Source organism: Amblyomma maculatum, chromosome 5 (genome assembly GCF_055883805.1).
Source record: "Amblyomma maculatum isolate TAMU_Amacu chromosome 5, ASM5588380v1, whole genome shotgun sequence".
NCBI lineage: Eukaryota > Metazoa > Arthropoda > Arachnida > Ixodida > Ixodidae > Amblyomma > Amblyomma maculatum.
In genome coordinates, this window is record NC_139348.1 from 144,020,189 (window position 1) to 144,081,136 (window position 60,948).

General features: G+C 43.5%; 2 protein-coding genes across 7 annotated transcripts in view; one reads left to right on the plus strand and one right to left on the minus strand.

The window, feature by feature from the left end:
• Positions 1 to 290, plus strand: part of LOC146189838 (fatty acid synthase-like) — a 66,570-nt gene extending 66,280 nt beyond the window's left edge. The window contains exon 24 of the mRNA XM_084604599.1: positions 1 to 290. This exon is cut by the window's left edge and continues 731 nt beyond it. The gene's annotated coding sequence lies outside the window, so the exon portion shown is untranslated.
• Positions 291 to 16,440: 16,150 nt separating this feature from the next.
• LOC146189839 (fatty acid synthase-like) lies at positions 16,441 to 60,273 on the minus strand. Of its 6 annotated transcripts, none has more exons than XM_084604600.1 (19): positions 60,094 to 60,273; positions 57,783 to 57,972; positions 53,064 to 53,293; positions 49,485 to 49,688; positions 48,706 to 48,963; positions 43,629 to 43,845; positions 39,108 to 39,362; positions 38,390 to 38,563; positions 36,624 to 37,842; positions 36,031 to 36,185; positions 32,121 to 32,330; positions 30,626 to 30,955; positions 29,418 to 29,537; positions 27,075 to 27,430; positions 26,202 to 26,555; positions 21,542 to 21,785; positions 19,979 to 20,221; positions 19,370 to 19,591; positions 16,441 to 16,576 (listed from the first exon to the last, which is right to left on the minus strand). In XM_084604600.1, exons 1-18 carry the CDS (start codon positions 60,253 to 60,255, stop codon positions 19,413 to 19,415), a joined length of 5,100 nt encoding a protein of 1,699 aa, XP_084460726.1. In that variant the 5' UTR covers positions 60,256 to 60,273; the 3' UTR covers positions 16,441 to 16,576; positions 19,370 to 19,412. The 6 variants fall into 6 exon arrangements, with proteins under 6 accessions (XP_084460726.1, XP_084460728.1, XP_084460727.1 ...); XM_084604602.1 differs by having other exon boundaries at positions 57,783 to 57,929; positions 60,094 to 60,215; XM_084604601.1 differs by lacking the exon at positions 29,418 to 29,537.
• Between the last annotated feature and the right edge of the window lie 675 nt (positions 60,274 to 60,948).

Sequence of the window (60,948 nt, forward strand, 5' to 3'; positions counted from 1 at the left end):
GAAGTGGCTCATGAATCATTTTGTGCAAGGAGCTGAGGTATAAATCTTTATTCTCAGTTCAAGTGCCATATAAAATTATCTTTTAACAATTAGCATTGCCATTTAGATATTTCGTAGCAGAAAATTGTGAAGGTAAAAGCCGATCAAGGATGATTGCCTGCATCATTCGCGCAACAGCAGATGGAAGTTAGTTACGGTGCACTTTCAAAGCAAATCCGTAATATAAGGAGTGTAAGCTTATGTCAAAAATAAATTGATAATCAAATAAAGCACTACTACTTTTCCTCTTCACCCAACCTTTCGTTTGTTTTCATTTCAAGACTTGATCGCGGCTGTATTATTCTTGTGCGATTCTGCAATATGTGCTGCCCATTTCAAAAACGGTTGCGAAATAATTTCACAATTTATAGGCACGTTCTCTTGCAGCCAGTGAGTTCAGAGTTCTTGCTTTATTTTACCCTCTATTTGGCCTTTTATTTCGTCAGGCTGTCATTTTTAATTTGATTGCTGCTAGCCTTCCATTCCGTTTGTTATTTTCCTGCGATAAACTTTCGGGATATATTTCACGTCTCAAAGCAGTAAGGGCAATTTTAAATTCCCCCCTTTGCCTCTCCTACACTTCGGACAGTAAGGGAGTTCTTAACAATATTTCAAATGCCAAGAAAGAACATCAGAGAGGTACGCCAACACACCCACCGCCGAAACGTAACGCCCGTACTAACGCGTAGTTACTGGGTGGTTGTCATTACATCATTACGGTATGAACCAAATGAATTACCGCTTTATTTCGATTCCCAAAACTACATGCCCAAGCATGACTTACGCGATCGTTTTCACGAATATTCAGTATAGTTCACACGTATCTTGATTTTATTTTCCAGAAAACAATGTTTTATTGAATTTGAGGAAAAATAGTATTTAGATTTAGTGCCTTTGGTTGTGCTATATTAACTCATTTCGTTTTCGTTTTGCAATCCTTTATGTGTTTCAGATACCCGTCATTAACAATGCAGCCACGCTGATTATTATCAATCTTCTCATTCAGAATTGTCTCATTCAGATAAGAAGTATATAAAGAAAAAGCAGCAATTAGAAACAATAAAAAGTGAAATCAATAAAATCAATCAAGACTTCTTACAAGGCCGAAGCCTCCCATCTTCTTGTAGGGGAAGATCAGTGCGGGCTCTTTTCTGCCCACACCTTGGACGGGCGCCACTTCAGGGTGCTTCAAAGAAAGCTGATTAAAGGGTATAAAAATTAACAAATGCCAGTCAGATATGCTCAAAAGAAGAAATGTAGACTTGAATGATGCTCTGGAAGGTGGCTCACGCACGTACGTACCCTATCACGAGGGCCATATCTCCCACGATATCTCCAAACTTCACCAACTAGCACAAGACACAGCGATTGGGGACATTACCTCTTTTCATATCTGCAAATCCTTCTGAGCACGACGCCTTTTAGGTGACTTTCGTTGGAAAATGAGTCTGGTGGTAAAGTCGACGCGTGCAGGAGGCTCCTGTTTTCATAAAAAAGGGCTCAAAGTTTTGAGCTGGCGAGCCGCGTCAGACAACTGCGCGAAGTTGTTAGGAACTTGTAATTAAGGCATTATTGCACGGCCTGGATTGGCTTATAATTTTTGTTTGTACTTAATAATGGGGCATACTTGGGCACTTCTTAATTTGTGTTTTAGTCTATTTCGTACAGAATAAAAGACGCCGACGTAATCCTAAAGCGGAGAAAACACTCAACCTAGCAGATCCGTGACGCCACAATGCAGTTGACTGCACTATGAAATTGCAGTCACTCTCACTATGGTTGGCCAACTTGAAAACAGCAGTGCAAAACACAGGCTACTGCACCTTAATACGCCCAGCTTTACACAACGCTTCTGCGTGTTCACTGCTACCTACATGAATACATTTTAACATTACCATGTTTGGATCATGTAGTACATGTTGTAAGACTGACTGATCTCAGCTTTACATGCAAACTGTAAATCGAAACACTAACTGCTATTATTAAGTATAAGCGGCGACTATAGTACCCCCTGTGGCTTGTGGCCGATCCCAAGCGCGTTCCAAGCTCTATGCAAACACTGCTCGGCTCTCTTCTCGGCTGCCTGCCACCATCGCAACACGACTACGTAGTCTATACTTGAACATTGCTTTCGAGCGCAGATTTTCATTTTCAACTGCACGACCTTCCTCCTCGTGCGCATGATCGCTTTTATCACGAACGTTTTGTGCTATTCCAGGCGTGAGAAGACGCAGTTTCTTGAAAAAATGCGCTGCCACTCGATCGTTCCGCCTTTTGCGCGAGAATGTGGCGCCATCATGTGGGAGCGGCGAGAAGCACATTCGACGGCTGTGTAGCAGACGACATGAAAGCTCACCATGCGAAATAGCCGCACCAACGCAGGTCGAAAGCGAAAGCTCTCCCATTTTTTTGCCTTAGGGGCGGAAAGTAGTGACAGTGATTGCAGTATCATGTTCACGCAGTATGGGGGAATGTTTCAGAGTTTTCCCAATCAACTCTTACCGCATGCATATACTGCCTTCGTATTGCAAGAGCGTGTAGCGCGGGCCATGGCGCGGGCCGTGGCGCGGGCCGTGGCGCGGGCTCTGTTCGATGTGACAGAATGAGACGCTCTCAGCGTGCAGATTCATGCAAGAATTAAATTTATTGTTAAAAAAATTGAAAGGAGAGCCCGGAGGCAGAGAGAGAGAGGCATCTCAAAAGGTAAAGCAGCCTGGGGTTTGTTGATGCTGGAGAGCTAGGCGGAATCGTCTCCTGTGACTTACGAGCAGCGCTTATTCGCCTTATGGGCGTCTTGAGTTACCGAGCACAATGCGGCCACCGCGGCGCCGGCATGGTGCAATGGGTGCCGTTTTCTCCTCGCATCATCTACAAGCGTGCAGCTATAGGATTTTATCTAACAAGCTCGGCAGAGAGGCACTAATCCACACCCCCTGAACAGTGCATGGTCCCGGCCTGAATGCACAACAGTAGCCTGCATGAAATACACGGAATGTTTCTGGCGATGGATGATTCAGCGCTGTAGCCGGTTTTTCATCTCAGAACGGATGTGCTCTCAGGGGTGAAAAGGTTTTCGATGCACAAAGAGTGGTCATTCTGTGGTGAAAGGACCCACAACCTATTTACCTCCACAGTGATTTCTGCGGAATCAACGACCTGGTGACACATGCTCATTTCCTACACATCGGATACGCATGTCGGTCAGGAACCAAAGCTATTCGACGTCCAGAGCGCTCCACTGCGAAAGTGAACGAGCATGAACACTACAGGAGACTCATTTGTGTCCGGCGGTTTGCAGACGGTTGGACGAAGACGATGACTTTCAAGCTCCCTAAGGAAGTGCAGCTGATTTTCGTAAATCGAAGGAACAAAATTCGAATACTTTGGCGAGAACGAAGGCGAACTTGTAAGGTAAAAAACAAAAACTGTGTGTGATGCAAGAGTGTCAAGTGCGTCATTTCATTTTATTACCTTAACGGCGCCTAAAAGGGGTTTTACATAAGGGGTGGCGAGAGTAAAAATACATAATTACAATAACAGGAAAGTTTTGATATTTTCAATGAACTGTGCTGTGCAAGTGATGAGAGCAATGTTGCCTGCAAGGCCGTTCCAGTCTGCAGCTGTTCGAGGAAAAAAAGGAATCTGAAAGCGTGACTGTACGTGAACGTGGACGGGCAACTTGTAGCTGATGGCTTTTGCGATGAGATGTGCGTACGGAGGGAAAAATATAGGGTGCGATGCGCATAGGGCCGTGAAAAAGTTTGTGAAATAAAAAAGGGCTGGCAATGCAACGACGGAGCGATAAGGGGGATATTCCGGGTGCTGTTTTTAAGAAGGAAACGCTGATGTCATAAGAATACGATGAATGAATAAAACGAGCGGCGTGGTTTTGAATAGATTCGAGGGTACTAATGAGGTAAGCTTGATGAGGATTCCAAATGGGCGATGCAAATTCTAGTTTGGACCTGATGAATGGTTTGTAGGCTAATAACTTTACGTGTTTGGGAGCATGATGAAGATGGCGCTTTAAGAAGCCTAAAGTCCTGTTTGCTGACGATATTATGTTAGTAGCAGGCATACTCCAAGAAAGATTGCTACAAATTGTTATGCCTAAATACTTATATGATTGAACTAGATGTACGGGAACTTCAGAGATTACGTAAGGAAAAACAACAGGTTTACGGCGACAATTAATCGACAGAAGATTACACTTACGTGGGTTAAGTTATATTAGTCACTCGTTACACCAGTACTGAACAGCATTAAGGTCTTTTTGTAGAAAAAATTGGTCAGTGGTGATGAGAATAGCACGATACAATACGCTGTCGTCAGCGAACATACGTATGCTAGATGTTACGCTTGATGGCAAGACAATATGTATAAGAAAGAGTAGCGTGCCAAGCAGAGACCCCTGGGGGACGCCTGACTTTACTAAGAGTGAGTTAGAGTTCACAGTGTTAACGCCTGACTTTACTAAGAGTGAGTTAGAGTTCACAGTGTTAACGGAGACAAACTGAGAGCGATTACTCAAGAACTCTTCAATGCACTTCAATATATTCGGGTGTAAATTTAATCGAGAAAGTTTTATCAGTAGGCGATTCTGAGGTACTGTATCAAAAGCTTTTATCATCATCATCACAATCATCATCATCATCACCCTGATTATACCCACTGCAGGGCGACGGCCTCTCCCATATTTCTCCACTTAACCCGGTTCTGTGCTAGCTGCATCCACTTGACCCCTGCGAACTTCTTTATCTCATCCGCCCACCTAACTTTCTGCCGCCCCCTGCTACGCTTTCCTTCCCTTGGAATTCAATTTGCTACCCTCAGCGACCATCGGTTCTCCTCTCTTCACACTACATGTCCTGCCCATGTCCATTTCTTCTTAATTTCCACTAGAATGTCGGTAACTTGAGTTATTTCTTTGACCCACTCTGCACGCTTCCTATCTCTTAATGTTACCCCTACCATTTTTTGTTCCATAGCCCTCTGGGTTGTCCTCAACTTAAGTAGAACACTCTTGGTTAGCCTCCACGTTTCAGCCCCATAGGTGAGTACAGGCAAGATGCAACTGTTGTATACTTTCCTCTTGAGCGATACCGGTAAGCTGCTAGTCATAATCTGCGAGTGCTTGCCAAATGTGCTTCATCCCAATCTTATTCTTGTTATTTCCTTTTCATGGTCCGGATCAGCGGTTACTACCTGTCCTGAGTAGACATATTCGCCTACTACTTCCAGTATTTCGCTACCTAATGTAAACTGCTGTTCCTTCCCGAGGCTGTCGAACATTACCTTAGTCTTCTGCATATTGATTTTCAAGCCTACCTTTCTACATTTCCTGTCGAGGTCATCAATCATTATTTGCAGTTCATCTCCCGAGTTGCTGAGCAAGGCAATGTCATCAGCAAATCGCAGATTACTCAGGTATTCTCCATCTACCCTTATCCCTAACTGCTCCCATTCCAAGTCTCTGAATACTTCCTCTAAACAAGCTGTGAATAGTACTGGGGAGATTGTGTCTCCTAGCCTAACACCTTTCTTTGTGGGAATTTTGTTACTGTCTTTATGCAGAACTATGGTTGCTGTGCAGCCACTATATATATCTTCCAGCACTTTCACGTACGGCTCGTCTACCCCCTGATTTCGCAATGCCTGCATCACCGCCGAGGTTTCAACTGAGGCAAATACTTTTTCGTAATCAATGAATGCTATGTATAAGGGCTGGTTATATTCCGAGAATTTTTCTATCACCTGATTGATGGTATGGATATGATCGATAGTAGAGTACCGTTTCCGAAACCGTGCTTGATCCTTTGCTTGATTGCAGTCTAAGGTTGTCCTGATTCTATTAGCGATTACCTTGTAAATACCTTATACGTAACAGATAGTAAGCTGATTGGTCTGTAATTTTTAAGGTCCTTAGAGTCCCCTTTCTTGTGAATGAGGATAATGTTTGCATTCTTCCATGGTTCCGGTACCGTCGATGACACCAGGCACTGCGTATACAGGGTGGCCAGTTTTTCTAGCACGATATCTCCCCGTTTTTCAGCAAATCTGTAATTATCTGATCCTCTCTAGCTGATTTCCCCCTTTTCATAGTTTCTAGTGCTTTCTTGACCTCGTCCTTCGTCAATGGTGGAACGTCTGACTGTTTTTCCCTACCGCCAATCTCATTACGGTCCTGACTACTTTGGCTACTGTAGAGATCTGTATAGAACTCCTCGGCTACTTTGACTATCTTGTACATATTAGTGATGACGTTGCCCGTCTTGTCCCTTTTTTCATACATCTGGTTTTTGCCTACGCCCAATTTCTTCTTTACCGCTTTAAGGCTTCCCCCGTTCTTTAGAGCATGCTCAATTTTCTCCATGTTATATATACTTCCTTATATCGGCCACCTTGCGCTTATTGACTAGCTTTGATATCTCGGCCAATTCGATCTGGTCCGTTGGATTGGATGCTTTCATACTCTGGCGTTTCTTAATCAAATCTTTCGTCTCTTTAGACAGCTTACCGGTATCCTCTGTAACTATCCTACCGCCTACTTCTACCGCGCACTGAGTAATGATATCTCTGAAATTATTGTTCCTTGCCTCTAGGGTAATGCCGCAATCCTCAGTTAGAGCTGAATACCTGTTCTGTAGCGAGATCCTGAACTGTTCTGCCCTCTCCCTCACTGCTAATTCGTTGATGGGTTTCTTTCTTACTAATCTGTTGCGTTCCTTCTTCAGATTTAGGCTAATTCGGGACCTCACCATCCTGTGGTCACTACATCTCACTTTCCCGATTACCTCTACATCTTGCATAATGGCGGGGGTTGAACACATTATGAAGTCGATTTCATTTTTAGTCTCTCCGTTAGGACTTTTCCATGTCCATTTCCGGTTCTTCCGTTTGCTGAAGAAGGTATTCATGATTCGTAAGTTATTGCGCTCTGAAAACTCAACTAGTAACTCCCCCCTGCTATTCCTAGAACCAAAGCCATATTCACCTACTGCCTTGTCTCCTGCCTGCTTTTTCCCTACCTTAGCATTGAAGTCGTCCATTAGTACAGTATACTGCGTCTTTACTTTTCGCATTGCCGATTCTACATCTTCGTAGAAGCTTTCAACCGCCTGGTCATCATAACTACATGTAGGTGCATAGGCGTGTACAACCTTCAGTTTATACCGCTTATTAAGCCTAATTACGATGACTGCCACCCTCTCATTAATACTATAGAATTCATATATATTACCCGCTATATACTTATTGACAAGGAAACCTACTCCAGTTGTCGCCTGTCTGGTAAACCTCGATAACACAGTACATGCCGATCCTTCAGTACAGTATATGCCTCATTTGGCCTCCTAACCTCACTAAGCCCTATGACATCCCATTTCATACCCTCTAGTTCCTCTAACAGCACTTCTAAACTAGCTTCACTAGCTAGGGTTCTAACGTTAAACGTTGCCAGGGTCAGTTTCCAATGGCGGCCTGTCCAACGGAGCCAGAAGTTCTTAGCATCCCCTGCTGCGTCACAGGTCTGACCGCCGCCGTGGTCAGTTGTTCCGCAGCCGCTGGTGACATCAGTCTGTAAGTTAGAATCAAGGTTAGCCTGCAGGCCATGAACGAATGTAGAAAGTTGGGTCTCGGAGGAGTAACTTTGGCAAAACCCGTGCTGAGCAGGATGGAAAAAATTGTTGTAATCAAGAAATGCCATGATGTGGGTATAGAGGACATGTTTCAGGATTTTGCAGGGGATACTAGTTGGCGAGATGGGACGGTAATTTAGTGATGAGTTCTTGTTACCTGATTTGTAGACTGGAACAACCTTCCCATGTTTCCATTCTTTGGGCAGTTGACCTGTGAGGAGTGACTGAGTGAATAACAAGCACAACAGTGTTAATCAGTATTTTGGCACTGATATTGTCAATTCCAGCCGACGATGAAAGTTTAATGCTTTCTATTAGTGACAAAATTCCTGTTGAAGAAAATGTAAGAGAAGGCATGATATTCTGTATAATAGCCGGGTTTGGAGGAAATAACGGATCTGTTTCATTGGTAAATACGGATGAAAAGGCTGTTGAACATGTTGGCGCATTCAGTTTCACAGATGATAGCACCCGATGCGTCGGTGAGGGAAATAGTGCATGTGTGCGGGGGGTTAATGACTTGCCAGAACTTGCGGGGGTTAGCAGTCAACATTTTAGGCAGATCGGTATGGAAAAGGTGCGTTTGGCTTCTCGAATATTTAGTAAATATGTTTTTTCAGCTGCATAATATTTGTTCCAAGCGCTTTGACTAGGGCGTAACTTTGCTGAGCGGAAAAGAGGCTTCTTTTTATTTTCAAGACGTTTGAGTGTGTTTGTGAACGGAGGGTTTTGAGGGTTAGTTCGTATATTTATGTTGGGAATAAACCTGTTGACTAAATCTTCAGTTTTCTTCTTAAGCAGGAACCAGTTTTCGTGGACGGATCTTTTGTGAAAGTTAAATTGTAAACCTGATAAAAATGCACGAAGTTCATTATTTAAAGCATTATAGTTCCCCTTATCGTAAAGCCGGATTGTTCGCTTGCACGTTGCGCGTGAAGATGGTTTAATCGTGTAGCCGGCATATATGAGATAGTGATCGCTGATACCTGGTAGATAGGTGATACAATGAACGTAGTCAGGGCTATCCGTTACAATTAGGTAGGGAATGTTAGCGCAGTCATCCATTAAACGGGTTGGTTTGGATATTAGTTGAACGAGATTAAAATTCAAGCTAACGTCAAGAAAATCATTAGCATCCCTGCTACCTGTAGCGGTTAGATTATGCCAGTCGATACTGGGAAAATTAAAATCTCCGAATAGTATAGTGAACGTGTTAGGGTGCTTGGTTTTAATTTGATTTAATGCGTTATTAAGTTTTTGAGGAAAATCTGGGCTGCTAGGAGGCCTGTAGCAAACGCCTATCACAACTGACTTTGGTGAGGCATAATACAAGACCCATATTATTTCAATATCCGATGAAAGGTGAATGGCCGTGCATGATAGCTCCTGGGCAGTTGCAATAAGTTCCCCTCCCCCCCTCCCCTTCTATCTGGACGATCTTTATGGAAAACACGGAATTTAGGCAAGTCGGCAAGGACTTCACTATCTGAAATTTTACTACTTAGCCACGTTTCCGTCAAGATTAGGAGGTTGCTGGAGATCGATGTGACGATATTGGAAAGAATGTCGCGCTTTGAAATTAAACTGCAGATGCTAGTAAATATCGCTGACAATCAAAGTGCTTGTTGTGCATGTTTAGAACAGCCTGTCGATTGGCGATGAGGTGGTTGCTATTTGACCGCTTTTACGGTTTGTGAGGATTCATCGAACGTGTATTGTTTGGGACCAATATGTAAAGTTTTGAAGCGCAAGGAGAACTTATCGGTTACCGATCTGGCAAAGGCTACAAGATGTTTGCGAGTGTTACGTACAGGAAGGGAAAAATCTGCGTCAATGCTGTAGTTAGTGCCTTTTAGTTTGGTTCCTAAAAAAAGGATGCTTTCTTTGGTTTTCGATGAGGCGAATTTCACTATAATCGGCCTTTTACGATCAGTTGAGTGACGTCCAAGGTGGTGAGCACGCTCGATTTGATTAGGTTCGATGGAAAAATCTAGTTGGGTGGAGCAGTGGCGAATGACTGTTTCTTCCAGTCTGTTAACGTTTCAGCGGGGTTAGTGTCGGGAATATTGTAAAATATGAGGTTGTTGCGATGAGAGCGATTTTCAGCATCGTCCATACGTGCTTCCAGCTTGTAACCCTGCAGGTAAGTTCACAGTTCAGAGTTTCCAGGGCGTCTATTTCGGAATGAAGAGTGGAAAGTGAAGCGTAGTGTGATTGAAAAGCGAACATGCGTTTGTTCTTCAGTTGTATATTAATGTCCTGTAGATCGGAGATTACTGTAGCTTGGCCGACTGTTAGTTTCAGGAGCTCGCAAAGCAGGCTGTCGGTATATTCGGCAACAATACCACAGCAGCACTGAAGGCTCGGCAGCTGCATTAAGAAGTAGTTACTGTTTTTTTTAGGAAATAGGGAAAACTTATTACTAACCTGCATTGTGAAAAGGAGAGGATACATCGCGATCAGGCCCCGTTGCACATAAACCAAACACGCACCGAACAAATCCTCATTGCGGCTATCACTGGCGGGTTACAGGCTTGATGCTAACTCCAGTAAGTACTTTTCATCATGCACATTTCCTTTGGGTGCATTATACCTGTAACGAAGTGTTTTTCGCATAGTCGAGAGTGCGCAGTTGAAAGTCGCCCATTGACATCTTGACGCTTAGTAGTCCTAATTCAAGGTTCACGTCGTTGTTCGTCACGGCTCGCCGAAGGGAACCTGAAAAACCGCGTCTTGCATCCCGGAACACCTCGAGAGTGGCAACCGTACGCGGCAGATGAAGTTGGCATCGCTTTGCCAAGCCTATGACAGTCACCTTGCCGCCAGCCCCGGTGCAATGGCGGCGACGAGAAACGCCGTCGACGCCTTCCAATGTGTTTCCATCAGTCGCCGCTGAGACTTAGCGCATGCACAGAAAACTCGCGCAAAAGACTGATTAGTACCTAGTGGGAAACGACTATCCCCGGCGCGTATACCGAAAGTAGAAGCGCTCACACACGCCTAGGCAGGGAGGCCTTGATCGGAATGTCACAGATGAAATGATCATTCTGCCTTCTAACTTGTTGCATTAAACAACAAAAAAAAAAAAACTTCAAGGAGACTTTGCCGACTAAAGTGATGAAAGCCTGAGTGCTGCATTCTGCTACGGGCCTGTTGCGCATGTTGAATGCTGCTACGATTAAAACGAGCGGCTACTTTCACATTCTGCGAGTGCATTTATTCAGGGAATTCTGCTTGGCAGCGACAAGATCGCGCTCCTTGTATCTTCGCAGTTGTTCTACGTTAACTTTTGTGTGGTCGATTTTACCGTGTGCCCGACATTAATTAGCAATTAAATTATTATTCGCGAAACTTGGCACTAATAAAATACTTATGAATTAACTATATATTCATTAGTGTGTGTTAATAAATATAAATTTAGTTATTAGTAAATAATAAATTTGACATTAATTAGTAATTGATCATTGATTGGCATATAGCCATATTGTCACGGGTTCTATAGCGCGGGTTACAATATAAGGCAAGCATTCGCGAATACTGTAGTGGTGATCTGTGATTGGTCGACACCTCCATGACGTCATCCCATCTCGACCAATCAGAGGCGCCGCAAGAGCATGACACTTTTGCTGACGGCAACGATGAGGAAATAAAGGCTTTCGCCTTAAAATATCCATCTTGGCGCGCGCGATGCAGCTGCTCCTCATAGCGCGAAATTTATTTAAGCAGAACATATCAGGAATTTTATCGAGAGCGCAGTGAAAGATAGGCCATGCTCGGTCCGCGACCGTTTGCGGTGTTTTGGAGCGCATGGTTAGGTCCATGTAGTACACTTCATTTGGATCATTATTTTCAGCGTAAGCGACTAGCTATATTGCGCTTGTACAGTTAAGACGCCAGTAAAGTGCTTTCACTCCTGTAAGAGACGTGTTTTCTTTGCGGTTGCCGGAAAAGAAGTATGATGACATGAGTAAGGGGTCTGAATAAAAACAGCCTCTGACACACACACACACACACAAAAAATGCTGCAGCAGCTGCAAGGCACAAGGTTCCTAATGAAATGGCGTTCGCCAGAGCTATAATCATGAATGCCAGTTGAGGCAGGCGTATAGGTGATGCGGAAAAAGAGCGCTTCAAAAATAACTTACGCAGTGCCCTCAGCAGTACAGACTTGACGATAGAAGATCACATTTTTAATTGTGGGACCTTCCATGGCCAATAAAGATAGTAACCTGTGTGCGGTTACTTACAACTGCCTGGCACTTTGCAGGAAGGCCTGAATGTTTCGTATAATCTTCGACTTGCGCCAGGCCACCAGATTTAAGAACGAGCTTCCTTGTTTGACAGGCAATGCTGACAGTAGCCAGGCTGCATGTTCTCAGCGCACTTTCATCAGCGCTTCTTGGCTGTTAATGGTGCGTGCTTATTACTGGCTTGTTCGCTACAATGCACCTGTGATTCGATTACTTCATTTGACCTGTTTGTACTAATGGCATGAGAAAACTACAGGCGAATAGCTTCATCCAAGATGCCAAGCCGAAGGCTGCAAGGTGAAGAAATGAGTTAACCGACCTCGTGTCAACAACCTGCTTTCTGTACAGCGACCAGCCATGCGCAAATGAGGAGTCGTGACGTCGGGTGCTTCTAGATCAGTTGACATACGTTCGATGCGGTAGCTTTATTCGAACTCGTTTATGGTTAATATCCTGATTCTGTTTCGAATACATGCACTTTGCTGTTCTCGTACTCACTAACCGTCTACGTGCCCTCAGCATAGTACACATGCTCATTGGTATATGCACACACACTTCAATATTATGATAAAGACCAACCAACATTAATATAAACACTGCTTTAAACAAACAAACACGAACATGCCCGCATAGGTTAAACATACATATATTACGGTGAGGCTACCAAAAAAAAAATAATGTGCCTCTGCCCGTGCCACTAGGTATAACAGGCTTGGGTTAAACATACAGTGTGTGGTTAAGGAGCGTTGGGGGGGGGGGGGGGGGGGGTGAGGTGGGCGGATAGGCAGTGTTTGATGGTTGCGGAGCGTTCTATTGCCGCACGCGCTCCCATCTGAAAGAATCTGGGATACTTTTTAACACCTGTTTCCATCTCAGACATTTAATACAATCCGATTACGTCACATTAATTTATGATCAGTTTATGCCCAGCCATGTCACAGCCAGCTACCATGTGCTATAAGAATGCTTGCGATTTGTCGCTCACAACTCCAGCAAGGTAGACAACATCGGCCGTACTGATACCGAATTTCCAAGAGAAAGGCGCCTCTGCGTTACGGCGTCAAACCCACTTGGAACTCTGCTACCAGCTCCCGCAAAAGCAAAAACAAAGCGAGCACTATGCATCGAACACTGGTCAACGTTCCATTTTCTTTCTTTATTTCCTGTTGACAATGAAAAATACGGTGGGGCAAAGCCTAAAGGTATAATGCTATGAAGAGCACTAGCAAAAAGTAAGGCTCCACAAAGTTTCAAAAAAGCTTTAGCTTAGCCAGCTCGGTCAAAACTGTCATCCATTCAAGTTTCTCACTTTGGGAATTCTAGATGGCGCTCAGTTAACTTAGAACGTCAATAAAATAATCCCTCGCGGAGCGAGCGTCCACTTCCCCGTGTCTCACAACCATTCTCGTTTTTCATACACTGTGGAAGTAAAGAAACATGAATATAAGTCGTATGGCATACCCCCTTGATTATGGACTGACAGGAATCGTACACCATATGGTGTAATTGGTAAGTCCTTTTTTGAAAGTCCTCTGCAGGATATCACACAAGAAGACTGCATACCAGAAGTCAAGGAAAATCTGGCCTATGGGTTCCGCTTTATGGCAAACCAAGCAGCCCACCGACCACGCGACAAAGACAGCCTACTCCCTCAACCCCAGTTTAAGAGTTAATGTATCACTCAGTAAAAGGAAGAAACATTTTTTTGCTGAAGAAAATCCTGCCATCTTTTTAACTTTTTTTAAGACATCTTTACATTCCCTTTCTCTCTGTAATGATCAATACAAGGGCACTGACATCATTACGTCAAGCAGGTTCTTATATGGGTTTTTTTGTTTTGTTCCTGTGGCAGCATTTTGAGCCGCACATTCGAGTATTCAAGCTTAGTAATGTTTCGAGTGGTAGTAGATCCTCACGCCTTAACCGCCTCAATACGTATATATAACTAATAAATGAGACAAGCCAGTCACAAGGGCGTAATGTGTACTCGTACCCAATGAACGAGTGGATTTTTAATTGTAAAAAATCCGAAGCCTTGATGGGACCAAACTCTGCGGCTCTTAAAAAGTGACGTAATAAAACGCCAGATACCTCGCACTTACATGTTTAGCTGAATTGTTTATTAAAAATAAATTAAAATTATAAGAAATGTGAACAAGCATGCAATGTTTGGCCCGTGGCTGGGTTTTTAAGAGGGGATATATATAGGCGCTATTTGGACAGCGGGGTAAGTGATTTCGTGAGGCCACGACACACAGCCTACTCGGCAAGAGCACCGGAAAGTGACACTTGGCAGGTTGCACAGCGTAGGACTGACTGGGTGCCGTGGTGCGAGCTGTGTGGGGCCACGCGCCATAGCAGAGTTTGAAGGTGCTCTCGCAGTTGAGATTGGCTGATCAGCTAACATGTCTGAGTGCGGTGGCAGTATGTTTTATTCTCAATCAAAGAACAAAAATAAAAGAATAAAATAGGCAAATTTAAGCTTTGAAGGCAGATGCCTATATCAGCGGCGTTGCGTTAACCGATCGTGAGTTTCTCTCTAAAAATGCTTTCTGTCCTGCTCGTACAGGTATTTTGGAAAGACGTGTATCTATAATACATTTGAATGCACTCGAACGAAAGCTGAATTTACATTTCTTTTATTATCAGAAGTGCAGCAAATACTCTGGCCTATTATGGCGGCAGAAAAGCTAAACTAGCCGTAAAAAACCGATATCTTTACCGAATGATGATGGCCAGCAGTCCTGTTTGTGAGCAAAATAACAGATGCACATCCAAGTCTCCATTTGAATGGAAAAATAAAGAGTAGATTGGTTTATAGGAGAAGAAATACTCACTACCTACCTGTTCTCCATAGAAAGCTGAATCGTGCCTTAGGAAAAGAATGAAGGTGGAAGAGTGGAAAAAGGTGACGTATAGTGGAGGATTACGAAGTAATATCGACGCCCTGGGGATCTTTAACGTGTACTGACATCGCACAGCACATGGACGTCTCTCCGTTTCTCCTCCATCAATACTCATCTGCCGCCGGTCAGCTTAGACCCCGGGAACTCCGGTTCAGTAGCCTGCCGTGTTGACCACTCAGACTTCGCGACGGGGCTCTAGAAAAGTGTAGAAAAATGCTAGCTCCGTGCCTAGTGCCGTGGTGAGCTTGTTCTCTGTTTTGTGGTTTTTGCAAGGTCAGAAAATTTTCTTTTACTTTCCTTGCATACCTTCTTTGCTTTATACATTATCAACGCTGTTTTTCTTTATTTCGGTTTCTTTTTAACCTCTCATGTTTTTATTTCTCAGTTCTGTTGTCTTTTATTTTTATTTTCCCTTTATTCTGCTCCGTCGATCTAGCCTATTTATCTTTTGTGCTTATCATAGTCACTATCTTATCAGTAAATTTCTATCTAATCTTATGACATCACATGATTACCGTTAATTTTGACCAAAATGCCCATTGAGCTACGTTATCAGTCTTAACTAAGCACCGTATATTTCAGACTGCAACTTGCAATCTCTGCACAAAGCTTTACGGCTTCCCTCACTATCATTAATGATCATCTATTTACAGCCTACTTATCATTAGATGCTATTGCTTGTTCAAATTCCCTCTTCACACAACCCGCCCATGCTACCCGTGAGCCAAGGAAAGCGCGCGCATTAAAATATGACTGCGTGGAGATAACCTGTCGTCTCCTCAGTGAGTGTCCTGCTCTGGCGAATTAAAGACGCTGTGCGATGTGGCCTCGACTGCCTAGATCCTCGCTCTTAAGCAGCAGATGAATCAGGTCAGTGACCGCAGAAGTCGACTGGTCTTAACGCATACAAGGCACTGCTTTGTGACTCGTGGAAGACCGGATTGAGTGATATGCTGCAGATTTGTTCCTCGTTCCTTACCTTGTCCCATTTTTAATCCCCTCGTCCCTCAAGCAAATGTTTCTGACTTTCTCCCAGTTTTATTTCTATCTGTCGTCGCCTCTAACGCGAGAATGTTTTCACTCGAAGCTCATGCGCAACAATTGAGGTGCACCAGGCAGGTAGTTAAGTGATTGCCGAGGTCTCGCGTGCATAATACTAAAAGTTTAGATTCCATATGCAAGAATACAGGCCAACAAAAACAACAAAAATCGTACAAGATAAAGTGATCGTCGAATACCACAGTCTCCAAGTTTTCAATATGAGTGTGCACTTTAAAAGCAGAGAATAAAATACTAATAATGAAATGTTAGCAAGTATAGAGTCCACGACGACAATTTAGTCAGCATGCTTATGCAAGAGCGCGTAATCCAAATACTAAATCGCCTTGTTTACTACTCTCTGCCCAATAAATAAATATCCAAAATCTTAATTTATGAGAACGTTTCTAATGAAGTAGGTACTGCGACAGAATAAAACTGACTCGCCGCGAGTGGTGTATATGTCCTTATTTACAATAGATCAGTATTACTGTTGCAATCCAATTTCAACTTATAACTTAGGCAGCTATGCAGGTGCAAAAAACAGAAGACCATTCTTTTGTTGACATATTTTTATTTGCACGCGAGGCCTATTTTTGATGAGCATGCTTCAGCGCCGCACAAGCTGGTTAAAAGATGGTGCCTGGCCTCGAGCTGTAAAAATGAAGACGTGAACGACTACCTCTCTCTTGCTTTGCCTTCGTCCCTTGAGAATAAAAAATGAGAGAAATGATACGACAGATGATCTCATCAGCATGTATAACTCTAAGGCGCACTGTATTGTCATAATGAAAGAGGCAGATCCTTTTCCCTGGTTGGGTACATTTTTTTTGCTCTCATATTTCAATAGCTCTCCTCCAAATGTAATGAGCTATGATGATTTGTGTATCAGATATGACGTTAGATAAATATTTCTGTTATTGAATAAGCGTTACACATTTTTTCTCTTCTCAAATCGCCACCATGGTTTTGATATTATTATATTACAAGTATTTCATTACATCTACTAGGAAAGATGACAGGAAAGCGTAGGCATAAGAAGTACGACAAAGGTGCACATGTATTTTCAGTGCAGCACATTATTAATTACGTGTCTTTAATTTCGTCTGAGATTTGCACAGCGGGATAAAGCCAGAGAGAATAAATTGCAGCACTGCAAGCAAGTCTCACGACATAGTGCGATGTTCTTGTGACTACTCCGAACTTTATTATGAGTTTCGCAGGTGGAAGCAAGAGACATGCTTTTTGCACTCCACTGCAGCTGCTACAGCGCGTGAGTCAAGTGAGCTGAGAAGCGAACATTCGAGCATCACTGGCGGCAGTGATAGGACATTGTAGACATCGCGAAGGCCATATACTACGTTGATGGAAGAGAGCTTTGTGATTCACATTGCCAGGATTGTTCTGTTGCGTCTGCAGGATTGTAGATTTTCTTTAAAGGCATGTGTTATATGTCAATACTTTTGCATGCCCAACGTTTAGCATGTTGAATGGGAGCAGTTAGGGATAAGGCTTGATGTAAATTACATTGTAATTTACCGTTCGCTGATGACATAACCTTGGTAAATAACTCAGGGGATCAACTGCAAAGAATGATTGATCACCTAGACAGGAAAAGCAGAAAGGTAGGCTTGAAAATCAATATGCAGAATACTAAGGCAATGTTCAACAGCCTCTGAAATGAACAGCAGTTTACAATAAGCAGCGAAGTACTAGAAGTGGTAGGCGAATATATATATATATATATATATATATATATATATATATATATATATTTAAGCAGATCAATTAAGGGGAAATGAGGGTGCTCGTTATAATACATGAAGGAAAGAAGCCAACAGTCGGCGAGGCCAAGGAAAGCGATGGGGATGGTACTGTATGTCTTTTTTTTTTAATGTTTACTTGGATAATCCCAGAGATTAGTAATGTAATCTGTTTAGGGGAAAGATAATTAAACACAAAGTGGCCTCGCCGACTGTTGGCTTCTTTCCTTCACACACACACATATATATATATATATATATATATATATATATATATATATATATATATATATATATATATATATATATATATATATATTTATATATATACTTAGGTTAGGTAGTAACCGCACATCCGGACGATGAAAGAAAATTCTCTTTCGTTGCCCATTTAAATAACTCCACTTAAATAATAATTCCAATTTAAAATACCTAATAGAATAAGACTGCGATGGAGCAAATTTGGCATGTTCTCGCTGATTATGACCGGCAGATTACCGGTACCGCTGAAGAGCAAAGAATAGACCAGTTGCATCTTTCCTGTACTCCGCTATGGGACTGAAACGTGTAAGCTTACGAAAAGAGTTCTGTTTAAGTTGACGACAACGCAGAGGGCTACAGAACGAAAAATGGCAGATGTAACGTTAAGAGACAGGAAGAGTGTAGAGTGGGCCAGAGAAATAACTCAAGTTACCGACATTCTAGGGGAAATCAAGAAGAAGAAATGGGCGTGGACAGGGCATGTAGTGCGAAGAGAGGATAACCGATGGTCGCTGAGGGTAACAAATTGAATTCCAAGGAAAGAAAAACTTAACCGGGGCTGGCACAAAGTTAGGTGGATGAGGTTAAAAATTTTTCTGGGGTCAAGTGGATGCAGCTATATCTAGGGCCAGGGTAAATGGAGGAATATGGGAGAGGCCTTCGCCCTTCAGTGGCTATAATCCAGCAGATGATGAAGATAATGACCGTCGCTATCATTGTCAACCTCCTCTAAGTTCTTCACGACTGCACTTTGTTTTAGCTTGAAATTTCCGTGCTGAACATTTTCATTGAAATTCCGAGCGTGAACGAGGTGCTCGCGTTACATTGCAAGGATGCGGGCTATTATATTAAATTTGAGGGTGCTAAGGTTGTTGACATTGAACGCAATCATTTAAAACGGCTACTTCTAGAATCAGGGCCATTAATAACAGCGCCAGCCACGTAATAAGGATCCAAATTCTTCCTTATTTAACCAAGCAAACATGGTTCTCGCGGGTTCTCAATTTCCTTTCGACCACGCTAGCGACAACCTGTTTTTTTTTTTCCAACTCGTGCTAGTCACGCACCGAACGTTAAGTGGTAGTGAAGATTAAAGAACCTTATCTCTTCCTTTCGCATGGGCATCCTAGAAGGAGGTACTGGGTCTGCGCAGTAACGCCGCGGAGGTTTCTGGTGAAATTGAGCTCAGATGCTTGCAATTGCTTCTATCGATCACAGATATGCTTTGTTTCCATGGGGTGGTAAACCTATTAAAGACCCAGCGATGAGGTGCCACAAACCAGTTCACATTGATCGTATCAAAACCGAGCGCAACCTGTACATGCCCAGTACGACACTCTTGGAGCATAGAAGCGATATTTATTGCAATTTTCTGCCGTCGTATACAGATTATAAGCAACTACAGAGATCTTACGTAGAACTCTTCTAAGCCACATGGTAATTAGCTCTTTTTGAGACGACATTATTGCACTCACTGTGCAACTGCTGTAATGAAGTTGTCTGCTTTCCTGTCGAGCATTACCCGACTGCACCCATCTCTTGTAGTCGAGCGAAGGAAAGTTGCCGGATCTCCAGCACAGACAAGGAAAGGTCGTAGTCTCGCTCCAGAGCCCATCGTATTTCGACGCCCATTATGGAGTCCATGCCCAGTTCGCTCAGGCTCATATTTGGATTAATGGTCGACGCCTCCTTGACGCCTGGAGCGCATCAGTGGCTGTTAGTGTCAGTGCTCCAACACACTAAAATAACCACGGAATATAATTCTACTAAAATTAAACAAAACCTTGAAGGAGGGTTACGAAATGTCGCGCAAAGCATAAGTAAAAATACGGGACAATTCATTCTGCTAAGGGCGTTCGGTTAATCAAATTCACTTTTGGATTGGGGCGAGCAAAAGTTAGAAAGAGATTTTTATACGCTTCTTTAATACAAGCCAAGAAGCATCTTACAGTTGGGCGAAAAATTGTTATATTCGTAAATGATTCAGTTTAGGTGATTGGAGGCTCATCTGAGCCAGGATTGGTTTGAAATAGAAAAGCGCGACAGACAGTCGCTTATCGAGACACTGAAAAGCGGTTACTTACCGAATATATTGGCCACAGTCTGCGCGATATTCATTGTCCTTGACCCTTTCTCTCTATGCTTTGTAGAGCGTTCCGCCTTCACCAAACTTGACACGACTGGCTGACTCTGGTTTAGAAAATGGTCTAGCAAGTCCAAGCAAGAGCTGATTCTTTGCGGCACGCAGCCATCAAATTCCACATCGCCACGCATTATCTCGTGCAGCGCGCCTACTTCTCCGATGGGGCCCCACTGAATCGCCAGTCCTGAAAGAAGAGAGCTTGGTGAAGTTTTCGGCTTACGTCAGCTAATCCTTCTTAAGAATTCTTGTCCGTGTTACTGGGCTTGCTCAGTTGCTTAATTACTAAACTCTTCGTGTGTTTCACCAATATCTTGCACATTTGCTTTAACATGCAGTCTTTTGTAAAATTCCCCCACACATAGTTATAAATACGCAAATAATCACTCTGTACAAATCTTGCCTGTAGGAAATAGAGGTAACGTGCCTGCTATGCAATCCACCAGATACCACTTGCCAGACCAATGCCTGAGATTCATCACTCACAACGTGAACACTGTCAACACCAACCTCAGATTTTCAGGAGAATAAAACCTTTAAATATGTCGCCTTGATACGATATGTAATACGTGCTAATATTCCCATGACAATTCGGATCACTTAGCGATCACCGTGTTTAATTTTTGACGACACTCTTTTTGTGCAAATGTCGAAGAAGACATAAGTGACTCCTGATCGATGCTGAATAGTAAAGCCGACCGCTTCTTAGAAGGAACCAAAACTATCTCCCGCCATTTGGACAAATGTGCAATGAGTAGCGCGCTTTGATATGATTTGTGGGCTGATTTCACCTTTCGTCCCATTTTCCCTTCAGCAGGCTTTATCGTGTTCTCAGAAACGCACTCACGGTACCCGCTTTTGTTTATAAGCTAAATATTTTAAGGCTGTTCACGAGACACGAGTTTTAAAGTCAGCGGTAACGTTGACCAAAGCAAGTCAAGAGGGCATGCAGTGTTTCTTGAAAAGGTCTAAGATCGTATACAACGGGTAGCACTATCGTTTGATTCACTAACGAGGAAGGATAGGGCAGCTAATTAGTAATATTACCGGCAATATTACCGAGAACAGAGGTCAACTTGCAATGTAAGTGACATCAGTGAAGGCTGCTCACAATGAGAACATAGTAGTTTAGTATATAGATTATTTTCACATTACTCACAGCGTCTCTCTGGGGTACAGAAAGCTGGAGGGAGGTTACAGCATAATGATTATAATATAATAGCAAGGAAAGAAAAAATAAGGGCAGGAAATGTAATGCAGCTTATGAAGAATTTGCCCCTGTAATACGGGCCTTCTAGATTTAGGAGAGGAAATAAATGAAGATAAAAGAGAAGGCGTAAAATAAAACTGGGATAGACATTAGTTCTTCTCCGGTGCTAATTTTTAGCGCTGTTAAATGTGATTAATTCTAATTAGCTCGCTGCTATTGCCCTTAAAAGCCTTTATGAGCTAACTTCTACAACTACAACTCTATTAGGACAGAGCGCCATCGAGAAGGGTGTCCTACCAGGTAAACCATCGGCTACTCGCTGCTCACAGATGCGCTCCGCCACCGAGTTGGCATAACCGTAGTTGCTCTGTCCGGCGATGCCACGGCCAGACGACAAGGACGAGAAGACCACAAAGTGCTCTAAATTGGGACACATCTTGCGTGACACCTGATCAAGCCACCGGGTGCCATCCACTTTGGGCTTGCATACTCGTTCAAACGTCTCAGCAGACTGGTGCTCGAACAAGGCCACACTCACAACCTGCAAATATATCGATTGCTGTAATACTGGAAAATTTCCCAGAACATTTCTGCAGAACCTTCCTAAAAACTCCGATAATGCAGTCGCCAAAAATAAGGGCGTTTCAAGAGGAAGTAATTTGTCTTCCTTTTTTCTTAGCACTTTATTTTTTAGAACTTGTCTAGGATTTAAAGAGGTGGGGGGGTGGAGAGGGTTTAGCTAAAGGCGTAGAAACGTCTTACGGGGCCACGTGCCCCAATATACATATAAGCATGAATATATAATGGGTACAATTTGGCAAGGAGAACTTCACTTAAGAACCCGGCAAAAAAAAACGACATCATGAGCACAGCGGAAAATAAGGAATATACAAGCATAACAGAGAGTAAGTACAAACATAATGCGCTTCGCGATTACAGAGCGCAATGTAAATATCTCGTCAGTCATAAAACATCACGAGGATATGAAAATAATAAAAATAAAACGCTAAGAAACATTTCTTTTCCTTGTACCATTTTTATGCTAATAAATCAAGCACAGCAGAACAAAACAATCAAGGAATGAAGCACTAAAATGTGAACGACAGTGACACCATAGTGCGAACAAAAGAGTGCAAGAAAGAAGGAAATTTTTACTCTTTTTTGAAAGCAGCAAGCCCCTGGTTGAAATTAGCATTTCAGCTCAGTTTAGTCGTTCAGTCGGGTCCGACTCTTCGTGACCCTATGGACCATGTCACGCCACGCTTTCCGGTCTCTCACTATCTTCCTAACATCACATAACTTCATCTGCAGTGCCTCGAGGATGCCATCTAACCAACGCGTTCGCTGCCTACCCCTTCTACGGCGACCGTCAACCTTTCCCAACATCAAATCTTTCTCCAGCGACTCCTCTCTTCTCATCAGATGACCAAAGTAGCTGAGCTTTAACTTTAAAATTTGACCCTCCAATGAGCAGTCAGGGTTTATGGTCGACAATATTGACTGATTTGATCTTCTGGCAGTCCAAGGAACTCTCAAGAGTCTTCGCCAGCACCACAATTCAAACGCGTCAATTCTTCGGCGGTCAGCCTTTTTCACAGTCCAACTCTCGCATCCATACATCACAACTGGAAAGACCATAGCACGGGTTATACGGATCTAGGTTGGCAGACTAATGTCTCTGCTCTTTACTAGGCGGTCAAGGCTAACCATTGCTCTCTTTCCCAGAAGCAGGCGTCTCCTAATTTCATGGCTGCAGTCTCCTTCCGAGGTAATCTTGGCGCCCAAGAACAGAAAATCTGTCACAGCTTCCACTTCTTGTCCATTGATGCTCCAGGACTTGATAGGGCAAGACGCCATGATCTTCGTCTTTTTAACGTTCAGTTTAAGCCCAAACTTCTCACTCTCTTCTTGTACGCGGATCAGAAGACTCTTGAGTTCCACTTCACTTTCTGCCATTAAAGTGGTATCATCCGCATATCTAAGGTTGTTGATACGTTTTCGCGATTACAGAGCGCAATGTAAATATCTCGTCAGTCATAAATTAGCATTTATGTATGATCTATTCAGTATCTTGACTGTTTGAAAATGTGACGTTTGACGCACCTAGTTGGTTCGTATTGGCGCTCGTCTAAATGTTGGATTTCCAACTTCTTATTGATGAGTTATACTAGAGTGTTCTCTAAAGTTTGTATTGGTCGATCCATAGACAAACTTGAAATAAGCTTATGAGCCCTGAGCCTGGCATATTTAATAAAAACCGGTTTGGTACTTAAGTTTCTGATGCGTCCGTGATAGTTTTCATACACGTGTAACACTCTTTTTTTGATGCCGTAGCACAACCTGGAGTAGAATAATGAATATTAAAAGTTTATTTTAAGCCAGCGCAGCAATAAGTTCTGAATTTTACATGCAATACCAGTCACTCCTTACAGATCAGTGCTGAGCTTTGCAACATAATATGTCGATGAAAGACACTCATATAACCAAATTCCAAGAAATGTTTCTTCAATAACTTGGCCGAGCAAGGTGTCTGCAAGCTTTATACTAATATGGTAGGAGTCGCTTTTACTTCATGGCTTAAAAATTACATATATAGTTTTATCAGCGTTAAGGCCTTAACGATTGATTTGCAACCAGAACGATAAGCTCGAAAAGTAGGCGTTAAGTACTTTATCCAGGGATCCATTTTTCTTAGCCTTAAAATTAATATTCGCATCATCGGTATGCATTATTAATTCGGGAGATTCGGCTATCATCATGATATCATTATTAAAGACCAGGAAAACTAGTGGCCTCATGATGGATCCCTAAGGATCATCATCATGACATCGGGTTAAGAGCTACGTATTGACAGCGGTTCAAAAGATACTTTTGAAATAACTTTAGTGCAACGCCCCTTATTTCGTACGTCTGTAGTAGCAATTTACCGCGATGAACATCATCATATGCTTTTCTAATATCTAGAAACAGAGCAAGTGGGATGAACTAACTTGGTTTCAATATTTTGAATGAATTCGTCTTTAATATTAATGAGTGACTCTTACGCTGACTTATTCTCCTGAAAGCCATACCCAGCACTACTAATTGTTTTATGCTTATCAAAGAAGCTTGACAGAAGCTTGACAGAAGCTTGAATTAAGTTGTTCCGACTGCAATTTGACCTAAATAATACAGCGCTACTACAGGTAGAGGCACAGTGACAACAAAGAAGACAAAAAAATGGTTTCCAAAATACATGGCTATTGCCAAACCGACTTGGGTGCTCAACACGTTCTGCCCTTGCTTTGCTGATCTCACAGAACACCTGGTAGCTAGTCTCACAGAACACCTCCGAATTACTTGAAGCTTATGAGACGATAACCCTCTCATGCCATTCATAGCCGCGTTTTCATGAATTCCACAGTAGCGCTTTGCATTCATGCCACCGCATCGCGATAGTCGATATCGCCAGCCTCTACAGTAGCGCACGGTCTCTAGAGCGACTGTGGCGGCTTATATGCCATAGCATTTCGAAACCTAAGACAGTGCTTTTGTTGAAACAGGCTTCCGTTTTTTTTTTCGTGCGTTCTGGCAGGCCGTGTACAGATGGGCGCTGCGTTATGCTGTTGTACTGCATTGTGAGACCTAATTCGTTGCGCTTGTTCTTAAATGCATCGACAAGGTAGCCCATTCTTCTGGCTATACGGCGTGGGGAACGTTCACACCCTTCGCTGCGCAGTTTCTGGCGAGCAAAATTAACAGCACCAGCGCCGTATAAGTTTGGGTAACGACGAAGAGTGACGGAAAACAACCCCTTTATCAGTGAAATCTGCCATTATCCGAGCTTTTACGCGAGGCGTAAACATGAGATGAGCGCTCGCACAGTCGAAACGCTGAAAGTTTCATCATCCGCACTTACGTACTGAACTTATCCCTCCCCCGCATCACGTATCATCAAGACTAGATCACGCCTACAAAGTCGGTGTACCATTTTGCAGAACTAACGCTTTCTTTCAGTCCTTTTTACCTCGCACTGCAGCAGAGTGGAATCACCTTCCGGCACCAACAGCAACCATCAAAGATCATCAGCTTTTCAAGGACGCTTTAGCTAACATTGCCTGATTAACCACATCTGTAACCTTTCGACAATTGGTCCATTTTGTTTATTTAATTTCTATTTATGCCTGCAACCACTCCCCTCTCTAATGCCAACGGCCCTGAGGGTACTTGAAATAAAAAAAAAAATAAAATAAATGTGACGGTGTCACGTTGCGCTGCTCGGCGAACGCATCCGACTCGTACTAATGGCCTTCCCAACGAGAACACGTCCAGATTTACATGCGCGGCAAGTGTCGAATTACTGTTCTGAATCCGACACCATGTAAAGAATTAATGCGATGCACTTTCCTCTCACATTACTTCAGTTGTCAACGAAGCTTGCGAGAATTGCCACCTGCATTAATAAATGCACCACTTATTTTCCCACCGTGCGGTGGTTTCGACCATCACGACATCCATGGAATACCAGCGCCCTGATTCGTTATATTAGCAAGAAAAATGGAAAAGGCAACTTATTAGGCAACAAAGGCAACAAAGCTTGAAAAGGCAACTTGAATGGCAATGTATTAAACAATTTCTCAACGGTCAAAATTTCTAAACATGAATAACAAATATAATATGTGAAAATGCCACCTATAGTGATCCCAGCAAAATTATCAATGCTTTAAAACCAGCAATTTCGTTTTTCTAAACGTTCACAGGCCATAATCACTTTACCTTCCTTGGCACGTTGCTCCCACTCTTTTTACTTGCGTCCTACATCAGCAGAAGAAGCCCATCAGGTCAATAAAACGCGCAATACAACCGGTGCAGGATTAGATTCTATTCATCCGTCTAAAGTAAAGCTTATCTCTAAAGACGTATTCGCATTGCTGACAATTTTAACGAACTGTACGTTTAAAGCAGGAGTTTCGCTTGCCATTGCGAGGTTGAAGATGGCGCCAACATGTCCCATGCCCGAAGCCGTTTCTATAATATGGCGAGCTCCTCCCTCCGTCGCAACATCCGCCTTGACCACTAGGACCTGAGCACCCGCCTGCTGCCAACGAAGAAGACAAAGTTTTTGGTATCCATTATGTTCTCCCGAACGGGTACTCAGCAGGAGCCTTAGGCAGCCGCGTCCCAGCATCCAGTTTGCGAGCTCCAGGCCGACGCCTCCCAGACCTCCAACGATGATGCATGACTTGTGCTCGTGAAAATAGGTGCGTGCCACGGCCTCTAGGGCTAGAGGCGAAGCGTGGCAGTTGGAGCGCGTGCTCTCTTCTGGCCGAATCTGCGTCCAAGAAGCATCGCCATCATCGAATATGCAGCCCCCGCAGTGAGTAAACAATAGTTATACGCTGGCTATGGACATTAGCAGAGAGTGTATTGAATGAAGACGAAGGCCTGTAGCTGAACATGCGACCAAATTTTATTAGTCTATATCTCGCTGAAATTGAAGTTAGAACGTTTTCTGGAATTGCATTGGCTACTTCCACAACTTTGATTCCCTTAATGCGACCAAATTTTATTAGTCTATATCTCGCTGAAATTGAAGTTAGAACGTTTTCTGGAATTGCATTGGCTACTTCCACAACTTTGATTCCCTTAATTCTAACTACCGTACCGCACTGTAGTGATTGATCCTCACTAGACTTTTACAAAAGTTCCATTCGTAAGGATTAACACATTGTACATTAGGAGTAGCCGATGCAATTCCGTGCAGTATTTTTCTTTTTGGTTAAGAATCCCTCCCTGCCTTCCAAGGAAACGCTACCACCTATCTCTTCTGAACAACATTATTGCTGCCTACCTCGAGTACAACTTTTCCTAGGTGCTTGCCAGACGCCAAGAAGTGGAAGGCTTCTTCAGCTTGGTTGCGCTTGAAACATTCTTTGTCCAGCGGCCGAACCACTCCAGACTTGATACCCTCTTGAACCAGTGCTCGAACCTTACGTTTGTCCTGCTTAGTGCTGGGGTCTTTGCCGCAAAGCTTTAATAGAAGGTCGCCGTGGAAGAAGATACCCTTGAGAAACATGGACTTTCCCAAGGAGGAGTCCTTGGAGAGGTTTAACTTGTCAATATCCATCAAGCGGCCTTGAGATGCCAAGCAGCGTACGCTTGCATGAAACGTTTCTTCTGGCAACGAATTGAGGACAAGATCTATACCTGTTGTGGGTGTTAAACAACATCAGAGATGTCAGCTTGAACTAAATTCCTCATCAGATTAATAGAGAGTTTACCTTACGCCAAAGCTATAGTACTAGTGAGCCGGGACGCGTGCAACCTGCTAACTTGTACGCATGCGTATCGACCGATACAATGAGCCGTGGTACTGCGATTCACCGTTTGAATGCTGTAGCACCTTTACGTCATGAAAAAGCGTTGTATCAACTTCCATTTCTTGTCATGAAAAAGACAACTAAATAGTCAATAAAATCGGTAAGGCAGCCGGCCTGTTAAACATCACATTTATAAAGGTACAAATTGAGAACCTCACAGCGATTCTCCGCGACTGCTGTGATTTTGATGACAGCCAGAAATAAAAACATTGTGAGTCTGAGAAAAATCGGGCAGCCCTTCTTCTCTCTAGCGCCGCTTTTTTATACCTCAAGTTAGGAGCGTGCTCATTGATGATCAAGTGACCACATTTTGCACTGACTTCAACATATGAAACATTTCGGGAGCATTCCAGCTCGAACTTCAGGGGGTAAAGGCACAGCATATACAGCTTCTATCTGTTACTTCATAGCGGCTACTAATTCGGATATGAACACATTGCTACTCGCTTAATTGCTACTCTCGTCATTTAGCCTCAACTATTTAATACATACTCTTTAGCCCGCTGATGGAAGGTGCCGCATTATGTGAAATAGCACTCGTCAGCACTGGTGATTTATATAACGTCTCACTGTATGAACGTGTCTTACATGGCTAGTATGTAGCATGTCAGACTCGCAATTCAAAGGTCCGAGAAGGATGCATTTTTATCTCAACCACGAATTTCAAAGGACCTTTCTGATTTAGCTGGTCCTGCTATCTCGACCATGTAATTCTGTTCAACCAAGCTAACATTTCCTCCTGTCAATCAGTGTCAGGACATGTCCTCTTGCAACTAATGTATGCGAGTGACATGCGTGTAGGTTTTCGTTAGCAGTTTTTTGTAATGTTTCTTGAAAACGCAATGGTTTTATAGCACGACTGCCAAATTTGTTGAGCCATGCTCCGAGGATGAAAGCATCTTTGTATTTATAAAACACATGTACTAGAATAATAACTGCTTAGACACCGTTAGTTACAAGTATACACCAAACGGTGATAGAGAAATATCAAAAATTAGTTATCCACTTTACTGATTAACTATATTATTATGCTTCCTGAAATCAGACACATCTGACACAAGTGTGCCGCAGCGGCCGTCATCATATCTTAAAAACACTAACTTTAAGAAATATTCGCCGGTATCCTTGAAAGAGCTGATGTAATGCACTGAGACTTTCTCTGCTCTAATTAGGTCGTTTTCATGATGAGGATTATTTCATGGCCAAGCAAGATCTTTAGAAGCGAAATTTTGTATGGCGAGGCTGTGTTCTACCTCATCGCTTATAGAGGGCATTAAATAATCAAAGGTTAATTATTCATATATTTCGCATTTTACGAAGACATTGTTTTATCAGTCAAAGTACACTTATGTTTAACGTGCAAAAATGCCCGCAGACAAGACTGTACTCTTGCAAAAACCAACTGGCCGCTGGCGTCCCCACCATCTATTCAGATAAGCCTAATGATGGTCATGCTAATCTTTCACGTTGCTCTTTCGTTACTGTGCAGAAGACTTTTGATTTCATTTGTGTCACCTTTTTTATTAAAGATAACAACACATCAATCAGGGGCATTTCTAATTGTCATTTTCGTCCCCCGGAAATATTGTGTACGAAATTTCAAGAACCTTTGTGCTGCCACTTGTAACCATTCTACGAGTATTTGCATAAGAGAGCAATGCGCTGTTGTAAAAGTACCTCCTGCTAATTTTTAAGATGATGCATGTGTGAAGATATCTGCTTTTACTCAATGTGTGCGTCTAGATGAAAGATGATACAGGTGAACCATTACACCTTGCTGGAGACAAAGGCACACCAGCATATAGAGCCTTTACCTCGGCCATCGGTTTCTCGGAGCATGAGTTCTTCAAAAGACAGATTCCACGAGCTAGAGATATTTGGATCCTGGAGCTGTGGAAAACGTTGCAGGAGATATTGTTTCTTCTCTTGAGACCCTAGAAGATTTAATAAATGCGATGGTTATAAGTCAAATGATTTGTAACTTTAACGCTTGAAAGTTCAGATGCTCTCTTAACTCGCTCAACTAAGGGCATCAGTGGCTATTTATCGATGGAGGCTGTAGTCAAACCTTACTACCTTACTATTTATTAACAAGGATTCGCTAATCATTTTAGACTTGTCATTTAGGTTTCGACTCGCGACTATTACGCCCAGTCCGACAGCAATTCACTCATTTTCTCCCTCTCTTATGACATGGATCATTAAAATGTGAAATTTTAGAATAATGCAAGTATGTGCCGCATGAATCCAGTGAAGTTAACTTGAAGCGGTTGATCGAATTCATGACTATTTCTTGTGCCCTGCATATCTAGGCCTAGGCCACGCTGCCTATCACTCCCAAGCAGTGATCATGGGAAAGAATTTTGATGGACGCACCCAGTTTATCAAGTGCCTCGAAATTAAAAAAAAAATGGAGCCTTAAATCTGTTTCTACATAACGTGCACATACCAGGATAACCGAACCACACCCTAGAAGTAATAGTTTTGAAAACAGAAAATGAACGCAAGTTCTTCATTTACCTGCGGCTACCCAACACTCGGGCAATAATAACGCAATGCAAATAACCAGGAAATGACAGCAGTAGTCCAGAAGAAGCGCAACCCGTGGGAAGCCTTATACGTAATCTTGGACCTGGTCGGATATTAAGCACTAAATGAGCAGAATCTTAAGAAAATCGCAGTCTCGGTGACGCAGCTGAGCGTCCACAGGACGTACAAAATATCACGTTTCTCGGACGGGATGCCTAACCACTATCTCTGAGCGAGTGGAAGACGTAAAATAACGAGATGCCAACCTTGGGGCTGACAGAAGCTGGCTATAGGCTGGTGCCCTTCCGATACCCTAATTCAGGCTTTATGTTGTGCAGTGAACACAAAGAACTTGTATATTTGAGCTGGCCTTCCTTGCGAGTGGTGTTGAAAGTTATCCACCACGCCGTCGATGGCGGCAACGCAGAAAAGAGGAGGCGTACGATGCTATGGCTGTTATGAATAAAATGAATAATGTAAGTATGATACTCACCAACTGTCGTGAATACAAGGCATCCCATTGAGAGTGCTATGGAGATGGCCGCCTGGCCGACCTCCTCGCTGCCCGAATGAACGAGAAGCGACTCTCCTGTCCGCATGTTACCTCGTACGAGCAGGGCGTAGTACGCAAGCGAATACGCTATGGGGACTGTGGACGCCTCCGCTAGGCTCCACGTGTCTGGAACTTCCCAGAGGCAATCTCGATCAGCGGCAACTGCTGTAGCCAGGCCCTGAGAGGACGCCAAGCCCATGACACGGTGTCCTTCAGGGTCGCGACCAGAAAACTCTATGCCAAGCAGGCATTCAGATGTCCACGCAGCGTCTACGTGTTGAGAACAGAGAAGTTTATGCATAGTGATTGCGTAAATAAAGGTAATGATACTGTGCAAAATCATGTGTTTGCGGGTAGTACTTGACATTTATTTTTTGTCATCACCTTCCAGCAGCCTTCCCCGTCTCCCCTCTGAATAAAAACGTTGTTAATCTATTCAGCGGATTCTATTCAAATATGCAATGATCATTTTTATTTCAACAATACAAGCACCACGCCAATTGGAAACAGTAAAACTGCTTGTGGCTTAACCATGGATATGAAGGGTTAACCGTGGACAAGTTTCACGTTTAAAAGCTAGGAGTACTGTCGCGCGAAATGGGGTTCTTTCGGCCTATTATGCTAAGGAGGGTGCATGTCTTCAAAGAAAAGAAGTATTTATTTAATGCAGAGTAAAAGCCGGATAGACCACTGCGAGGAGTTGCGTTAAATTAATTAAGCTAGGTAACTTGATACTCCTCTTACTCTTGTTCCTGTGCGTGGAATAAGACCTCTATAAATATGATTACACGCACCTAAGATCTTTAGTCCGTAGCCACGCTCAAGGAGTTTTGGCAGTTTCAGACCGGTTATTTAAATTCCCCTTTTGTTCCTTCATGTGTCTATGAAAGTCATTTTGCATTGTCACGCGCTTCCCTGCCAAATAGGTAATTAATCCCTTAGGTTTCCCCTTAAATATTGTACTACCTTCTATGGGCGCTGCGGCTTTGAGGAGAAAATCACAATAGTGGTACAAATCCGGTTTCTTTCTGTTGCGCTACGCTAGAGATGGTCAACACGTTCACGTGTGCACGTGACATGAACTGTAATGTTACATTTTATTGCAGGCAATAATTTCTCATTGAAAACAAATGACAAGCCAACTTTACTTCATAAAAATCTGTTGACGTGAATGAATGGTAAATTTTACCTGAACTAGCCTCCAGGGTTTCACATGTAGGTAACAGTAATTTCGCGATCAAGCACTGCGTATGGTTTCGGGATATCGTTCGATATACCGCACGTACTCTTTTTTTTTTCGCTCTTAATAAGATGTTAGTTACAACAGTGCTTTGTAAACCAAGCAGAATCCGGGGTTCATTAGTATTATTATAAAGGCAGCATAACTTAGGAATATTTGGGAACAAGGTTTGTGGTAATAGCTTAACGAGCTCACCGGATCTGACATCAGAAGGAATCCTCCCAGTGGCAATCCTGATGTCGCGAATGTTCAGTGCAGCGTAATACACGCTGCACAGCAGATTCGCAGAGCTGTTGGATGTTGAGCTTTGAGGCAGCGGAGACTCGTACCATTCCAGGGTGGATATAGCCCCGTTTGTATGCACATTGAGGAAGGCATGCTCTGTAACCCTCTTTGGAGGGCCACCTGCAGTGAGTGTACACTAAGTGCTCAGTGCCTGAAAAACACATCTCTGAACAGCTTCACAGGGTTCAATATAAATTTGAGACCAAGTATCATGCACAAATTGCCATATTAATCCCTTCTAACATTATCTCTCAACCCTAATCATCTCTTGTGAATGTGCCACAGTAGTAGCTTCCTAGACAACGAGAAGATTCAGATCAGGCAGCACGACTTAGCACTAGTATGTTACAACGGAGAGTGGCCCGGACAATGAAAATTAACAGCAGACTTTTCTTAATTACTTGAGCAACCACATCTGGAACCTAGTTCTGCCAAGACGCCAATGACTTTCGAACTGACACAATCTGGTGATTGAAAGACCACATCCTTCAAATATCTGTCTGGTTGGAGGCGCTTTAGAAGAAAACTAAAATAGTAGTAATTAAATTATTGTCATATAAGATATGAAGTGCTGCATGTTAGTTCGGCAGGGTACCAGCGCGGTCGTGGTGCCGCAAGATAATTAAAACTTATTAAGGGCAGAACGGAGCAATCGAGTAAATTTAAAAGCCAGTTCATATCGTACGAAATTAAATGGCCTTCCTCTTTTGCTCTTTCTTGCTTGGTGAGTTTCGGTGCTCCTGTGCTTCTAAATAACATGGGAATCGAGCTTTTCACGTAAGGTCATACAAGCCAAGCAGGTTATCCATGACGGTATCTGTCCAATCTGGTTTTTCTCAAATAACAATCATTATCAGCATATTAACATTTCGAAACGCGCTCCAGATAGCGTGGGTTTTCATCGACGTTTCGCTTTTTCGCAAATGAATTGGCCACTTCGGTTTTTTGCGAATTTTTTTTCATGTGCGTTCACAAGTAGGTGTTCGGCTTGCCAATGGAAATTCAGTACTCTGCCAGGCCGAAGATCAAGGACAACGAATATATGCAGCAAGTACGGCTTCTGGGACGCCTTTTATTTGTGTGCCAACTTGGGGGTATCTTAAGTAAAACTGTTACGGTCATGTTGTAAGCATGCTATGCGGAGTAAACCTCAGCTTTAATGTTTTTTTATTTCAGATACTGTCAATCCCCATTGGGATTTTTACAGGATGGGCATATAATCGAACAATGACTACAATAATGGCGATACAAAGGTTGCAAATATTTATTTCAGATAGTAAATACGACTGCTATATAAAACCATTCTCGTGTGTTTTTGAATATAGAAAACAGTTACAAGCCGGATATTTATTATGCGTGATATATATGTCACAAAAGTATATCCTAAAGCCCTTTCCCAAACATTTTCCCTCAATATTCAGACCATCTCTTGGTCTTTATCAACATATTAAAAGGTCATCAACGTCGCCTAAGTTATATAGTTTCCTCTTTCTGTAGCCTGCACTTACTGCACAATGCAGTACGCTTGTGAGCATTCACAGAGCGCAGCCGCGCGCGTAGTCGTCAATAGGTTTTTTTAATAACAATTAACTGCGTTCCCATTATGTCGGTGCAGACATGGAATTCATTACACTGCGTTTTAAATACCTTTAAGGAAAGAAGAAATTAACGTCAAAACTGCGGGGCTTGTGAAGAGCCACATCTGGAGAATGATGTGGAGAATGAGTGCTATAAACCTGTTTTATATTGGAGCACAGTACTGGGCCTTATAAAGGCCGAAAGTGAAAAATTGAACTGCCTGATAAGGCAGGCCCCAACGGGCTGAGTCACCGGATACGAATCAGGCCATTACCACTTATTACAAGGAGCCTGCCTCCTCCGCACGCTTCGCTTAACCGAGAACAGGCTACCACATCGCGACGGCTGCAAACGTGATCGCAGCCAAACCTCTGAACGTAAGCCAAAATCTTTCCCGACATAGTAAATTCGTACTGCCATATATTCGGCGACCCTGCCACCTTAGACCACATAATCTGGAACTGCGCGGAAGATCCGCCCCCGGCAGATCTAGTACCATCTATCTCGCTAGAACACTGAAAGCTGTTCTCGTCAGCCGGGACCCAGATGTCCAGTCCCTGGCCTCGGCAAGAGTGCAAGAGGTCGCTGACAGACTTAAACTGTCAGCCAAGGCAAAAACCATCTAAATAGCTGACACATAAAGTTTTCTCTCTCTCTCTCTCTCTGTCGAAAGAAAAGTACAAAAGGTAAGATTTATAGAAAACGAATATTTCATGAGTATACCCTCGGCCAGGATGGTGTGACATATCCTTACAAAAAATCGAGCAAGTGCGAAGAGACCTTAGATGTTTCGGGTTATTTGTATAAGCTCTAATTCTACCGCAACAAAACAAAACTCCTGCGCTTTACAGAAAGCTCCGTAGGATAATACCCATACCGTAGATCGATGATAGTAAAAAGGACAGATTTTTCGTACAGAAGGTAAGGTTGCAGGAAGACATTTCCTACCACTCGTCCTGCTCAAAGCTCAACAGGCCCCATTACTATATCCTTATTCCACTTCGCTATTCACGTCGAGCTACTCATTTTCGTAAATAATTGTTGTGCCTATTTGCTGGAGCTTAAAGCAGTTAGCAGACAGCTTTGTTATACTTACGTGACACGGGGCCACATTGATCTGGAGAGATACTAGCTACCTACACGTTTCAGGTTATTTCATCTTGTTTTAGACGCTTTCGACGCATTATATTTCAGCTCTACCTGACAGCGAATATTGGACGTCATTCTGTTCATTAATATGGAAAAACACATTTGTTCTCATCGCCGCCACCTGATATTTCCGCTCTTTTTAGGCACCGAGTCAGCCTTATAAAATGTTTGTTAAGGCAGACTTTTGGTCTTCTTCATTACTTTTGAATGATTGCCACCACAAAGCGAAAATCGATACATTTAGCTGCTTTCTTCCATTTTGGTATCACATTGTATGCAAGAGCCGTAACCCAGATTTAAAAAGAATAATAAACCATTTTGAGATAGATAAAGCATTACGCGCATGAGGAGCGCACTTTCACGTTTTTTTTGTTTACACGCCTAAATGCGTTACCGCACCCACCGGTATTAGAACCGTTGTGATGGATGAACTACTGCGTGGGTTTATACAGCGCGTTGCACAATTGCATGCGTGGCGTAGAGTGCCTCTCTGAGCAAACCCGCCGAATCTTTGCAGCTCAAATTTCGCGCAAAAGTATGATTTGGTCGTTTGTATTTATATCTATTTCGTTTGGAGTACTTGCCTCGTTCGATCAGGATAAGTTGAATGCTACCATTGTATGCGGTGTCAGCTAAGCAAGACAAACATGTGCCCCAGTGATAGCACTGGTGGCACCATGCTACCTTGTGCTGTTTGCAACAACCTTTCACCAAACAACGCCTAGCTCTCTTTTCCGATGACAAAGCTGCTGCAAACAAGACCAGATGGCGCCGCCGGTGCCATCGTTGGGGCATCGGATTGGCTTGCTTCGCCACCTTCGCGTTCGATAGGAATATCCGACTTCATTTGGTTGAATCATGCAAGTATTCCAAATTAATTTGGTATAAAAATACTCATGAGCAAATGCCATTTTTGACCGAAATTTGAGTTGCAAGTATTCAGTGGTTTAGCTGATAGAAGCATTATACAGCACCCATGTCATTTTCAAAGAGCAGTATGTCTTACCTGGTGTGCTTCAAACTACCAATATACGTGCAAATTTTTAATATGTGCTGCAAATGCTTATTGAAGGTGAAAACCCTGCTAACTTACGTTCAGCAATCGTAAGGTGACGAAAGGAGCCCCATTGCCTCTCGCGTTCCACATTGACAATGAGGTCTCGTTCCAAGATGCCTTTGTATGTCAAGTCGTTGAGCGTAGCGTCCGCAAACTTTCCTGAGTTCTTCGAGCTCGCGTGGAACACGCACCTATGACAAAAGGGAGGGAGCTGACGAGTACTTATAATCAGCCATAAGGGCATTGTCCATTACTCAAACAAATAGTGAACCATGTAAAGTCATATATTACACCATTTTTGAACATCAAGACCCTAATATTTCAGCGTAGCGGCTTTTCGGCAGTGAGAGAGAGAGCACTTCAATAACTCCAAAGATGAGGCAGCCGTCTGGACACACAATAATTGTTACTATCGGGAAAAATATTTTTCAAGCACATATACCTAAATTTATATGTGCAACACTGAGAAGTAATGTCGATATAAAAGTATCGCGTTACAAAAAATAACGGAATCAATGTTTAAAACTTTACATAATAATAATGCTCAAACTGAGTGCTATTGACTACTTTTCTCTGTGGCTTAAATAAGCTGGAAAGTTTAAATCTAGCAAAGTGTATACGATCCTCACCTGATATAGCTATCAGCAGCCTCCTGTCGCAGGCAGTTCATCAGACCGATTACGCCACTCTCTCCCTCCTTTGCATTCAACAACACCGTCTGACCTGCAGAATTGCCTTCTCCCTTGAGTGTGATAGCTTTGAGCGTGTCTACCCAGCCGAATGTCGACTTGTCAACAGCGATTATTTCTCGTAGTTGAGTTTTTGGAGAAGTGCTTGTTTTCCTTAGTAAAAACAGCGTCGACCACTTGTTGGACTTAAGCCCAACCGAATGAAATCCATACGTGTCAAGAACTAACGTGACTGTCTCCTTTCTGTAATATGTGACCGGAGAATGTCCTAATTTCTTTAAGAATTCTTCGGCCGGTGTTAAGGCTGTGCGAAATAAAAGAATTGCAAAGCCATTTTCCGTGCAACGCGCGGACAGTTGTTCAGCCAGGGTTTCCAGGCAGATTGAGATGTCGGACACAACGTGGGAAATGACCAGATGGGCTTCAGGCAGCTGAGTCACAGAGGTCGAGGACGAATTCCACGAATACCACGTAATATCTTCAGATAAGTGCTGTGCTTTAATGTTATCTGCACGCGGGTGCGCCACTGCGTGCTCTGTCTTGAGCAAGATATTGGAGAGCGGAAGTAGTTTGGATACGCGAGGAGTTAAAAAGAAATCGCCTTCAGTGAACGCTAATTCCAGAACACTGATCTTCTTGCCTGGCGTATTTTCCACAACGACATCGAGAAAGGGCCTTAAAGGATCTTCTTTTAGAAGTATCATGCTGAGAATGTCTAAGTTAATGTCCTTCTTGCGGGTGGTTAGTGCCCACTGCACGGTAGAGGCAAGAGGTACAGACTCAATAACATTTGCCTGAATGGCGATTAGAACATGTAGAAGACCATTGTTCTGGTCACTGCTCTCAATGTATCGGTTCAGCACTTCCTCAGGTAAATGGCCAGAATCGTTTACTAGTCCTGCCATTGCGTCCAATTCTTCACGGCTTTCCTGAAGAATACGGCGGACGACGATGTTGCATACACCAACATATTCTCCCAGTTGAGCCTCGCGTTCCTCTGTAGCTGATTCGTCGTCGAAGTACGGAACGAATCGATACTCTTCTAAGCATGGCACCTGTTGCGGTTCCCGCCTGGTGGCGACGGTGGCCTGGATACCTCGCATTGTAATCCCACCAGCACGGTAGCTATTCATGCATTGTTCGTAAACAACGGTAATCCCTGCACAGCATAAAGCGATCATGTAAATATGTACAATTAGCTGTACGCTGTTTTGTGAATTATTCATGGATACTTACATCTAATATGACGTCTTCACTCTTTGCTAAAGATTATTGGATCCTTTATTTATAGTATTTATCATTCAACGCACATGTGGAAAACGAGAGTCGAATACCCCGAGCAGCTAGCCTAGGAAATAATTGTTTATATTTGGCCCTTCCTTATTGTGAATTTGATAACCCGCATTTTGGTTTCTGCGTCCTTATCTTATTTCAACTTTAGTTCTTTTCTCTTTTGTTTCATTGGTAATTCGCATTCTCCTAAGATACAAATCGAATGTAGAAACCGATATGTGTCTTGCTTCAATGGCTAGAAGACGACGTTGATTAAGCATTTGGTAGTGAAAGCTGTGATTTGCTGACAAACCTGATGAGAAGCACGCGATAAATAACACAGAATGTATTATGAATAGTATGTTTTTTTTTTTCTCGAAACACTTCCTCGAATTGTTTATATTGGTGAGAAACAGTGATTAACAAGGACTAACCTCCGTCTTCGACCTTCTTGTGAATCTGGCTATGGAGGTTCGGATCAATGCGGCAAAAATCAATCCTTGTGAGCCGTGTGAAAGCTCGCTGTTGGTGTCGAAAGGTGCAGAATTGAAGCATACTGTCGATGAAACACACCCAGTTGTCTGCCCACATGAGCTTGCCGTATGATCCTGAGCCAAACAAATTAGAAACAACCCCTCAGTGATGGGTCGAAGTACGCATTGCAATTACAGAAAATCTAAACACAAATACAATATTTTCATCTTTAGTATCATCTCGCTTTCCTCTATCTGGACAACGATTGTCTTGAATGTGAAGAAAATGTGCTCATTTAGTTTTTCTTTTGCTTTTCTTATCATTTGCTTTACTGCAAATATACCGCAGTAGGTTCATCACGTATACGTTTCATCACGTATACGTGATGAAACGGTGCAAAAACCTAGGTTTAAACACGACGGAAGACTATGCTGATGACAACGTGTGCCGCATTGCGAATCCTTTATTTGCCTTCATCTTATGATGTCACCGTGCACACATTCCCACCAAAGTACCATGGGAACAAAAAGAGCACATCTTATTAATATGCAAAAACTAGCGCGAATTAGCGCTCTTGTAGCATTCCTTAAACCCACTCGCTATGCTTATAACTAATTTGTTTTTCTAATGCGCTCCAAGCAGAAAGTAAAAGAGAGCAGATATATGGGAATGACTAACTGTGCAAGTCTGCCTTCAGAATGCTCTGGAAGTTGCCGCTGTACCGATAGCCACGAAGTCTAAGGTCCTTGTAGATGTCCGCTGCGTGTAGATCAAACTCCACCGTATCGGCAGGCAGCGAAAGTGGGTTCTTTTCGTGGACCTCCTCTTCATTATCAGCGACGTGGATGCTACCGCTGGCCACAAGCGAGCCACCCTCGCTGACCTCGAACTCTCCAGAGGCTGCCATGACCTGCACCTTGAATTGGAAAATCCCTGCCCAGAACCGATTACTTCAAGATATGCCATTGTTCCCTCTCGCGGAACAGAGAATGACTCATGGTGAGAGCAGCAGTCTGAGAGTAAATAAGGAGAAAAGCTTTTAGGCCTAAATTCGGATAGCATAATCTAGACAAGGGAAAAGAATGAGGCGTTATTTAGTTGACTGCTCTTTCTATAGGAGGAGTTCAAGACATCTCTCAGCGTGACGTGCAGCAAATTTCTCAATACATTTGACGCCGCCCTTGCCATCTTCTCCACCTCGCGCAACCAGGATTATATGTGATAATACAGTGTTATGACTTAGAAAGTTCTGGCACCTTCTGCGGACCTGTTCTTCAGTGTACAATTTTTCATTGCCATTTAGACTATTCCTCATGCACAGTGATCACAGCTGCAAGAAACGCGAGTTACTGATCCAATTGACCACAGAGAACTCAACAGGAAGGTGCTGCAGTGGTACGAAAGGCACGTTCCGCATTTTCAAAGGATTTTAAGAAAGCAGATGATTTTAAGAAAGCCGTTCACTGTGTACTGAACGGTGAGATGTTTTCGTAACTTATCCTTTCCTCCCATCTGCGGCTTTAATGCTCCCAATCTTCATGGCAGCAAAATTATCGCAGCTAGCTATGACTTGAAGTTTTTATAGCCCGTTCCGTAGGCCTGCGTTGTGTGCTCGCAATGGACCTCATCGACTTTGCAGAAATCTCTGCTCTATTCAATTTAAAAATATTCGAGCCCCGGGAAAAACATTTCTACGGAGGCCTTAAACATTTGCGCGATATGATTTTCATCCTGTCTCGGGACTTTAGGTTTTGTTCTCTCTCCCAAGACCTCGCATTGGTCTGGTACGCAAGATCATAGCAGTCGCCATGTCTGTGTATACCGGGTGTTAAGTGCGCGCGCCCTGATCTTGGGCAGAAAGAACGAACGAATGCAATGACTGCGACGTATGTGTGTTGGCGTTTGTGTGTATGTGCCTGCGTGTGTGCAAGCGAAGCGGCCGTGGATGACGCCTCCCTGTGAAAGACCCGAACTTGGGAGGAAGTCTGCGGGCTGGCGCCGCACGGCCGGCCGGCGATGTCGGCCGAAGAAAAGCGCCGCTCCCAAGAGGACACCCGATCCTCCCTCAACCACCCCAAGCCGTGCCAGCGAGTCGGTTTTCCAGGAATTCGGAGGAGAGCTTGAAACTGCTGCTACGATGACGCCGGACGAGGGGGAAGAGGAGAACCCGGAGAGGGGGAGAAGCTCCGAGGAGTCCGATCGACGGGGAAAAAAGGAGAGACTTGTTTCGGGTGCCGTGACGAGAGGCCGCACCCTGACTGAAGTGAAGTTGTGCTGCAATGGTGTATATAGTGTAAATAAATTATGTATTCTGAAATTAGAGTGAATTCCGGTCCAGGTTAATCGGGAGAGGAATGAAAATTTGAAGAAAAGAAGAAGAAGAAAGAACCTGATATTTAACTGGCGCAGTCGGCAGGATCTTCCGATTTGAAGCGGACCGGCCATCGGATCGACGGAGGCAAGACAACAAAGGAGCCAGGGCTGAGCCATGAACCTCGGGCGCTGACCAGCGGGCCAAGCCATCTTCGGAGCACGACACAGGTTGGTGTCTTGTAGGTCCCTCTTCTGCGGCGCACTATGACAACTGTGGGGCATAGTTTGCGGGACCGTAGCGGGGAAGGATGGGGCTGGGGTGCTGGAGATGGGCAGATAGAGCTGGTCGCGGGCGCAAAGGTAGGGGGCGTCAGCGGAGGCTCGGGGTTGTCGTTTGCCGACGAGATGGCGCGGTTAAAATTGAAACTGAAAATTGCAGAAATGAAATTGGCAGCAGCGAAATTGCAGTACGTGGAACCTGTCAGGGCAGCGGCGGTCGGCAAGAAACAAGCGGTGAGTTCAGACAAAGGAACGGGCATCGCGGAGAGTCTCGAAGGAGGCCAGAGAGCGGAAAGTTTGGACCGCAGACTGGCAGATTCGGTAGGCGGCAATGAGGCCGAGATTGAGGAGCAGGAGGCAGTGGTTAATGCGTCTGAGGTGCGTTCTGACGACGCAGTGGAAATAAACGCAGACACAGTTGACACTGCGCTTCTCGGCGCTCCGAAGAGCACGCTGGCATCGGAGGGAGATGCGATTTTGGAAAACGTCACAAATCCGGAGCGGTTAGAAGCGACACCTGTGGTGCACATAGAGGTGACGGCGCGGGATGAGGATTGTGACGACAGTGAGATATGTGATGAGGCAGAAGCAACTGTAACGGTCATCGCAGCAGAGCAGGAAGGTAGCAACAATGCCGACAGAAAGAACTGCTTGAATGAAAGGGTTGCAGATTGCACGGAGCTCATGCCTGAGCTAACTGTCAGCGATGCGTCGAAGGAGATAGATGACCGTGCGAGCGCGTGCGTTTGCGATGAGGCGACCGCAGGAAATTTGCCTGACCAGGGAGACGAAATCACGGGTCATCCGCGTGAGCCGCAGGCACCACGGCAGTCGCGCCGGCCAAAAATGGGGCGGGCCTCGAATGACTGCGTGCGGGCCGGTCACAAGGCTGGCAGATATTTTCATCAAAGGAAGAAACGCGCATCTCGCTCGACAGAAAGAAACATGCGCAAAAAGCGCTTCGATCAGAGCTTTTGCGAGCGACGAATGAAGTCCGGTGCGTGGACAAAAAGCAGGGCACGAAACCACCAAATTGTAAAGGACACAACCTTGGAGACGATCCGTATGGGCGAAACGGAACCGACGGACCGCCCTCCGCCGCAGGGGGTCGGAGTCATCCCGCGCCTGGCCTGACGCGCTGCCGACGCGTGTGCACTAGCTCCATTGCTCAGAGGGAGCGGGCCTTTTTGTTTAAATTTTAAGTTTGTTTTTGTTGTCATGGTGCGCCGGAGGGGGACCAAGGACACCAGCCGCGCACTGGTGTTGTGTGAGATGTGTTGCATTCCAAGAAGTCACGCATCACAGTGGCGGTGGAGGTGTTAAGTGCGCGCGCCCTGATCTTGGGCAGAAAGAACGAACGAATGCAATGACTGCGACGTATGTGTGTTGGCGTTTGTGTGTATGTGCCTGCGTGTGTGCAAGCGAAGCGGCCGTGGATGACGCCTCCCTGTGAAAGACCCGAACTTGGGAGGAAGTCTGCGGGCTGGCGCCGCACGGCCGGCCGGCGATGTCGGCCGAAGAAAAGCGCCGCTCCCAAGAGGACACCCGATCCTCCCTCAACCACCCCAAGCCGTGCCAGCGAGTCGGTTTTCCAGGAATTCGGAGGAGAGCTTGAAACTGCTGCTACGATGACGCCAGACGAGGGGGAAGAGGAGAACCCGGAGAGGGGGAGAAGCTCCGAGGAGTCCGATCAACGGGGAAAAAAGGAGAGATTTATTTCGGGTGCCGTGACGAGAGGCCGCACCCTGACTGAAGTGAAGTTGTGCTGCAATGGTGTATATAGTGTAAATAAATTATGTATTCTGAAATTAGAGTGAATTCCGGTCCAGGTTAATCGGGAGAGGAATGAAAATTTGAAGAAAAGAAGAAGAAGAAAGAACCTGATATTTAACTCCGGGCCAGCACACAACTTAATCCAAGCTTTTTAATTTCAGAGCCTAGCAAATGGTCTAGCGTTTGCGTGTCACTGTGCAGTGTTTTCACTATAAAAAAGATTACGGCAGATGATTTTAACTGGTCGATTTTAGGGGTTCACTGCCGGAGCGTCTTACCTTCTGAGTAACCGTGACGGATGCTCTTCCTAGTTATAACAAGGTTTAGTATGGTTAAACCACCGCCATTTTTAAGGGCTCAGTGCCCCTGCTCCGCGAACCAAAATTAAGGCTGTTAAGATTCACTTCGCTTGTATATATGCAATGAGAAGATAGTACAAGCTAGCTATATTTAGGTGTTATTTTAAGGTTCGTAGATGCGTGGTACCTTCATATAAAGGTTTCATCCAACTGCCCTTGCATACACTCTAACTGTTCTGATCTGTGAGAGTTTATTGTTAAATGACATAAAGTTCGGCTATTTATTACTTAATGAACTGATCAATTAACGCTACCGAAAGGAGAATGACCTGCAAAGTAGGTCATGCAATTTTCAACAGCCGTCAGCTAGACGTGTACTACACGGCGCATTTTCAAACGTTTCGTTACCTTTATTTTGTCGTTTTTTAATATGTCAATGATTGTAAAGCTACAAACGATGTAAGGGAGGACTGTATAAAAATTTGTTTAACAATCACAATATGTAGCTCTGTAAATACTGATTTAGGGAACTTACCAGTTTTGGGCAAGGGGACAGCTCTGTGGAAAGTGACATTTTCAAACACCACTGGTACCAGATGGAACGGTTTGCCGCTTCGCTTCGTTACGGATTTCCACACCAACACCATGTAACCGGCTTCGGGAAAGACCACTTGGCCATCGATCAGGTGACCAGCCAGGTACGCATCTCCCTTGTTGGTGTCCGGGCTTATCTCGATAACCTCTTCGGAAAGCTGGAGATCATTAGTCAAATCGAGGTGTTTACACAATGTGGAGGTCACATTCAGTGCAGTGACAAAGAATGAAAATTTTATGTGAGAAGCACAAGGCATCTGTCGCGTTCAGAGTAGTGACTGAAAAGATAAATTTATTCTGCAATATCCCTTACAAAAATGAGTTTTGAAACTCTATTGTTGAACTATTGACCACCTTTTGAATTTATTGAATTTCGATAGACATTCAACCCCAGCTGAATGCAATCTTTACAGGGCCAACAGAATTTTCATTGTGTTCTACCCAATAGACTTTTTGTGCAATTTTTTCTATGTGCTTTTTGTTGTCAGTTTTCAACGTTCACGAACAATTAGCGTGTACTGTTCATGCTGACCCATGTTTTTAAGTAGTTTTAGGCACAAATGATAAGAGCATGATGTAACAATCTCGTTATGAATTTTTGGTCTCACTTGTAATCAACTATTGGCCACATTCTGCAAAGGGAAATATAAGAGCAGCATGCAGTTGCGTGCTCGTTCATGTTATATAAAAGTACATATTAACGGTGCACACTTAGCTCAAGCTTCGCAACACAGTGAAAATATGCCCTAAAAACTTCATGATGGCAAAGCCTCCACTAATAATGCAAATACATCGTTGAATGTCAATCAGAATCCGTAATGGATCAGCTTCTGTATGTCGCAGAAGGTAACTTTAGTGGTAGGACATATTTTATATTTATCATAAAACAAGTTCAGTGAGTCATCATACTAACAAACAGGATCCTAGATTGAACCTACCATGTAGGGCAGGACAGAGCTTTTTTAAACCAGTTCCAAAGTTCACTATATATATGCTTCAGGGTCTGACATTCTGCCCAAGCATAGGTATTTTTGCCCGTAGCTTTTTGCCGCAAAATGAGGTGCAGTCTGTATTGGAATCCTCCACCGCTGTATGTCTTTGGAGAATTTTACTGTTATTTTTTTCTTTTCCTTCCTTTCTTAGTGGACACCATGCTAAAATGAAGTCACTTTAAACATTGAGGGGTTCTAATAATCACGGATTGATCCCACGCATACTATAGAGTTAACACGCATAGCAAAAACATTCGCGTATGAAAAAAAAAAAAGAAGAAAAGAAACAAGATTGCATGCGTCTTCTAACGGCGACTCTTCTTTTCAAAGAAGCATTCGGCCGCCGCCTTGCCCCTGTCCGCATCCCACTTCCCCCGTGCCCCGCGGACGGCGCCAGCATGTCCGGAGAGGTCGAGGGTCGCTTCCTGTCGGCTGGGGGGAAAAAAGGGGGAGGAAGGAGGGGTTGCTCCCGCTTGGTCTCCGCTCTCTGCCTTCACCGTGGTTTGTTTTCACGGAGGTGACCTTGGCTTCAGCAGTCGCGCAGCGGGGGTGGCGGCTTTTCACCGAAGCTGTTCTTCTGCGCCCCGTTTTCTTTGCACGCAGACGCGGGTACGCCGAGTGCGGCGATGTGCCAGTTCAGTTGGCGTTTTCCCGCCACCGTGGTCGCATCTTGCACTGTGAACGAAGCACCGTATGTAGGTTTTTCGCTGGTGATTATCACGAAGATCGTTTTGTTCAAATTGGAGCGCGAACGTACGAATTTAAGTCTTCGGAGGACTCCGCTCTTGGGCGGCAGCTTCTGCGCAAGGAGGACGTGTTTAAGAAGTTCAACAGTCGCAGGCGTTTTGGATTCTAGGCGAAAAGCCGGCGCGGGCGGAGGGAGCGTCTGCACTTTGGTGAGTGTTTTACTTTTTCCTATTCGTGTTTGTGCCAGTCTTGTACTGTGTGTGCTACAAGGTGAAGCCCGCATGTAAATATTTCTAGCAGACAAACCAGCCTCGTCGGAAAAAAAAGGAGGCGGAGAGAGAGAGAGAGAACGAGGCTTGTCTCTACGCGGACGCTGGGGCCGATGGAACGCCAGCTGGAATGGCGACATTTTCTTTCTTTTTTTTAACCGGTGACCGTTTTTGACGGATTGTTCGGCACAGTGCTGTACTCTTTCGATACGCTACTCGCGCTGACACGGACACATTATCGAGATCATAATATGCCTCTGTCACACATTGTGGATTATTGAATCTGTGCAGCTCCGCCATTTTTGCAGTGTTTGTTTTTGTTTCCACTCATTTTAGTGCCTATAGTTGGTAATTTTGCTTCAAGTTTTCTGGGTAGTAATGCTTGTGACCTGCGCTTTGCTATTTATATTCACAATGGGATCTTTGACGGCAGCATATATTGTTTATCAGGGAGAAATGAACGATGTGGTAGTGCTGCCGAGCTGTGGAGGAGGCGGTCGATGCCGTCTAAGCAGTGAAAGACAGTGACAACTCATTTTAGACAAGAAATTTCTTGAGCTATGACGTGGAGCAGCGCACAAATGCCTTTGCTCTATTTTTAGGTTAGTATATACCGCAACTTAATTATGATTTATATTGTTTATTTCAGCATCACATGCGAGGAGTTCCCGGACGTATCAGCGTTTTACGCAAAGAACAGCCTGGCGTCATACCTTGCACATGAATTGAAATAAAGCAAATAAACAACCCAGCTCATGTTATGGGTTCACCAAAGATGCATATTTTTTTCTTTCTCATTAACGCGCATTTTTTATTCTGTGTTCCCTTTCCGCTGCGGATTAACAGAAAATGCTGCGTGATCAACGGTTAGCCAGGAGCAGGCACGAGGTGGTTTACATTAATGCAAAAGTATCACAGCACTTATCCTTGCTGCGGTCAGTCAACACATTCTATGTTCTGCTCGACCAATGAACAATTTAGTCAGTTTAGTGTAGGTTAATGAGTGAGTAAGTATAATGGGGCTTAAAAGATCAAGATCTGTTTTGTTCTTTTATGCCTCACTATGCTTATCATTAACCAGCACTGATCAGACAGGATTGTTGATTGGTCGGGCAGAACATAGAATGTGGTGACTTATCGCAGCTAGGAGATGTACTGTACTACTTTTGCATTAATGAAAATCACCCCGTGTCTGCTCCTGGCAAACCGATGGTCGTGTACTATTTTCTGTTGTTCAGGAGTGGAAAGGTAGCAGAAAATCAAAAAGCGTCACTTGCAGAGTTTCTGAAGCATTTGAGCCTGAAATCAACAGAATTTCAGTTGCGCGAATTCCAAAAGCGCTCTTAAGAAACACATGGGCCACTATTTCATAAGCGCTCAACAAGAGGTCAACACTGCATCATCCAAAATGTTGTTGATTATCGACAGACTTTCAACAGCGTGTATTGACACAACGCTTTCGAATTTCTATAGAAACCCTACATGCATTTTAGAAACATATATAGTTTAGGTTAGAAATTTAATATAATTTTGAATGTTGAAATACATTCAAAATTATTTTATCTCCTTCTCTCCTTCGCGCCCTTTACAACAATCGAGCTACGGATTAACGCTTCGGGGAAAATAAAAGCGGGAAAGTAAACATGCTTTGCTCCGCTGCAGTGCACTTCCAATACTGCTCCAATTTTAGCGACTACAAAAAAAAAAGAAATTGCCTCTCGGAATGAAACCAATAAAATACCGATCAAGAAGGGTGCCAGTCAGGGAGGCATCAATTTTTCTGACATCATTTGTCAGTTATTTACGAAAGGTAGTCGGACTATTTGTTTAAGAAACCTAGATTAAAAAAGCTGGTAGAAGGTTTGCTAATAATCTGCTATTCGCTCGCCGTAAGCCAGTGCATGTACTCAAAATAATGACCGAGTACCTAGTAGCGAAACTAGAAAGTGATAGTCCGTAAGAACTATTACTACAAATCTTGCTAAATTAATGATATTCAAGCTCTAAGGCATCGAACCAAAGTTTGCGACAAGCTGCGGAGCGTTGAATGTGGTAAAGAAAAACGTGTAATTTTTCGGGACATATTGAGAGGATTTCCTTAACTGAATAGCGACGGGTTTGAGTGCATTTGAAAGTGGTGTTTAAGGTGCCTGACACAAAATGACAGGTCAAAATTTATGACAAGAAAACCGGGTGTGTCTGGGTGAAAACGCGAGTTCACATTATCTTAGCGGATATTACGAAGACAAAAAGCACTTAGAAAGAACATGTAATGTAAAGACAAGTATTCGATGGTAGCTAAGGTAAGTTGTGGATTCAAGAAGAAGTTAAGCTGAACTGAACGGTGGCGTGGATAGGCCATGCAAAGCAAACTCAAAGCAATCGATTGCAGCTAAGTGTGTGTTGTAGGTTCCTAACGAGGGCAAGCGTCAGAGTTAGTGTGGGAGGTGAGGGTATAAAGTGAAAGTGTAGGTTGGCGGGAAGAGGCGGAGGGTAAAGTTTTATTAGAGGCCTATTGGAGAAGTATTTGCCCTGCAGTTTTCCTATTTTTTTTGTTGTCGATGAGAACACTCATCACAAGCATTAAAAACCATAGCATCTCCCTATCACAGCTTTTGAAGATCACCCTCTTGTGGGCTCAAGGCCGCATCGTGAAAGCGAATACGAGCCATATTCGGTAATAGTAATAATCAGTAATAGTTCACGTCACGCTCAATGCGTGGTGTGAAGCCAGTGTTCCTTTATTACTGAAGCGGAGATTAAGCTGTAGGAAACGAGACATTTTTTTCCATTCCTATCAAGGTTCGCTCAGACAATGTTGCCTAAATTAAAATTGATCAGTTATGAATTGTAACGGTCATGTCACTGATTTTTTAAATGAGATCCGACTCCTGCAAAAACAATGCGTGTCATGACCATGATATAACACACTTTTCTAACATATTATATTTAGCGTAACAATCACTCCGCGCACCAATGTACACGATGCTGTAAACTGTGGCTACGTTAAGATATATTGAGCGAAGTATGAACAGGACAAAATGAATTCCCCAGGAGTGCACCGGCATACTTCTCTCGAGCCCGCGAACTGATTCCATTCAGCCACTTTCCACCGCTGAGAATGGTCCCAGCTGACGAAGTGTGCTATGCTGGGAGTACCTCGGGGCACGGGGACTGGTACTTGCGGGTACAGTGGGCGCAGGTCCAGCTGTACTCCCATCGTGTGTAGCTTGCCCAGTGATTTGAGAAAGAACGTGAGGTTGTCCTCGCCACGCTCCATCAAACCCACGGAGTTGACGTCCATTCCGAGGTTGCGACGTATGACAGGCTGCGAGTTATTGAAGATTTCCGGTCAAAAGCTCCGGTGAAAAGCTCGAGTCATAAGCATTCTCTGTTCCTTGCTAACCGCCGTCCAACGGAGCCCCCAGTCAACTCACTCAACCATGCTACCACATGTGAAGTTTGTTGAAGTGCTGGTTTAGTACAATGGTGACGTGATTGGGTTAGTGTACTTTAAATAGTTACAAAAAACATCCGTTTCGTGTCCGAAATTTCAGGTGCTATTTTTTATCATTATGCGATTTTTTCTCAGTTGCGGGTGCTTGCTACACTTATTCGATGCCTTTTTAATCCCCGTGACTTTCAGTTTTATGCAAGCTTTTACTCAGTACATCTAGGGCCACTACAGATGTGCGTTGAGGCTATGTCACATGCAGCTGGCTTCAATAAATACGTAAATTTTTCGGATGGTATAACTGACCGTCAGAGCATGTGAATTGTCACAGAAGTTCATTGGTCTAAGCTCGCGATATAACATTCCGTCTTTTCGAGGTTGTTAGAGATACGCACCTGTAAAAGGCAGTGTGGTCCAACCTCTATGAGGATGGCGTTTTCGGGTGCGTTCAAGAGGGCCTCGTAGAAAAGAACGGGTGCAACAAGGTTTTCAACGAGGTAGTCTGCCGAGCAATGCTGAGCTTGAGGTTCATGCCAACGGCTTTCTGGCACAGATGAGCTGACCCAGCGTTGACTACGCAGTTTTGGCGATGACACTACCTGTAAAACAAAAGCGGTTGCTAAAAAGAACTCCATTGTGTATATTTTACTGTTTTTTCTTTTTAAACTCAAGAGATGAACCTGTGTTGCGAGCACCAAAGGGCGTTGAAAACTTTGACATGAGTTCGAAAACGCAGAAAGCAAAAATGTCTAAAAGGTGAATATAAACACAGGGACGCAAATGAAAGAACTTAACTGCAATGTCTCGATAAAGGCCAGCCACTTTTATGAATACCTCGCCTAAGTAGGAAAAATAAAATCGTGAAAATGCCTTCATAACGCGAAAGAGTAAGGGCCCAACAAAAATAGCCAGAGAAGCTACTATGACAATTGCATGATAAAATGCAGTTCGTATAAGCATGACTCAAAATAAGTTAATCAAGTGTATCGGTGCAGCAAGAAATGATCTGGCGAATCGGTCTCACAGCACAAGGACTTAATAGTCTTGGCACTTCTTGTTTATCCCAGGGGGCCCGTCACCTTTCATTTGCTCATTTTCTCATGGAACGCTAACTAATCGAAATGATTGAAGTATTACTATCAATAAAATTGAAAGTTTTGCTTTTTCACCTGGAATGTATTATATGGAAGTGTTTGTTAAGCTCAACGTAGATTTTGATAAACATATTTTCTCAACGGGATTTATATGTGAAACGTGATAAATTAAATTGCCTTTGTGGGGTTGCGACTTTACTAAATCAACGCTGGCTACACAGCGAGATCAAGAGAACTTCTGGCAGATATAAAAAACACAGGCTATCAAGTTTGATGAGAAATTCCTGATTTCGCTGATTCTCTTACATTTTTCGTCTTATAAACATGCGTTCACTATTATAAAGTGAGTTCTTGTTTTTTCAAATTTCTAAAGACGCAAGGCTGAGTTTTCTATCTACATTTCTCATCCTTATTATTAAAGCGAAGCCTTCAATGCCTCATCGTTGTAAGTAGGTGTTGTCGAGAGAAATGTCGCGCGTTTCAATTGGTCGAAATGTTCGTGACGTCACAGTGCGCGAATTTTGAACGGGGCCAATTGCACTTTGGCTAGTAGTCATGCAACCAATTAATGGGGTGATTATTGATGCTCTAAGTGGGACCGAGTTAAATGATTAGTTTTAAACATTCGCCCAATTAACCTAATTACGTTAATTAGTGAATTATTTTTTGCCGATTTGTGGACGTAATCAAGCGAGGGTATACTTACAATTTAGCGAAATTATAGTCAATTACACTAATTAGCTAATTATCATGCGCAAATTTCAAATTGGGCCAACCATGCAACCAGTTAAAGGGATGGTATTATGATTCTCCAAGTAGGTAGGACTAAGTTTAGGCAAATAATTATTTAATGAATTAGTCCGTTTGCCTTAATTAGGTTAGTTAATTATTAAATAATTTCCTTAATGTGGACGCAGTCAAATGAGGGTGTACTTGCAATTGATTGAAGTGACAGTCATTTATACTGATTACCTAAATAACATAGCAGTGATAATTACGCAAAGAGCGCAAGTTTGAGCTATGCTTAACAGGAACTAAGGTTTACTGATAAATATGCCTTGTACTGGAAATTGACTGAAGTACAATACAGTAATTAGTTAATTGTTCTGCTCATGCTGACTAGCCAATTTGCTATAGGCAATTAGTGAAAGTTTACGCTTATAGAAATGGGACTTCGGGTTACCGGTAAATATGTCTTACTGTCGAACGGCATCCGTTTCTAATTACGGCTTCCGTCTTCAAAGCACTTTAGTCAGCCAAAGTGCCCCCTGAATTATTTTCGGTAACCGAATTTGTCTACTCTCTCAACAGTGAATTTGAAGACCATCAAACTTGACACTACGCAACATTCATTCAGTGCGCGGGAACAGAATCAACGGGCTGTCATTGTAGCATCCATGCACCTCGCGGTGACCTAAAGTTATACGATGTTCACACTAGGTGGCCATGCAGCCTCACATATTCTCATGCTGCTAATGAATTATGGGGTTCAACAAAACTAGGCTCAAATGGGGAGTACGAGCAACAATGTAGTGCTGACCAAACGCAAAGCAAAAACCGTTTAACACTCAATTGCATTAGTGTTTCAAAACCTTCCCTCCTGGCGTTCCTGCATATTCTTACGATATCGAGAGCTCACAAATGCGCGTCCTCTTTTCGGTGAAGTTCTAGCTGTATTTCTCAGCTGTGGAGATCATGATCTGTCCGTAATCGCTGTACAAAGCTTCCTCTCTGGACATTTGCCTGACCACTAACATTATTTGTGACTGTATAGAGATAGTAATGATGCGACGCGCTCAGTGAGTCACGATTCAAGGAGTACAAAGTTTCAAGCCGAGCGAAGGCTATTGTCCCTGGATTGAGCTTCCATGCATCACGTTGAAGCAGTGCCTGAAATTCAGCAACAGAAATCCTGCGAATTATTGTCTGTAAACACAACATAAGAAAGTGACCAGTTTTAAGTGACCAGTAGGAGGAAAGAGTCCAATTTCTTGTTTGGTCTTTTAATGCCAATAATTACTGGCAAGAAATAAGAGTGATTAACATATCGGGTTAGATATGCTGAACTATTTCGTCAGCAAGTTTGAAGGCAAAACTTTCAAACAATCGAATTAATTCGAGACTTGTTTAAGTAAAAGTTCCGAAGGGGGCAACGTTATTTGAAAAGTTATGCAAACCAGGCATGTCAAAGGGTCTTCATCAAGTTATACTAGAAAACATTCGAATTTACGGGGGGGGGGGGGGGGGGGCGTTTTTGTATATCAGACGTTGCGCAATTTAGGCCGGTCTGTCCCAATGCTGCTAGTAAGAGCTGGTAGCGTGGTAGAAGCATCTGCCGGGCTGGGCCACACTACAAGCTTGCACCGTATACCCTTCACCCTAAGCCGTGAGCAAAGCGTGGTTAAAACTGTATTGTGTTATCTAGTAAGTAATTGAATAACAGCAGTTGTCAAACCATGCTCCCTTTACTCAAAAGGCATATCCTCTAAATTTATACTAAAATGGCTTAAACTTAACAACCTTCTAACTCAAAGATGTTCGTTGTTATAACTCAAAGGATGCTTCATAAAGGAAATCGCACAGGTTGTGATTTCAGAATAGTGTGGCCATTGGCACCAATCATTCCCTCGTTTCACTAATTGAAGGAGCGTGTAATTAGAGAATTAAAGGAGAGGTTTTATGGTTCATGTGGCCATAATTAGGTTAATGGCGATGTAAATCATGCGCCACATATTGATTGTATAAAAAACTAGCCAGACCTTCAAAGTATAAGATTGGCAATGACATTCTTCGCAAGAGGCAATCTATGCGCATAATGCTTTAGTTTTTGCCGTTGTGAAGAGAGCGACAGACAGAAGTTGTTATATCGCTAAAGCTAACCTTTCCAACGACATTCCGGAACGCAGGTGCAACAATTTCCATGTGGCGGGTGTGGAATGCCACGTTGGCGCTGTCAACATGCCGGGCGAACACGCCTTGGGCACTGAGCTCTTCGACCAGCGAATCCACGGAGTGAGTAGGACCGGAAACAGTTACTGAATCCAGAGAGTTATGACATGCTGGAGCAACGCCATCGCGGCAGCGCTTCACTGCATCTTGCCACGACAGCCCTGGAGAATAATATACCACATTCGGAAAAAAAATGTAGCGTGATGAGCAATTCTTTTCAGTTAAAATGCTCGCCTATGCATAACTTGCAGTAGTGTTGGTGTTGGTTGAAAAGAATTTCAAAGGACGTGGTGGCGCGACCGGAAGGTATGAACCTTTCAAAACACTAGCTCATTGACATGAGTGCAAAAATTTTCATGTCACCTCATTATATGCTAGTTAGTTCATTTATCTTGCTTGTTTCACATTTTTCTAACACAGAAAACTGTTGGTCCATAATGCGCCTCGAATGCTTTGCCCGCGTGGGTTGGTCATGACATGATCCCCAATTATATGAAGCTTCTTAAGCAGGCCGCATAGGACATAGTAGAGGAATACCAAACAAGGAAAGAGTAGATACTGAAGAGGCTTATTGCGTATTGATATCGCAGGAAACCTATATTCCACCTTGCTGGACTCAAGTACAGTCTCATAATACGATACGATTGTACGAAAGAGGTTTATATTATATACCTGTCAGTCAAACTAGCAAAAGAGAGCCATGAATAAATACACAGCCCGTCTAAGGTTCAAAACTTTATATGCTAAAATCTACTCCCTAATCTAATAAAACCCAGCTCGACGTCCGCGAAGGCTACCCTCTATCGTTTTAATTAGTACCATGTACTATTGGCCAGATGAGGCTGCTTAAGTACGCCAAAGCCCCCAGTGCTTACTGACATCTATGAGAAATAATATTGATGCATCGTGTTCAGTGCAGCCGCAATGGAGCTAGTTATGTTTACGTTTCGTACCTTCCAAATATTGACGAGGCTGTTCAAAAAGTAGAGTGTGCCTACAGCTGCTAAAGGTATAGGTTTCGAGGCAAAGACGCAAGACTGAAAACTCTCTTCCTTCTTGTAAGCCTAACCAGATCGCGATCACGGAATGAAATCTTTGTTATATATGACAAGCATGTCTACCTGCAATGGTAAGAAACAGTCTCTAGCTTCAGAAAGCTTAAACCAGTCAACACTTTCGCATAAGTCAAGCGTTGAAAAAATCACTATCCTCATTCACCACGCATAATATGTTTTAGGACCACACTGGCTTGCAGCCTATCAGCAGTTAAGGTGATCATGAACGAATATGGGAGCATGCCATAGGCTTCTTGCATGCCTACTATATTGTCCTTACTCTTTAGATCACCCGTGCCCCTGCTGGTTGGTGGAAAAGACACTTTGAAGGCCAAAGCAGCATAGGTGCCGACTCGTACTTTTTGTTCGCTCCAGATAATTTCAGTCAGCGCGATTTCTTAACTTCTACCACCGTGTCCTTCCACGTTTAATTGGCATGCCCCTAAAGACTATGTTCATGACTTTCCACACCTAACTAGAGAAATCATATCATCATATAATAGCTCAGGAATGGTCATGCACGAGATGAGCGCACACAGAAAAGATGACCTGATGGACAGCAATAGAAAAACAACATGGCAGCAGAAAAAAACAACTTACACCCAAAGAGCTTGCCTCAAAAATACTGTTGCATAACAATACGACGGTAAAATAGCGTTGCTCAGTGCAGAGAGGTGCTGCGGGAGATTTGAAACATCGTGCTTGTACCATCCGATACGCCAAACGCATACGGCAGCAGCCCCTTTACATTAGAGCAGAAAAAGTACTGTTGCATAACAATACGACGGTAAAATAGCATTGCTCAGTGCAGAGATGTGCTGCCGGAGATTTGAAACATCGTGCTTGTACCATCCGATACGCCAAACGCATACGGCAGCAGCCGCTTTACATTAGAGCAGAAAAAGTACTGTTGCATAACAATACGACGGTAAAACAGCATTGCTCAGTGCAGAGATGTGCTGCGGGAGATTTGAAACATCGTGCTTGTACCATCCGATACGCCAAATACATACGGCAGCAGCCCCTTTACATTAGAGCAGATAAAGTACTGTTGCATACCAATACGACGGTAAAATAGCATTGCTCAGTGCAGATATGTGCTGCGGGAGATTTGAAACATCGTGCTTGTACCATCCGATACGCCAAACGCATACGGCAGCAGCCCCTTTACATTAGAGCAGAAAAAGTACAGTTGCATAACAATACGACGGTAAAATAGCATTGCTCAGTGCAGAGACGTGCTGCGGGAGATTTGAAACATCGTGCTTGTACCATCCGATATGCCAAACGCATACGGCAGCAGCCGCTTTACATTAGAGCAGAAAAAGTACTGTTGCATAACAATACGACGGTAAAATAGCATTGCTCAGTGCAGAGATGTGCTGCCGGAGATTTGAAACATCGTGCTTGTACCATCCGATACGCCAAACGCATACGGCAGCAGCCGCTTTACATTAGAGCAGAAAAAGTACTGTTGCATAACAATACGACGGTAAAACAGCATTGCTCAGTGCAGAGATGTGCTGCGGGAGATTTGAAACATCGTGCTTGTACCATCCGATACGCCAAATACATACGGCAGCAGCCCCTTTACATTAGAGCAGAAAAAGTACTGTTGCATAACAATACGACGGTAAAACAGCATTGCTCAGTGCAGAGATGTGCTGCGGGAGATTTGAAACATCGTGCTTGTACCATCCGATACGCCAAATACATACGGCAGCAGCCCCTTTACATTAGAGCAGATAAAGTACTGTTGCATACCAATACGACGGTAAAATAGCATTGCTCAGTGCAGATATGTGCTGCGGGAGATTTGAAACATCGTGCTTGTACCATCCGATACGCCAAACGCATACGGCAGCAGCCCCTTTACATTAGAGCAGAAAAAGTACAGTTGCATAACAATACGACGGTAAAATAGCATTGCTCAGTGCAGAGACGTGCTGCGGGAGATTTGAAACATCGTGCTTGTACCATCCGATATGCCAAACGCATACGGCAGCAGCCGCTTTACATTAGAGCAGAAAAAGTACTGTTGCATAACAATACGACGGTAAAATAGCATTGCTCAGTGCAGAGATGTGCTGCCGGAGATTTGAAACATCGTGCTTGTACCATCCGATACGCCAAACGCATACGGCAGCAGCCGCTTTACATTAGAGCAGAAAAAGTACTGTTGCATAACAATACGACGGTAAAACAGCATTGCTCAGTGCAGAGATGTGCTGCGGGAGATTTGAAACATCGTGCTTGTACCATCCGATACGCCAAATACATACGGCAGCAGCCCCTTTACATTAGAGCAGAAAAAGTACTGTTGCATACCAATACGACGGTAAAATAGCATTGCTCAGTGCAGATATGTGCTGCGGGAGATTTGAAACATCGTGCTTGTACCATCCGATACGCCAAACGCATACGGCAGCAGCCCCTTTACATTAGAGCAGAAAAAGTACAGTTGCATAACAATACGACGGTAAAATAGCATTGCTCAGTGCAGAGACGTGCTGCGGGAGATTTGAAACATCGTGCTTGTACCATCCGATATGCCAAACGCATACGGCAGCAGCCGCTTTACATAAGAGCAGAAAAAGTACTGTTGCATAACAATACGACGATAAAGTAGCATTGCTCAGTGCAGAGGTGTGCTGCGGGAGATTTGAAACATCGTGCTTGTACCATCCGATACGCCAAACGCATACGGCAGCAGCCCCTTTACATTAGAGCAGAAAAAGTACTGTTGCATAACAATACGACGGTAAAATAGCATTGCTCAGTGCAGAGATGTGCTGCGGGAGATTTGAAACATCGTGCTTGTACCATCCGATGCGCCAAACGCATACGGCAGCAGCCCCTTTACATTAGAGCAGGGTAGGTTGCACGGCGCAGTAATTAGGTTAACTCGTTTTCGGTGTATACTACAGGCTTTCCTTGAAATTATACTTAGTTTTCTGATGTTTAATAGCGGGTTCCGGAAACTACGATTGTACCACCTTACAGTCAGGTATCATTCAGCGGCTCATGTCGTACGGCTAATGTGTCAGCTTGGCTTAATTGTGACTTCTAATACTCAAACATAATTCCTCAGGCGCTAAAGCTGTCGTCTCAGTGAAAATTAGCTCACGATATTTTGCACGGCTAGAGCGGAAGGAAAAGCAAGAAAAATATTGTCGGCCAAATGTCCGACCCTGTTTCGGTTCTGGTGTTCACAGTGTGCGCTTTAACAACACAGGAAAAAGTGGTATTGGTTTCAGTCAAGCGAAGTAATGGTAGATATCCTCTTGTTCTGGAATGCCCACTTTCGAAACGGGCTGAACGAAACTGTTTTATGACCTTGCCGTTCAAAATATGCGTTCTCATGCCATACGTAGGGCTGCTTGCCTGTCTGAATGTTTTTTTTGTGAGCGCTGTATAGACGCGTGCTGTTTTTGCCATCGACTCTCTTGTTGCATTGCGATATTTAGTTTTGATGGGTCCACTTTGATAGCGCTGTCTTCTCGCATTGTATTGTCCAGTTCTCCTCCAACGCAGCCCAGAAAAGGGCGTGGATTGACTTGAGGCATCAGAAGTTGTCAATCACCGCAGTGCTTACCAACGGCAGCCATGGCTCCACTAGGAATGTTTCCCCTGTCAATACTTCGTCCTCGCAAGTATGCGCACATCACAGCCTGTTCAGCCGTCAAGCAGCCATCGGCGTAGGCGCAGCCGATCTCACCAATAGAATGTCCAACCAGGTTGTCTGGATGAATACCGACAGCGCTAAGCGTGTCAACAAGTGCCACCTGTTTCATGAGTACAATTGAAAGAAAAACTTACAGTCACTGGTACAATTTCCACTTCATTAATTTCTTTACCTCGAACTGTGCCTGAGCGGTAGATATCCCGCCAGACTTATTCATGATTCTATTCTGGAAGAGACAATCGTGTTTTTGCAACGAGGTAGATATCCTGACTGCACTCTGAAAAACTACTGTATGTCTGTTTACTGAACAGGTACTATCGAAACAAGAAATTCAGACAGAAGAGCGTCTAGACGCCACTTGGCTCGCATTCCTTCTTAGAACCCCTGTACAATCAGACGAGAATAACAGAATAGATTTGGGACCAGGCACAGGATACATTCAACCATGCACATTGACCCTAAACGAGCAGATATTCAAAAGTTCACTCGGGCATGACGATGAAAATAATTCGGTTAAATCTTCCGATCATGATTGCTTTACTTCAACTCGCCAAACCAAAATCGAAACACTGAGAGAAAAAAAATCGTTATTCCGATAAAGAAGGAGCATTCCACCTTGAGACATACATATACGTATATGTAAGTACATTATATCGTTCTACACAATTTCAAACAAGACGAAACCTATATTTAACAAGTTTCTGCCGCTACTCTAGAAAACGAATAAAAGGCTATGGTACATCTCACAGGATTTTTGGCGATAATAGCTGGGTTTCAGTCATTTATTGACACTAAAATATTACTGGGATTGTTATCAACACAAGCCGGAATTTGAAATCTAATCTCTGCTTCGTAGTAGCCGGTTTATATCCCCGAGGCATAGTTAAGAAATGTGACAAAGGAAGGCGCTATCCTTTAAGTGTGGTCAACATTATAAATTTACAGCCCTTCAGATACTGGCGGACCAAAACATTAACATCTAGTATTGCTATCACGACGCGTTATTGATGCCTAAACGAGGTTTTATTGGCGAATTGAGACCTACACATACTGTTTGGGACCTATCCCTAGCGAAAAAACCCTATGAGTCACAATAATCTCATATAGGTTTCTCATAATAAACTCATACGCAACTCGTATAAGCCTCATATAATCTCATACAGGTATCATACAACGTATGAGAACTATATGAAATTGTATGAGTTTAGTATGAGAAATCTATATGAGGTTATTGTGACTCATACGATTTGTTTCGCTAGGGATAGACCTGGTTAACAAAATTAAGCGAGAATGAAATTCTCGGGAGCACAAAGACAACATTGAATGTATTAAAAACTTTCGTCCGTTGCTAGCATTTCAAAAAAATGAGTACCGTATTAATCAATGCCGCACAGACAACACAAAGAGCAGGAAAAAGAGCTTTGTAGAAATTCTAGATGGCGGCCTGATGCTTCCTTTCCGCACTGTTTTTCACTAATGGTTGAAGCCCCTGGTAAATGGCATAGGGCTGTATCGGAGATGCGAAATCCGGCAGCTATCTATCCTACTATTCCAGACTACAGCTCATTTTCTCTTGCTGGTATGCAGCAGGAAAATGGAAAGAGAAACAAAATAATAAAAGCGACCAAAAGTAGGTTTTCATTAGCAGGATAACCCCATTTTTGATATTTTGTCCCGCGAAATTGGGCTCCTGAACGGCGGCAGAACAAGATACGGTTATTTCTGCAATCGGTAAAACAATGATACAGCCATGTCTGTTTAATAGTAGTAACACAAATCAATTTACCGTTTTCTCCAGCAGCGACGTGATTTATATAAAAATCGGCTCTTAATATATAAACATTAGCCACCTGTATTAATGAGTTGCCTGGCCTTATCATGTAGAATTTGCATCAGCGCTGGAGCGAAACGCAAGTCTGAAAGTATTGATGACTAAGGAGAGCTTATTACACTTCGATTTCTTCAATTATTTACGCAAATCTAATGAAGGCTACTAATATATGGGGAACATGCTAGTACTCCATTCTGCATTTAGCTTTGTCCCTAAAATTGAAAAAAACGTAGGACAGTTGGCAACACTCTGCAATCCTACCATCTGTGTTGTGTTTAAAAAATGCGACAGTCACTAATGAGAACGCAAGACACAGTAACGATGTATATTATTTTCTTTGCCAATGACACTGCTTTACAATAGCAGTCCAAGGATATAAGTAGTACCAACCTGAAGCGCTATGATAGAGGCTTGCACCAACGCCATGCAGTGGCTCGGGCCCCTGGCCTTGGTCAAGAATTCAATGAGATCGATGTCAAACGTCTTCAAAATCTCGTGCGACTTGCTTATGGATCGAGCAAACACACCAAAGTGCATCATCTGTTGAGCCATGCCTTTCCACTGGCAGCCCATTCCGGTGAAAACAAACCACAGAGAACGCTTGTCAGACGAGACACGCTCTGTGACCTTGACAACTTCCTTGCTGGGACTATCCGCAGGAACTAGCGAAAAGCCCCTATAAGGGAAACGTTTCACACTCGGCTGCCCAACTTGATTCAGGAGTGTGTATGCGGAGTCTGGGAGAGGTGCCTCCTCTTCTAGGCGATAAAGCGCGCGCTGTAAATACGGTATAGATTTTACTGAGACTTCTTATGTTGTAGCAGAGAGGCAAAAATAAACAAGTTTTCGTATCAATCGCATTTGAATTTTTCACAATGAGAAGGAGGTCGCAGAAAATAGTACTTGTTCAGGCAGTCATCATGGTAAAGAGAAAAGGCAGCCAGATATATCACTGTCAAGACTCTAGCTACAAATCAGGTAACGTAGGAGTTTTCATACTGCACTGTAAAAGTTATTCTAAAGGTATACAGTACAGTACAGTAAATTATACAGTACTAGTTGAGGAAGAAAAATAATTGCTGTTGCAGTTATGAAGATCGTATTTCAGAGCTCATTCGCATGTCAAATATAGGTATTAGAGAAGAAATTGATATTTTGCTGAACCCTATCTCACGAGCGAAACTATATTTAACAGTGCACAATTGAACAGCCTGATATGTCCGCCTCACTTTCTATACGCCAAAA

Coding starts and splice junctions, on each gene's coding strand:
- LOC146189839 (XM_084604600.1), bottom strand. CDS start 60,255: ATGGCTCAACAGATGATGCACTTTGGTGTGTTTGCTCGATCCATAAGC. Junction 53,294..57,782: donor TGGAGCCATGGCTGCCGTTG/GTAAGCACTGCG, acceptor ATTATTCTCCAG/GGCTGTCGTGGCAAGATGCA. Junction 38,564..39,107: donor TCTGAAGGCAGACTTGCACA/GTTAGTCATTCC, acceptor TGTTTGGCTCAG/GATCATACGGCAAGCTCATG.